General features: G+C 34.8%; 2 protein-coding genes and 1 pseudogene across 3 annotated transcripts; 1 reads left to right on the top strand and 2 right to left on the bottom strand.

Moving 5' to 3' along the window:
• The first annotated feature begins 14,043 nt into the window (after positions 1-14,043).
• Positions 14,044-44,597, top strand: RBL10 (RHOMBOID-like protein 10). The gene is made up of 9 exons (XM_022299323.2): positions 14,044-14,352; positions 20,690-20,949; positions 21,083-21,137; positions 21,235-21,315; positions 21,405-21,501; positions 21,579-21,646; positions 21,838-21,936; positions 22,225-22,266; positions 43,804-44,597. The coding sequence occupies exons 1-9, from the start codon at positions 14,188-14,190 to the stop codon at positions 43,945-43,947; spliced, it is 1,011 nt and encodes a 336-aa protein (XP_022155015.1). The 5' UTR covers positions 14,044-14,187; the 3' UTR covers positions 43,948-44,597.
• On the bottom strand, positions 22,273-30,072 carry LOC148211763 (uncharacterized; annotated as a pseudogene).
• Positions 44,598-47,548: 2,951 nt separating the features above from the next.
• Positions 47,549-53,958, bottom strand: LOC111022156 (Methylthiotransferase). 2 transcript variants are annotated; one of them, XM_088123212.1, is made up of 3 exons: positions 53,547-53,958; positions 50,576-51,630; positions 47,549-48,255 (listed from the first exon to the last, which is right to left on the bottom strand). In XM_088123212.1, the coding sequence occupies exons 1-3, from the start codon at positions 53,879-53,881 to the stop codon at positions 47,750-47,752; spliced, it is 1,896 nt and encodes a 631-aa protein (XP_087979338.1). In that variant the 5' UTR covers positions 53,882-53,958; the 3' UTR covers positions 47,549-47,749. The 2 variants fall into 2 exon arrangements, with proteins under 2 accessions (XP_087979338.1, XP_022155014.2); XM_022299322.2 differs by having other exon boundaries at positions 53,541-53,958.
• Positions 53,959-72,089: the final 18,131 nt, after the last annotated feature.

Consider the following 72,089-nt stretch of genomic DNA (forward strand, 5'->3'; position numbering starts at 1 on the left):
GCGAGACCACAAGCGGTTACATGTCGTACACTGCGATGGTAGAGGGAAAACGTGCCTTTGCTCCCACAATACGGAGGGCCCGCCAAGTCCAGCAACCTATCGATGGCAGGTTGCAGGCTCCAGGCCTCCAGGTGGAGGCGTCATCCACCAATTGTCGGGGGCGTATGCTCCCAATAGGTGTCGTACAGTGCAATGCGTCCCTGCCACCTCAACCTTCGTCCTTCCTAGTTGGCTATCCGAGTCTATAAAAGGGAAGGAAAAACTTGTAAGTGAAAAACTTGTCACTTATACCTAAGGTGTCTTTTTCTATTCTTTACTCTGATTATTGACTTTAGCGTCAGAGTGTATTAGGCGAGATACCGCACCGACATCGAGTTTTCTGGTTGCATGCTCATTGTTCTCTGGCGAAGCCACTCGTCCGAGGGACACGTGGACCTATCCAAAATTCGCCTTCAACATATTTATTTATTTTAAAGCAAAATATTTTTACTTCTAACCTGATAATGGCCAGACAAACACTCAATTCCGAAATCAAATTGTAACATTTTAAACATAAAATGCAAAATATAATTGATTAATGTAGTGCATGTTCTCCTGATACATCATACATCTTGAGTTGTTTTTAGATTATGAAGATTTAAAAAGTAAATAACACGAGAGAGGAGTAAGTGTAGAGAAAAGAAAATAATGAAGTTTTTTGAGATTATGAAGATTCCAAAGCAGATTTAAGTTTTGTAACCTTTTGCTTATATCACATTGGTGTGAAATTATGTATTTACCCTTGGTTATTTTTTAATTGAATTTCTCTCATTTTCGTGTTTTTCTTCCTACCAAAACTTTTTTTTCTCTCTTCTTCTCTCTCATACCCTCCTTTTTTTCCTCCATTTTTTCTCTTCCTACCATTATTCTTCTTCTCCCATTATATATTTTAGATCTCCTCCCTCCCCATAAGAAATTTTAAAAGAACTCATATTAGAAGAGTAGAAACTAAAAAATCTCACGGGAGAAATTTTTGTTTTTGCTCTCCCCCTAAACCCTATGCCGCCGCACCCTCCCTCCACCCCCCCCCCCCCCCCCCCCCCACACGCTTTACAGACCAGACCACCATTATCTTTTCTTTGTCTCTAAAAACCTTACTGTTAGGTTTTATATCCTAAACTCGTGGTTTATAAACATAAAACAAATATTTATTCAATAAAGTTGTTATTGATGTTTCTTTTAGAATTGCATTAACCCAAATCGAAAAAACTAACATCTGAGGTCATGTCATATAACTGGAATAATATATAACAGATATATAGTATATATTTAATATATAGCGTATCTATTTCATAGGAAGGCATTTTGGTAGTGTTGATCTATGGTGAGGAAGTGTCGTCAAAGGTGTGTTTCACTACTTCCTTTTAATAATGCTTATGTCTTTTCTTTATTGTATTTCTAAAATAAAATCGAAGCACAAGCATTCGCAGCTTTCGCTGTGGGATTCGATCCCTTCACTTATGCCCCCGCCTCACTCCTTATGACCCATGGCCAACAACCCTCGTTCAAGATCCCTCCACTCTTAGTCTTGTTAGTCTCGCTCCCTCTGTTACTATTCTCGCTCTCTCTCTCTCCTCCCGCTCTAAATCTTGTTGATCTCGCTCTCTCTTTCTCGCTGATCTTGCTCTCGGTCTCGATGCTCTCACTCTCACTCCCACTGGAGGAAATTTATGGACAGTATTTAAAAAGAAAAAGAAGATGAAGGAGATAAAAAAAGAATAAGAAGAAGGGACGGCTGAAGAAGAAGAGGATAGAAAGAGCTAGAAAATTTAGGTTTTTTTTTTTGAATAAAGAAGAGATAAGAGTTTTGAGTTTTTTTAGGGTGATTAAACAAGAGAGAGAAAATTGGTTTTGAGCTTTTTTATGGTATGTATTTATTGTATTTTTTTCTTTGTATCTCTCACTTTTTGTTTTTTTCTCCCTAATCTACATATTAGTTTCTTTCTCCAAATTAATAATCTTTTTTTAAAAAATCTTTTTCAAATTTAACAAATTTAAAAATATACCCCTCTCTCTCCTTCTCCCTCTTCCTTTTCTCGCTCTCTCTTTTTCTTACTTCTTTTTTTCTCTCTCCCTCAGTCCAACCTATTGCGAAATCTAGCAGTAGTAGGACGATCTGCAAATTGAATTTAATCTCACAACGACACATACATCATCAAAGAAGAAGAAAATTTTGGAGAGAGAATAAGAGGAGAAGAACAATAGTTGTGGGAGAGAGAAAGAGAAGAATGAAAAAGAGAAAAAAGAACGAAGAGAAAATAAAGAAAGAATGAGTTAATGGAAAATAGAGATAAAGAAAAAAAGATTTTCAGGAAAAGAAGGAGGAAAGATGAAAAAATAATGAAAGGAAGAGGGGGAAGAAAGATAAACACAAAGAAAAAAGTGAAGAGGGACTATGTGTAATTTCACATAAAAATGATATAAGTAAGAGTTTAAAAAACATAAGTTTTAAAGATGAGGACAAAAATCATTTTCCCTTATAAAAAGGGTTAGTCAGCCTAAATTCTCGTTTCATTTTTAGGTGCACCATTATAGCATATGTCGATCTCTCCTTTTCAAGTTCTAATCTTCTTCGATCGTTGTCATCGTTGTCATCATCTTATTGTTCACCATTCCCATATTCTGCTTGATGTTGTAGCCCACTAGTGCTAACTACTACCACCTACTGTTGTTCGCCATTGCTACCGAACTTATACTAATCATCATCTTTTGTAGCAATTCTCATCACTCTTATTTTTTTCAATAGAAAAAGAATTTAAAAAAAAATGTAGCACATAATGAAGGAAATGAAGAGGAATTTTTTTAGTATGCAATTTCATTTTCCGGTAGATAAAGATAAATAGAGTTTAACAAATTGAGAAAGAGAGAAACTCAACTCAACCTCACTTCGTACTCTTGTTTTCAATTTCTCCTTCTCATTCATCAATTTCATTATTCTTGTTCGAAATCAACCCCCTCTTGTTTATATTTTTTTTGCAATTTCTTTCGCCTACAAAATTGGATTTGGAGAGTTTGATCCTGTATTTTGTATTTATATATTTTATGTGTAATTTTAAGACTTGTCGATTTTAGTATAATAATAAGTAAATTGGTATTGGTAATTGTATTTTAATTGTAAATATAATTAATTTGTGAGTTACAATGTATTAAATAGATTCAAAAAAGAATTTGTTAGTTACAAAAGAAATTGTTGCATGAGATGGACCACATTGAATATTTTGTGCAATTAACTAATAAAAACTAGTTTGAGTTTATTTGTTTGTAATTAATCAAAAATCAAAGGGGTATTACAGTATAAAAAAAAAGTTTTTCAAAACTATAGTTTTTTATCAAACTATAATAATTTGGAAAAAGAAAATAAAAATTTTAAATTTATAACTTACCTTGTATGATCGAGTTTGATCTTTTCTACACAATACTTGGCTCAGTATAACTTCAATGTGGAATTTTTGTGCATAGCGTGAATGGTAAGTGGTATATTCTTATTTATATGCAAGCAAAATATGGGCAACCAATATAATGTTCAATAAAAATTCTACTAAATAAATGATCCACTTATTATAAAACTAATATTGTAGATGCCCATTCAACGGCCACATGTTTGTTGATCATGTTCTCCATGTGTCATCCTCTCATCCATACTTAGTGTCCAAATAGTACACATCATGATTATTTACATTGCCTATAAATGTAGCCAATTCATTGTTTTCAAATATATATAAAAAATTGAAGGAATTTCCTTAGTTATTTCTAAATTTACATTTTATTTGTGATTTTAATTTTACAATTTGTCCTTTTTCGTTTTTGTGTCGTTGTTTGTATACTCGTGGTACTTCGTTTCTCTCTTCAATTTTACAACACATTATCAGCACGAACCTTTGTTATTTTCTCTACCTAAAGGTAGGTTATTTGTTTTCTTTTGTTATGATCAAGTAAGCTATATTTTATTTTTCATGTTTAGTATATATTAAATCACTAATGTACATACATTTGTTTGTAATATTGTCATTATGACAAATCTCACTAAATTAGATCTTGCTGCCCTTGACATCAATGACAATAATTATTTGTCATGGGTACTTGATGCTCAGATTCATCTTGATGCTATGAACCTAGGAGAAACCATCAAAGAAAGAAATACAACTATAAGTCAAGATAAGGCAAAAGCCATGATTTTCCTTCGTCACCATCTCCATGAGGAATTAAAGATGGATCACCTGACAATAAAAGATCATCGTGTTTTGGACAAAATTTGAAAGAGAGATATGATCATTAGAAAACAATTATTCTTCCTGAAGCTCATTACGAATGGATGCATTTGAGGCTCCAAGATTTCAAATCAGTAAGTGACTATAATTCCGCATTGTTTAAAATCAGTTCTAAATTGAAGTTATGCGGAGAAAAAATTACTGATGCAGAAATGCTAAAGAATACATTTTCTACCTTTCATGTCTCGAATATACTCTTGCAACAACAAAATCAAGAGAAAAGTTTAAGAAATATTCTGAGCTCATATCATGTCTTCTCGTTGTTGAGCAAAATAATGAGCTACTGATTAAAAACCATGAATCTCGACCAACGGGAGCAACATCATTCAGTGAAACAAATGCTGTGAATTTTAATAATCGTGGTCGAGGTTGAGACCGTGGTTGACGATGTGACTGCGGTAAAGGAAGAAATAATTATTATTTTCGTAGTGGTTGTTTTAATCATTCACATTTCAAAAGGACCACATGAAATGATGATCATAAAAGAAAATCTCCAAAAGATCAGAGTTCCAAAAGTGTTGAAAATAAATACTCATGAACTCGAGTAAATTTGAAATTACCTTCTCGCGGGAGTCGCGGGTCTTTGCTCACATCCACACTGAAGCCATTATCTACTCTTCACCGGTAACCTTCTTTTGAAGAGCTACCTCCCCCCAAATAATGCTTCTCCGGATAAGAGACCGGTTGCTCCCTATTTTAGCATTTAAAAAGTTCCCACTATGGAAATATTTGCTGCTTAACACTTTGGATACCAAATCATCTAGATTATTCAGAAGATTCTAGCGCTGCTTGGCTAGCATAGCTTGATTGAAGATACAAAGGTCTTTAAATCTCATTCCTCCCTTGATCTTTGTTAAAGCAGAGGCGTTTCTAGCTCCTCCAAAGTATCTTCATGTTGTTTCTTTTTGCTCTCTACCAGAACCTAGCACATAAAGAATTAATATCAGCACAAAGATTAATGGGTAAACGAAAGCAGCTCATAGTGTAAGTGGGGATGGCCTGTGCCACTACTTTAATTAAAACCTCCCTTCTACCCATTGAGAACAAATTCTCCTTCCAGCCTTGTAAAACTTTCCACACCCTATCTTTGATATTTGAGAAAACTTCGTTCTTGTTGGGGCTGTCTGTGAAGGGAAGCCTAGATATTGCCTCAGCGAATGAGTATGTTTGACTTGGAGCTTGCTTTGGATTTGGGCCACCATATATTCCTTAGTATTCCTGCTCACCACAAAATTGAATTCTCGAAAATTATGCACCGTCACGAGGCCTTCTCGTAAGTCTTTAAAATCTTTTTGATAGCTTGGCAATTCCCTATAGATGCTTTAAAACGCAAAAAACTGTCATTTGCATAAAACAAATAGGTTATTAGATGCAACCTTTGTTAATTTGCAAACTTTTCATGGACCGATGATTATTTTCTTCTTTGTGAAGAAGGACCAAGAGCCCTTCCGCACAAAGAATGAAAGGATAAGGAGAAACTGGATCACCTTATCTCAGTCATCGCTTAGCACAAATTCTTAATCAGGAATTCCATTGAGAAGGACTGCAAATTGCCTACACAGTGTATAATAAGATTCACCCACTGACTTGCAAAACTCAATTTCTCCATGATTCCTTTTATGAAAATCCACTATACCCTTTCGTATGCTTTACTCATACCAAGCTTCATTGCTGCCTCACCATCTTTACCATGTCCCTTGTTATTGATAGCATGGATGCATTCAAAACCAATGATCATATTATCAGTGATGCTTACCTAGAATAAATGATGATTGAAAATGAGAAATGAAACTGTCAAGAACCTTTTTAAGTCTATTCACTAGAGTTTTAGTAATTAGCTTGTAAGCCACATTGTAAAGGCTGATGGGACAAAAATACTTCATATCTTTAGGCACCTTCTTTTTTGGGATGATACCGATGTGAGTTTTGTTGATAGACTCGACTGGAGCATTATGATTTAGAACGTTCAAGCAAATGTTTACCGTGTTTTTACCAATAATGTCTCAATACTTTTGGTAGAACATAGCCTAAACCCCATCAGACTTGGGCTTTAGAGGGATGCATGATTTTAAGATCCGCTTGAATTCTAGACGTTCCTAATCAATTTCTTGCACTTCTCATGTTGTGTCCAACTTTCTTGAAACCTCAGTGGTCTTTTGGGGTGGTGATGCTTTCCTCTATTTTCCTCAATATCCTAAATGGATAGAATTGGTGTATGATCATACCCCAACAATTCCAAATGGATTACTTTAAAATTTAAGCATTTGTTGTACAACCCAAAATTCACAAAGAAACAATCAAGACGCTACCAAATCAATTTTCCATTGAAATGGTTGTTGCACCAAGTGAAATTGTCTCCACTAAAATTCGGGTCAATTCCAAATGATTACCAAATAGGTTACATTTGTGAGGATTTTAAGTTTAAATGTAACAAATTTCTATTTTGTTATATTTTTTTTAGGAGAAAACATAGATATGTAACGCTTAAATTTTACTCATATTATTAATTGAGTATTTACATATTCTATTTTAATTGTTATCAGTTAGTTCTAGAAGCAGTTATGTTGTTACTGTATTCTTTTTTTTGTATAAATACCCACTAAGCTTCATTAATTCAATTAATGAGAAGAGCACTTTCACATGTGTGAAAGATTATTTCATGGTATCAGATTTTTAACTGACTCAGTGTCTCGATCCTTCTTCACGCTTCTGCTTACTTTATATCGTTTATGCTTACTTTTTAACTGACTCAGAGTATAATGGTGATGATCAGATTACTTTCAGACCATCGTTTATGCCTTGACAACAAATGTATTATTACCTTTGGTTCTGATCAGTTTGTTATCCAAGACAAATTTTTGGGTCGGATTCTATTCCAATACCCAGCATTAATGGACTTTATCCAATTAATGCTCCTGTTAGCTCATCTACGTCTTGCTCAAGTACTATTGCTCATGTTGGTGCATGAGTGTCCTCTTCGATTTGGCATGATAGGCTAGGACACCCCTGTAAGTCTACACTTCGTCCTATATTCAGTTCTATGAATTTACTTGTACGCATTTCTTTTTCTTGTATTTGCAAGCATTGTCTTTACGGGTAGATGCATAAACTTCCTTTCCATACTTCTACTTATGTTTCTTCGTTTCCACTTGAATTGTTACATACTGATGTATGATGACTAGCCCCTCAAACTTCTATAAATGGCTTTAACTACTATGATTCCTTCATAGATGACATGTCCAAATACACATGCCTTTTCCCTATTACTCGTAAAGCTGTGTTTCTACTGTTTTTTAGCGTTTTAAACCATTAGTTGAGAATCTATTTTCATCCCGTATTAAAATTCTTCGTAGTGATGGGGGAGGTGAATTTGTAAATCATAGTCTTGGTACCTTTCTTAGTACTCATGGCATTTTTCATCAAAAATCATGCGCCTATACCCTTGAACAAAACGGTGTAGCCGAACGTAAACATCATCATATAGTTGAAATGACCATTACCCTCATGTCAAAATCCTCTCTTCTCGTACATTTTTGGCCTTTTGCTTTTACTACTGCCGCCTTTCTTGTTAATCGCCTTCCTTCTCCCTCTCTTTCACATAAATCTCCCTTTGAACTTATTTTCAAGAAACCACCTGATTATTCATCGTGTGCCTATACTCTCATTAATTGAGTATTTACATATTTTGTTTTAATTGTTATCAGTTAGTTCTAGAAGCAGTTATGTTGTTACTGTATTCTCTTCTTTGTATAAATACCCACTAAGCTTCATTAATTCAATTAATGAGAATAACACTTTCACATTTGTGAAAGATTATTTCACTTATCACTCCTACACCCTCTTTTCTATGCAGATCATCAAGCAGACTACAAAGATAGTTTCAAATTTTGTTTTGCATCCTCTATAGTTTTCTTATTCTAATAACAATAACTTGAATCTCTCTACGAGCAGACATTTTTTTTTTGCATCACCATTTAAGAAAACTCCAGGTTGGTTTTCTATTTTATTTTGGGTGTATTTAATTTTCCTTCTATTTAAATATTGTTTGGATCTTTATCTATATATGTATTTTCGGTAGATTTTTCTTATTTGCTCCATTTTCATTTTTTCCTTTTCTTAACCTATGTTTAATTTTCAGTTTTATTGTTTCATTCATTTTTTTGCTTAAAGGAGAGAAATTAGGTGGTTGGCAATTTAGTTTTCTTTAATTTGCATTTCATGAGAATGGTAGGGTGTGTTTGGTTGGTGATCAAAAAATAGAAATATGAAAACAAGGGATTCAATGAAAAACATAGTTGTATTATTTCTTTTTAATGTTTTCATATATATGTTTGGTAGCAAATTTGAAAATTGAACCTCATCTAAAAAATTGTTCAACATGTGCTTAGCAATATATTTGTAAACTAGTAGTAGTTACCAATTAAATATTTAGTTTAATCTAAAATAATATTAATTAATTTATTAACGTTTTTGTTATAAATTTTGTATAATTATTATTTTACAATGTTGTATAATTTATAATTTATTATATTCTACATGTTTTAATTTTAATAAAAATGAAATGACTTTATAACATGTAATAATATATTTACCAAAGTTTTTATCTTTTTTTTAAAGTAATTATGCATTTTAAAGTTTCAAATTCAAAATCTGAAAACACTGAAAAACATAAAAATGTTATTTTCAGAATGTTTACTACTTGAATCACATAATCCGAAAACAATTTTAAAAAACAAATCTGTCAAATATTGTCAAACATACATTCACTGAATCTATTTGATTAAGTGAAAAACAAGAAACAAAATATGAATTACAACTACACATGTCCTTAGTTTTTAGTCTTGCCTTCTTCAAGGGCTCAAACTAAACTAAACAAAAAAGTTTTCTTTTTCACACTTAGACCAAAATTGTGGACCATTAGTTTAGTGTAACAACCCGTATTTTCTAATACGGTCATTCTGACAAAATGCGGAAACGTAACTTTCAAGAAACCTTAAGAACTAAAATTATTCAGTGGAAGCCATTTTTTTACAGAATTTTTCTAAACTAACTTAACTAAATAGGAAGATGACTTTCAAACTCAATGTCAGTACGCTAAACTTCACCTTCTACCAGAACGATCACTCAATCCTTCATCTGAAAAATATTTAGGAAAACAAAGACGAGTACAAAAATACTCAATAAGCAATCTCCTTATCAAATTTTGAAATTCATTTTTCTTTCAAAACATTCGTAAACAAAAATACGAACAGATCAAAACTTTTAAAGTCTTTTAAGACATCTAATACAATTTTCAAAACTTTCAAAACAAACTAGATATTCAGAAACAAAAGTCTTCAAATAAGATAAAATTTCTAGTCAATCAAAACAAACTTTCATTCATTCAAAACAAACTTCCATTCATTCAAAACAAACTTTCATTCGATAAAATTTCAAATCCTTTAAAACAAACTTTCTTTCAATCAAAACTTTCAAAGTTCATTCTAAAACGCTTGGTACAACTTTCAAACTTTTGAATAACTAAATCATTCAAACATTCAAAACAATCTTACATTCATTCATACTTTCAAAATCAGAGTGAAAGGTTGCATTATTTGGGTAGCCTACAGAACATATGTGGTTACCCGTCGGTAACACCAATCAATCAGAAGCTTCTATCAGAGTTGTCGAATTAATATCGACCAGAACAGAGTTGTCGAAATAATATCGACCAGAACAAAGTTGTCGAAATAATATCGACTAGAACAGAGTTACTTAAGTGTGAGGCCATGTGAGTAAATAACACACACATGAATCTTCATTCTCAAGGAATGTCAAACAACAAAAGTGTCTTCCCACAAATAAGCCAGAACAGAAATCCATCAATTTCAAATTAGGCTACTACCCCAAATAAGCAAAACGTTCCTCAAAACAAAATCATGGCATATCCGGATAGCCCTATCAAATCAATCAAAAATATCTTTCAAATAAAATGCAAAACAAACACTTAATTTCAATATTAAATTAATTCGAAACATTGAAATAATTTAAAACAAACTTTATCAATCCTCCAAAACGTGATTTCAAATATTTCACAAATGAACAAAATATCAATTTCAAACCTTTAAATAAATCTAAACAAAACTTTATCAAATCATTTAACAATACTTCAAATACTTTGCAAATAAACATAATTTCAATTGCCAAATTAGTTTTCAAATCCATAATAAGACTTGAATTTCATATGCAAGATATCAATTTCAAATCTTCCTATCAAATCCAAAATACATTTTAGTTTTTTGAAATATGACAAATCACTTACGACACTTTTCGAAGGGATACGGTAAATTACTTACAATACTTTTTCGAAGGGATATGACAAATTACTTACAACACTTTTCGAAAGGACACGGTAAATCACTTACAATACTTTTTCGAAGGGATATGACAAATTACTTACCTCTTTCAGAAATCCTACGAATCTAATTTACTTCTTCCTTGGTATTTGTAAACTTAAAGGCCTAGAAACAACCAATATCCAAAATAAATTCTTAAATCCTATCCAAGGATTTAAAATTCAACCAATTACTAACCCAAATCTTATCTACCCAATCTTCCCATTTTTTATGCAAAATAATTAGGAAAGTATGGATTTGGGCTACAAAACCAGATCTGAAAATTAGGTTAAAAAGCCTCTAAAATCCACCATAACAACCTTTAAAATTACAAGAATCGATATAAATCAATACGAACTAAATTTACAAAAAGTTTCTCAATAAAACCAGCTTAAAAACCATCTAAGCAATTGAAAATTTGGGGATTTTAAATCTGAAAGTTTTTCTGTTTTATAAAATCAAATTTCCAAGAATTTTCCATAAAACAATTAACAATTTATTGATTTTTATAGAAAAATCAAATCTGAAAACTTTATAGAAAACCTTTAAAATTTGGTAAAAACATATAATTTTTCATGTAAAAATCATAACAATAAACTATAATTTATAGGATACAAATAGGTAAACTTTTTATGTAAAAAGAGCCTTAAATTAGCCCAAAAACAGTTTTATAAACAAAAAAATTTAAACCAAAAATTCTGGAAAATTTTTAGGTAAAAAGTCCTTAAAATCTTTTATTCTAAAAAAGAAAGACCTCAAAACTTTTCCCAATAAACTGAATTAAAGAACTACAAATCAAGAAAAATAAACTAAAACAATGAGGAAGAAAATCTTACCGATCTTTGAGAGAAAATACCAAAACTCTTATTCTTTTCTTTTCTTTTTCTCTTTGTGAGAAAACTAGGTCTAACGGTTTTAAGAAAATAAAACCTAGGTTAAGAGCTTTTATAACAAACCCTAATGAATCCTTATTTAAAAAGGATAATAAAAAGATAAAAGTTTAATAAAACTCTTTCTTTTTATTTTTTTTTTAAGTTCTAAGAACAAATTATCTTTAAAAAAATAATTTTTAAAACAAAAATTTATATTTTTTGAGAGAATAAAGAAAACAACGGAATAAAAATAATAATTTAAATATATATATTTATATTTTTTTCGATGGTTACATTTAGAGTTTCAGAAACTTACACACTCTATTTTCGTTGTTGTTTCTTCCACTCTTGTACATTTCTTTGGTGTATTGCTGCTTTTTTTCTTAACAATTTTCCCTACTTCAATTTATCATGATTCATTCTCTGATTTTACGTTTTTTGGTTCCTTGTTCTTCTGATATTAAAAAATTATTATATTAATAATATAATATCTTGCGATGACATAATAGTAAAATATCATATTTTATTTCATTTCTTGTGAACATCCAAACAATAAATTTTAATTTTAATGATTTAAAATCAATTTGGTTCCAAAATGCAACTAGTAATTCAAAATTATCTCCATTGTTTAAAATTATAGGGCGGTTTGATAATCATTTATGTTTTTGGTTTTTAGTTTTTAGTTTTCTACTTTAAAAAAACAAAAACCATATATGTTTGATAACTGTTTTTTGTTTTTTATTTTTAAAAAATAGAAAACCAAACATGTTTGAGAATCATTTTTAGTTTTATGTTTTTAACCCTTTGTTTGACGTCAAGAAAGTTTAAGAAATGATTTTAATTCCGTAATTTTAAATCCAAGAAATGATTTTAAATTCCTTATCTTGTTTGGTATGAGAGTGATTTGAAATGAAATAAATTAAATTTCTTTGTTTGGATGTTGGCTGGAAATGAAAAGAAAATAAAAATTTCACTGAGATGTTAGTCTAAATTTATTATTTAGAAATTAAAATATGACAATGTTAAATTGGTAATTTACTTTGAAATTATATGAAATCCTTCAAAATATGACCATTTTGATTCGAAAATTTTTTACATAAAAAATGGATTTAAAATTCGATAAGATTTCAAATCCGTCAAAATCATGCAGTGCCAAACAGAGGAATTCATTTGAAACCCGTCAAAATTATATGTAAAACAGAGATGACAATACTGTGGGGTGGGGGGATTTCCCATTTTTCGTGCTCGTGAAAAATTTTAGTCCTCGTCTCCTATTTTTTCTTCGGTTCGGGAATCAAGATCCAGGTTAAAGAATCCTTATTTGGAGATGAGGATATTCGTGGGAAAAATTATTGGTTTTTTAATTAATTTTAAGTTTTTTAGAATTTAAAAAATAAAAAAGTTTTAAAAATATGTATTAATTATTTTTAGAATAATTATTTACTAGTATAAATAATTTGTTTTAATAATTATTTACTGGTATATTTAATATTCTATTCACAATTAGTAGATATGTCAATAAAATATGTATTAATTATTTAAAAAATGGAATCAGGGATCGGATCAGGACATAAATTTCCTATTCTTGGAGCGGGGACCCGAAATTTTATCATATTAGAGACATGAAAATACAAGTTTAGAGAGATAGAGATAAAATTTTGAAAGAGAAATTTTAGAGTGACAAAGAAAAAGATTTAGAAAAAAAATAATTAGTGAAAAAAAGTTAAAAGACAAAAAGTGAAAAATTTTAGAGAGGAAGAGTAAACTTGAGAGAAAAAGATATGTTAAAAGAAAAAAAATTAGAAATAAAAAGAACCATGATAGTAAGAAAAAATTTAGAGATAAAAATAAGATTCTAAATATACTTATTAGAGAAAGTAAATGAACACAAAGAAAAATAAAAGTTACAGTGAAAGAAAATTGAACCAGAAAAGAACATATAATTTTTTGAAAAAAAAATAGATTAGGGAGAGACGAAATTTATAAAAGGCGAAATTTTAAAGAGATAAAATTTAGGGAAAATATTAAATTTTTAGAGAAATGAAAATTATCTATTAAAACAAAAATAAAAAAAATATAAAGATGAAAAATTTGGAGAGAAAGAAAAATAATAATAAATATTTAAAATATTAAAATTTTAAAAAGAGAAATAAATTTTTAGGAGATATTTACGAAGAAAAAATTTTAGAGTGAGAAAAATATTTGTTAGAGATAAATATGTTAAAGAAAAAAGTCAGAGTATCATAAAAAAAAGATTTTGGAAACGGAAATTTGTTTATGAAAACTATCCTTTTTTAGTTTACATAGAATTTTAAAATGATTTTAAAAAAATAAAAAACAGAAAATTGAATGGTTTTTATTTTTAAAAACAAAAAATCAAAAATAGAAAACGAATTTTGAAATCACTTTTTTGTCGACTCCGGGTGTCAAACGAGCATTGAGGGACGAAATGTGAGAAGAAAGAGATAAAAAAGGAGTTTGAAATCCATATTTTGTCCTCCCGAAAAAAAAAAAAAATTTAGCACAAAAATAACAAGTTAGGCGAGCAGGAAATAAGAGAATATTTTGCACATTTTTACAAATTTGAAACGCAGAGAGAAACCTGACACGTATAGAGAGCAAGAAGAGTGGAGAATGGTGGCAAATTATGGCGCCACACCTTTGGGCTTTCCTTTATACCTGGAACCCACCCCCGTTGATCTCTTTGCAACCGCCGCTTCTCTCCGTCTCGGCCGCCTCCTCCGCCGCCGTATTACCCATCACCTCTGCCTTTCCTTCACTCACTATTCCTTCCATAAGGTTCCCTCTTTCTCCCTACTTTCCCAATTTCAGTTTCGATATCCACATAAATCCTTGTAATTCAATTGCCTACTTTCACAACATCGCATTGTTTAATTGCGTATTTTATAACAGAAATTTATATAGATTTTTTACCAGTTTATTGTTTGTTTTTAAGCCAATTTATGGTGCAAGGACTTTTGGCTGGGATGTTGGGAATATTATATTCATTAAGCTAGACATTTTGTGAAAGGTTGACATTAGCCACCATTTGGGTGTTTGTTGGAATGCAGCATGAGAAAGATAGAAATTGGAGATGTTGAGCTTGAGCATTATAGAGATCAACATGTCTCCACGGGCTTTAATAACTTCTGATATTATCAGCATTATTGTGCACATTTAGGGGTTTGCTTGTAGGTAGAGTTTTGTATAATTCCTTTTTTAGCAGACACAACTTACAAAAAGAACAGTTATTTTCCTTTTTTCCCCTCCTGGAGGATTAGGTCTTCATGTAGTGGTCCTATTTCAAATTGTCGCCTCCTTCTAAATTTGAAATTATGTGACCAAGTGCAAAAATTCCCCCCGCCTGCACTGGAATCTTTTTGGGATCATCATCAACTCCAAGGTTAGCATGGACGTGGTCGTTTTACAGATTTAAAGCTCTTGAAAGTTTCCTTTTTTACAAAAGGCCTATGTAAGGGTTGCATGAAGCACTTCTAATTGGCTAGAAGGGATGTGTGGCTATAGTGACTAAACAATGGGGAACATTTACACCCAATTAGAAGGGATGTGTGGCTATAGTGACTAAACAATGGGGAACATTTACACCAAGTGATAACTAAATACACTATAGCGTCAAAAAGCTCCTCAATAGGTAGGTCTTTATCTTTGAAAGTTCTGTGGTTCCTTTCTCTCCAAGTGATCCAAGAAAATGATCGGATTAAATTCATCCAAAGCAGCTTCTTCTCTTTTTTGAAAGGGTGGCCGACGAGGGTGGCTTCCAAAAGAATAGGGTGGTCTGATGGTAGAGCATTGGACCACCCAGATGCAACCAGGCAGGAGTGCAGCTATGTTTCCGAGCTGGTTTTGCATATCCTGCACCATTGTGGGGATATAGACAGAAAAGGCAGCCGTCTTTGGAGCTTATATTGTTATTAATGGCTTGGTGTCTATACTCCCATTAAAAGAATTTTACCCTTTTTGGATAAGAGTCTTACCATATGGCTTCATAAAGTCGTGGTGAGGAGTCCACCTTGTGTCCCAATCCTCTATGATCTCATTTGCAATGAGAGAAGCATCAAGGATTTGTCGCCCGACAACTGCTCATTAGTAATAGTTAGTGACAGCACACTTTTTAATCCGATAGGAATGACCCTTAGGATAATAAAGGGATATTATTAGAGTATTGAGGGTACCTTAGTAATTAGATGAGAAAGTTGTTAGGGGGTGTTGTTATAAATAGAATGGGGGTGTAAGAATGAAGGATCCAATTTAGTGAGTATGTTTGAGGCTTGAGTGATATCTCAAGAGGGGAGGGTCCAAGTACCTCTAATACTTGGTAGCTATTGTAGTTCGTTTATCTTTTATAACTTTCAATATATTTTGGGTTCTAACATAATCTTTCGAAGAGGACTCTTGCAATAATCTTGTATAGACACGAATTGAGGCTAATAGGACGAAAATCCTCAACATATCTTGCATTAATCTTCTTGGGATAAGACTAACATAGGTTTCGTTGAGGCTAGCATTGATGATTTCAGTCTTAAAAAAATTTAGGAACAGCCTCATGATGTCGGCCTTGAGAATGTTCCAAAACTTTTTATAGAACTCTATTGGGAAACCATCTGGTCGAGGGGATTTATGCGACCCCAAATATTTGACTGTCCACCAAATGTCTTCCTCTATGAAAGAACTTTCTAGCTCTATGCTCTGTGAGGTGAAATCGAGTCCCATTCTAGGGGTGAGGGTGAAAACGGGTGCTTTCATTTTTGGTGTATGAGCTGTAAAAAAGGGAAATGGATTCGTACTCAATCTCTTTCATTAAGAGCGCTCTTAACATCGTTGGATTTTTGAGATAATACTCTTATGCCTCTTTGCAGCCACAATACAATGGAAAAAGGATGTGTTGAGATCCCTTTCTTTTAACCATCTGGATTTACAATGTTGCCTCCAAAGAACTTCTTCATTGGCCACCACTGTTAGGAGCTGTGCCTTAATAGCTCTCCTCTGTGAAATTTGCAAACCTTCCTCCTCCAAACTATCCAAGATGGATAGCTTTGGTAGAAGCTGGTTCTTTTGGAGGTTAATGTTGCCAGAAGTCTACTTGTTCCATGCTTTTGAGGACAAATTTCAGCCCTTTTAATTTCGGTATAAACCTGTGTCCTGGCCAACCTCTAAGAGGTGTGTTGGACCACCAATATTCGACCAAAGACAAGGAGTGGTGTTGCATTCACATATTCTCGAATCGAAACGGGGTGGGATCCCATTTAGTCATGCCAAAAGAAAGAAGGATGGGGTAATGGTTTGATGTTGGGCGATTCAACCGTTTGACAATGACATTCTGAAATTTGAGGAGAAAATCATGTAGCAAGAAATTTGTCAATTAGGGTGAGAGTTGGTGAATGCCTGAAATCAGACCAAGCGCAGAGCCTATTGGAGAGGGGTATATCCTGAAGGGATGCATTATCAATGAAATCATTGAAGCTGTGCATGTTCTTGTTGGGTCTTCGATAGTTGGACTTTTCAGTGGACCGGATAGTGTTGAAGTCTCCCCCCAAGAGCCAATGGTTAGAGCAAAGGTAAGAAAGATCCAGCAGCTCCCTTCTGAATAATGGTTTTTCTGCAGAATGCCAAGGACCGTAAACTCCTGTAAGCCATCAATTAAAGCCGTCAAGGAGAGTAATAAGGAGAGTCAAAGTAAAAAGGCCTGTAGTGATGCTGGAAACATGTAGAGATGGGTCATTCCACATAATGAGAATACCCCCTGATGAATCCAATGCGTCCAAGGAAGTCTAGTTGATAGCGCCATAGGGACTTGATAATGAGACGATCAGTCTTCTCCAACTTTGTTTCTTGGAGAATAACAATGGTAGGATTCTGTTTAAGGATGAGATTCTTGATAAGGACTCTTTTATCCCATGAGCCTAGACCCTGGACATTCCAAAGAAACGATGATGATCTAGAAATGGACGGCCCACATGTCATTTGCCTGTGCTGTTTATCATAGTTGATGGAGGATGTGAGGCCCGCAAGCTCCCTTTTCCATTTGTGTTCCTTCCGAAGGGTAAGCCTTTTCTTAGTGATTTTTGTAGGCAAGGGGGAGATACCCATTCCCATAGTATACAGCCACAAGACAACCAATTGAAGGCTTTTAGAAGGGTGAATGTTGGGTTGAACAGTGTTTGGGGGGGGGTGGGGGCAGTTGGGCTGATGATGTGAAATGCTATCTAAGATGCGAATGGGGGAGGCAGGGGAGGGGGTTCAGAAGAGAGAGGCCAGGCAGTGGTCAATGTTTTAAAAAGCCTAAGGCGGCTTCGAGGCTTTTTCTCACGAAGAGACGAGGCGTAAGCCTTGAGGCGGTGTGAGGCGTAAGCCTCATCTCAAATAGGAAAAGTCACAGAAATGTAGAACATTGTATTATTAATATGTTAGTGTTCATATAGAAGTATGAAATACATCATTTTTGTTTATTAGAACTAAAAATTAATTAATTCTAAAAATTTAGGAAAGTAAAAAAGAATACGGAAAATATTAAAAAACAAATAGGAAAAATATGGAGAAAGGAAAAACTTGAAAGAACACATCAATTATTTTTATTCGAAGTTATTAGAAGTTAGAACGGAAAACAATAATTAACCAAATTAGGAAATTTGTAGAATATTTTGGTGTAATATTCGTTGAAATTTTTGTAAGACCATATAACAATAGAAATGAGGTTGGGTTAGCCGACAGTGACATCACATATAGGAAAAAAAGAAAAGCTAGAACAAAAAAAGAAAAAAAAAAGTTGCTTGCTTGCTACCACTGTAAAACACTCCAATAAGCAAGTAATAAATAAAGGAATGGATAGTTGGCATTAAATAAGCCAAATACGGCCAAAAGCCACCGCATCAATTGTGTTTTTTAGTATAATTGCCCTGGAGGTTGAGGCTTATGCCTTTCAAGCCTCAGAGGCATAAGCAAAGCGGCTTACGCCTCCATATTTAAAGGCATAAGCCTCATTTTATGTGTCATGGGCATAAGCCTTGAGGCACCTCAAGTCCAACTCGCCTCAATGTGCTCCTCAAGGCTTAAGCCTCAAATGATTTTTAAAACACTGGCAGTGGTCATAATCAGAGAGAATATTGGAGTTTGGTGGATTGGTGGAGTGTTTTATTCCTGGAATGAGGAATGTACTTGTCTCAAAGATATTAAACACTATTTTAGGGCTTTCAGGGAGAAAGGTGGGGTCAGGGAGAGGAGCAATGGGGGAGAGATGGTCGGGCAGAGAAATGAGAGAGGGTAAGTTTGTTGCACAGGAGAAAGGGGAAGGAGAAATGGTGAAAGGTTGGATGGGGAGGGGGCTGTGTTAGATGGTTTAGCAGGCGCAGTTAGCGAGACCGATGAAGATGGTTAGCGCTAGGGGAGGGGAGAGTAGGAGGAGAAAGGGGTGTATGACGGGTCACAATGGGAGGGACAAGTCTCAAAGGGCTATTTTTGTGAAGTGAGTTGATGGGTCAAGAGCTGTCGCAGGGGAAGACAGGAAGTGGGGCCCACGAGTGTCACAGAGGTACTAGGTAAGGTGTGGTGCAGAGTGCTTTCAACGAAGGGGCTGATTTCTTTCCCATTTTGTGAAACCAAAGGGTACGGTCCCATCAGACAATCAGATTGGCTCCCTAGAGCGTTGTGGAGGCAGATTACGATGGATTCCGGTTGAAAAGCCCAGAAAGAATTAAGGCTTGTAAAAAGGATCGATCAGGACCGAAAGCTGCTGTGATGTTGTTGTGGGGATCTGTACCTCTAATGGGATAAAACCGAAAGGATTATCTTTTACTCTAATGGTGGCCTCCATTAGGTCTATCCGGGATAGAGTTTTCTTGGTGGTTTCGATGTATCCTCGGCAAGAATCACCCAATATACCTCAACGTCTCTTTGTCCCATTTGTCAAGGGGAAGGTTTCAGATTTTAATCCAATGGCAAAACATATATATATATATACTTCCCTAGAAAAGTAGGATGTTTTAGTGGAGTTCAGGATGTTAGATTGACTTTGACGACATCATTCTTCCTTATTGATTGGAGGAGTTATAAAATTTCTCTTAAGTGCCTTCTCCATTCAAAGAGGAAACCTATTGGAGGCAAATTTGTTTCTTTTTTTTTTTTTTTTTTTTTTTTGATAATTGGGAGTCGAAATTTTGCTCTCCCATACCCAGAGGCACTCGTGCTTGCCCCAAGGCTCGGACCAGGGAGACATCGAGGCTTTTTTTGTATTAAGCTCACCGTAAGGGTCGAACTTGAGACCTCTAAGCCATGACCAAGAGACCCTAAGTTCTTGCCAACCAGGTTGCCCCTTTGGGGCAAAAATTTAAACTTAAAATTGCTTTGTGAAGGTCATGCAAACACTTTAAATTTGCTTTGTGAAGGTCACACAAACACCAAGAATATAGATACGGGATGAATGGCTGCTCACAGAGGCAAGTTTTGCTTATTTGCCTCTGCTCCCCACAGTCCCAACCTAGAATGGATGACATTTGGCCCATGGTATCTTTGGGACAGTTTGTTGTTGATCCTGCGAACAAGTAACTATTGCCCATATGGTTGGGTTGGAGTTTAATAGAAGATGAGAAGAAGTTCATGGTTTAGCAAAATTTCATCATTCGTGATGCTCCATTTCTTTGTTTTGTAACCATTCTTCCTATGTAATTAACTATAAGGGGGATTTTTTTCCTTTCTTTTGGTAAACTCCTAATGGGCGGTATATAATCTTTTTGTATTTAAATTTTCTTTATATATCTATGAAAAGCATTTCATTTTCATAAATTTTATTTCTCATATTGCTCTGCATTACACAAGATTATGATATCACCATAAACTTAATTTCTGGTGAACATATCTTTCCTATACATATAAGAAGCCGTATTTGAATTATGTAATGTTCGGATGTATAAAATGTCTTTACCAAGTTATTCAATGTGTATTGAGTTTGACTAGTTCAAATTGTTACTGTGGTGATCTTAACAAATATCTTTTTTAGCGTTTTATACCTTTTTATTGGTGAATCTTGATTTTTGTTCTTAACTCCATTTTTTATATTTATTGAAACATAGTACTTTGTGATAATAATTTCTTTTGTTGTCATATTCTATTCCTTTTCCAACAGAAATTTGCTCCCCTTAATGACATCTCTTCTAAAGTGAAGGATGCATGGTGTCCAAGAGCTCTCCATTTTCCAGGATTAAATTTTCTTGAAGTATCTAAGGATATTATATCATCCAATTATTCTGCTTGTTTGTTTCTCTTTGGTGGCGGGAAAACTGGGAACAGCTTAAGAAATGAGCGGAAATCTGACTGGAAAACTTCAAATAGAAATCCACTGAACAATCAAAGATGGACCAATATTCTTCTTGCTGTTAATATTTTGTGAGTTTTACTGTTAGCCCTTTTCTCTTACACAGATATAGTTACTCCATTATGTTATCTGATGTATATCTTTTATTTTATTCTTTTAGATCCTCCATATCTTATCTGTTATATGTGTGTGTGTTTGCCACAGAACTTACCTGGCACAAGTCGCCTCACAAGGAAAGTTACTCCTATGGGGAGCTAAGGTGATAGTTAGTACATATATTATATTTTGGGTTTAGAATTTTGAAATTGTGTTCATGGGATGTGATGTTTACTGCATGGTTGACTTATAATTTTCAGATAAATGGGCTAATTGATCAAGGACAACTATGGAGGCTGGTCACGTCTTCTTTTTTGCATGCAAATATTGGGCACTTGATGGTATCTGGTTCTATATTTTGCGGTACAGGTTATATTACTTTTGTCTATTTTAATGATTGGAAATCAACAGTTGCATGTTTTTATTGCAGGTTAACTGTTATTCTTTAAATTCTATTGGTCCTGCTGTGGAGAAAATCTCTGGTACTCGGAGATTTCTTGCAGTGTACTTTGCCTCAGCAATTGCAAGTACAGCTCGTAATCTCAATAAAATAGCCATGATATTATTAGATACCTTTTTGATTCCATCGTTTCAAGAAAATCAGGTTCATCAGTGAGTTATTGGTTCTGCAACGCACCTTCGGTTGGTGCATCTGGAGCAATCTTTGGATTGGTATGACTCGTCCTTTGCATTGCATCCTTCATTGGTGCTGATAATAGTAGATGCATGAGTTGATTGAGCGTTGTGTACATATTGCTAACGTGAGAGGAAAAAAAAGATATGCTTGTTTCGTTTAAGCTATTGTGATGAATGGTTGGCTTTTTTTGTTCCCAAGTATTCTAATTTTTAGTCTTCTGATTCAGGTTGGATCCTTTGCTGTGTTTGTTGTGAGACATAGGAAACTGGTTGGTAGGGGCAAAGAAGATCTTCGACACATCGCTCATATTATTCTTTTAAATATGGTATGTTTTCAATTCCCTTTTTTGTTATCAGAATTTCTTATGGTTTTCAAATTATCATATTATGGTAAGAAAAGAGAAAATAAATATCACGTGAGCATTCAGAATTATGATCAGTGTGCCTGGTTTAGTAGTTTGACTTCAACCTGGCAGATCGGTTGGTAATCTCTTACAAGCACAAGACCTAGAAATGCATCGATAATAACTTTGTGTGTATATTAGTTTGTGAATTGGCATTTAAATTTTTTTCTGTAATTAGGGGAATAATATCCATAATCATTTGGCTTGCAGGCTATTGGGATGATGTCCACAGGCATCGATAACTGGGGACACGTAAGTTTGAGAGTATACGATTTATTTATCTACTTATCCCTTCGAAGATTATTTATTTTCAGTTAGCAAGGCAATTACTCTATTATCATTTATGGGTAGATGAGAACTGTTTGTTTTTTTTTATTGGAAGATGTTTGGTTGCATAAATTCTGCTTGATACTGTGTGTCAGGATCCCAAATACTCGAAACGAAACAAGATAACTATATTGCAATATCAAAGAGAAATTACAATATCAATAGCTTTTCAAGCAGTGTTTTCGAGGCGCAAGGCGCACCGCAAGGCGACGAGTCCTTTGATCGCCTTGAGGCGAGAGGCGATACAAAGACGACGCCCGATTGAAGCGAGGCGCACCTTGATAAATAAGTAAAAATTATATATATAGTGCATAAATTACCTTAAAAAAATCAATACCAAAATAGTAAATGTCAACAAGATGCATAAAACAACCAAATTCTATAAGTTTAGTTCCAAATAAAGACAAGCAACATTAAGAAATTGTAGAGTCTGAAATAGAACAAAAAGTAAATATAAGTAATCAAAGCTCATCATCCTCATCTAAATCTAAATTCTCTTCATCTTGGACGTCCTCACAATCTTCCTTTTCCAATTCTTTTCTTCTTCTTCGGTGTCATCATCATCATCACTAACCACAACTTGCACTGATTTTCGAACTCTTGAAGTTGTAAGAATGGGAGTAGCAGGCGACTTTCCTTTAGATCTTGCATATGTTCTAGTTTGCCTTATGGGTTCTCTAACACCACTGGCCTCGGCTACATCTCCCCATGTGAGGTCGTCATCATCAAAGACCAACTCATTTTCTTCTTGACCATCTTCTTCTTCGAGTGTTCCGATCAACCATTCATTACTTTCATCAATATGATCCAAAGTAATTGGATCAAGTTGGTCTTGTAGAGTGTAGCGCTCTTTAAGTGCTTGGTTATATTTTATATAAACCAAGTCATTAAGACGCTTTTGCTCTAACCTGTTCCTCTTCTTTGAATGAATCTACAGAATTATTAACGATGTAGAGTCAAAAGTGGATTTTTCAATCTTCAACTAACAAGGGAAAAACCAAATTATTCTCACTTACGTGTTCAAAAACACTCCAATTGCACTCACAGCCAGAAGCGCTGCACGTTAGACTAAGGACTCTCATGGCTAACTTTCGTAAAATCGGAGCATTAACACCATAAAGAGACCACCATGCAGCTGTGCACATATTAAACAAATGATTTAGAATTTTAGTAGTTCAAACTTAAATATGTCTATTAAAAATTTAAAACTAAAAGTAATAAATAATGTCATTACCTGGTGTTTTAACACCCCTTGTCCTTATTGCTACATTACTCGAAAACATGCCTTTTGCTTCATTGTACAATTCTAATTCGATTGAACATTGAACTTGATCATCGATAGATGGTATTAATCGTTCTATAACTTTGATCAGACCATCCATGACCTCAGGATCTTGCATTATTCTCTCTTTGTTGTCATAAAAAAGAGATGGATTCAAATAATATCCGGCTACATGTAAAGGCCGATGAAGTTGACAATCCCACCTTTTATCAACAATCTCCCAAATCGGTCTATACTTCGCCTCATTTCCATTAAAACCACTCTTAATAGCCTCCTTTGCCCTATCCATAGCTTCGTAAATATAACCCATAGCCGGTTTATCACCATCTACTAGCCTCAACACACGAACTAAAGGGCCTGATGCTTTCAAAGTATACACAACTGAATTCCAAAAAGATGGCATCATAACGGTTTCAGCTGCTCTCTTCCCCTTTGGGTCCTTCGCCCATTTAGAGGTGGTCCATTTCTCAGAAATAAACATCTTCCTCAAATTGGCTTTATTTCTGTGAATACTGGCTAGGGTTAAAAATGAAGTTGCGAAGCGAGTCACAGCCGGTCTTACCAATTCATGTTGGTTAGTAAATTCTCTCATCATGTTTAGCACGTACAAGTGGTTGTAAATAAAACCACTAAGTGCCACAGCCTTCCGAAGACATCTTTTCACCTGCTCAATCTTTCCAATATCCTCCAAAATTAAATCTAGACAATGAGCAGTGCATGGTGTCCAATATAGATGAGGTCGCTTGGCTTCTAAAAGTTTTCCAGCTAGGACATAGTTTGAGGCATTATCCATCACAACTTGGACAACGTTTTCTTCTCCAATCTTCTCCACCATTCTATCTAAGAGTTGAAAAATCTTTTCTCCAGTTTTGATGTATGAAGATGCATCGATGGATTCCATAAACAACGTTCCAATAGATGAATGAACTAAAAGTTGATTAGTGTCCTATCCCTCCTATCAGGCCACTCATCTGACATCAGCGAACAACCATTTCTCTTCCATTCTACCTCATGATCGCCCATAAGATTTTTTGTGTACTGTACTTCTTTTTTCAAGTACGTTACTCGAGCTTCATGGTAAAAAGGAGATATCAAACCAGGGCCAAATTGCCCCACAGCTTCTAGCATCACTTCAAAACTTCTCAAGCGAATAGTATTTAGAGGAATACCTGCTTGATATATCCAACGGATGATGAATTGCACTGTAGCATCTCTCCCCTCTTTATCATATTTTTCAGTAATAGTTGATTGCTTCAACCTCTTCAATCGATTTCTATCATCAACAACTTTTCCAGGATGTTGATAAACAAATTTATCTATTGGCCCCTTTGGTCGCGGTGGTTTTAACACTGATGGACTACAAGAGTTACTACTTCCACTTCCACTTCCACTTCCTCTCCCTCTCCCACCCATACTACTCACATTATCACCTGTGTTTATTCTTGTTCGCTTGTTCATTGGGGTTGATGTTGATCCTGATCCACTACCACTACCACCAACTACTTCCATTTCATCTTCATCATCTTCTTCAATCAAAGTTAAATCTTCATACGTTGGGAGGGCAGTACTCTCTTCCCTTCTTGCTTTTGTTCTTGTTTGATACTCCTTCAATTCTTCTCTCACATTAGTTGGGCATTTCAAACATGCCTTTACATTTCTATTTCCCCTAACCAAATGGTTTGTTGCTCGGCAAACTCCACCTTTGGTAATTTTTCCACAAAACACGCATTTTCACGTGTTTGTATCTTTTGGATCATCCAATATGATGTATTACCAACCGGGATGCTTGCATTTGTTTCTACCTTATTCCATCCTAATATAATTCAAATTTGGAAGATAAAAAAAAAATGTAAAGGAAAGACTAAAGAGCCGCTGTGAAGTGTGAAGAAAGCCAAAGATTTAGAAAACTTTTGTGTGAAATAAAAGAGAGGAAACGAAAAGGAGTAAATGAGATATAAGAAATTAAGAAAAAAAAAAAACCTACGAAATTCGGACTATCACCTATCAGAGTGAGCGGTGGCGGCGGCGGCGGCTGCGACGGTAGCAGACGGCGACGGTGATGGTCGGAGACGGGGAAGCGGGCAACGGCCGGCGGAGACGACGGTGGTGAAGGCTGAAGATGAATGTCGAGAGGGAGGGAGGCAGAATGGGTTTTCGTTGTTGCACGTGCAGGGAAGGGGTTTTAAAAAGAAAAAGCTTTAAAAATTAAAAAAAAAAAAAGAAAAAGACGATCGCCTCCTTGAAGGAGGCGATCGCCTTGCCTCAGGCGACAGGCACGCCAAGGCGCCCAAAGGCGAGCGCCCGATTGAAGGCGCTCGCCTGGGCACCTTGCGAGGCACACCTGAGCGAAAATGCCTCGCCTCTCGCCTGAGGCGAGGGCCCGGGTGCGCCTCGAAAACACTGCTTTCAAGAGGGCTATCTCTCTCCCAAGAACCCTCTCAAGTCACCTTAAACTATTTATACCCTCCTTCCCCCCTACTACCTCTATTTATATCCATCTTACCCCTAGCTAATTACCATACTGCCGCTTCACTAACATACTAACAATATTCCCCATGTACCTCTATTAGGACTCAAACATGTTGTTGAGTCGTTGGTAAATTGCTTCAGCATCTACTGCAAAACCTAGGTCTGGAAATGTTTGAACGGTGACAAGCTTTAGACCTCCGTTCATTTTATTGGTTCTTTTGGGCTTCAACCATATCTAGATTTAGGAATTATCCTCTTTTTGTTTCTTTATGATTGAGTGGGTTTATTTCTAAGGGGTGTTCTTTTTATATGGTTGTTTTTCATTTGACAGATTTACCAGGCCTTCTCAGGTTGGGTTTTCGTTCTTCTTATGAAAGTTTTATTTTAAACACCAACAAAAGCTAAAGAAAAGCATGCTTATGGTTATGGTGAATAATGTGTGAGAGAGTCTGCGTGAAGTTAAAAAATCAGTAGTCCTTAATTAAAAGGTTGGAATAGATGGCTTGTGGCTGAAGAACTCAATGGTAAAGAGAAACATATTTTTCTTTTCCTTCCAATTTTGTTGGAGTGCAGGGTGTTTGTTTTGTAGCTGAAAAGTTGTGGGGAGTGGATTGTGCATGATGTTGGAATTGGAAAAGAGAATTGACATTAATTTGGGTTTTGTGGGTTGGTTTGGATCGGGTTTTGGCCTAAATGACATTGAGCAACGTGTTGGTTTAAGAAAGATAAAAAACCAATGTTTAAACTAACTTTTTGAAAACCGAACCAACCACTTGACAAAAATCATTAGCACGTCATTGTATAGTTTACAACTTTCATGGACATCTTTTAGGTTGAAGCATGCAAACTTGATCAACATGACGAGGTGGATGGTTTGTGCTTGTTAATAATGCAAAGTGGTAACATCTCAGCTAGTTGGGGAGGGTCTTTTAAGTCAAGATAGACTATCCTTTGGTGTAATGGATGAGGTTGATGGCTTCTCTAAGTCACCATTGGAGCCCTCATCTTGTTGCCTTTGGTGTTCCTCGATGATGTTTTTTTTTTTGAACAAGATACGAACTTTTCATTGTATGGAAAGGAACAAAAGTTGTTCAAAGATACAAATTCCCGAAGGAGCGAGAGAGAAAAACTAAAAGAGACAAACTTCCTAAAGAGAGCACTTAAAGCAAACAAGAATTAAACTGGAGCAATAAAGGCCACCCAAGACAACATAACAAAAAGGATCAAAACTAGAAATCTAAAAGAGATGCGGGCTAAAGGGGCATTTCCAGACCGAGAATCACGAAGATGTCGACTTTGCGCTATGCCATATAATCTCAGGATTGCTTCGATTCCTTGAAGGCCACCCAAGACAACATAACAAAAAGGATTAAAACTAGAAATCTAAAAGAGATGCTTTAAACTTGGCTAGACGGCAACTATCCACCTATGACTTGCTTTTTCCTTGAGACAACGAACCAAAAAGAGGACTCCACTTCACTGCAACCCAGAAAAATTCTGACTCCAAACTAGAAGGAATTTCCTGCTTGATACCAACAAAGCATAATCGCAGAACAAAATAAAAACAAGAATCTGATTTCTTCCACTCCTCTAAGAAAAAGTGTTGCCCCCAGAACCAACACTTTCTCCAAAAAGACCAACTGAACCGCCAAAGAAAGCAACCCAGATGATGTACTCACCCATGTATCCTCGAGTGATCAGTCATTCAATCTCATTCTTGTTAATGTGATAGTTGTTGGTATTGTGTCTTGTTAATGTGATAGTTGTTGGTATTGTGTCCTGCCCTCATGAAAGTCCTAGTAGGGCAAGTCTAGCTTGACATCATCTTGTTCAGGTTTCTTCGGGGTAGAGGCTTTTATGTCAAGATAGACTCTCTTGTGCTGCAGATCAGATTGATGACCTTTATCATCTTTTCAAGTCATCATTGGAGTCTTCATCTTGTTGCCTTTGGTGGTTCTCATTGACGTACTCCCCCATGTATCTCCGGGTGATGAGGCGTTCAATTTCTTTCTCGTAAATTTGATAGTCCTCAATCTTGTGTTTATGACTCGTGAAAGTCACAGTAGGGCAAGCCTAGCTTGGCATCGTCGTCTTTAGGTTTCTTTGGCCATTCCATGTAGTCCTTCAACTTGAGCCCCAACTGTCAGTTCAAGATAGTAGACATTGAGCATTGGGTAACGTGTTACTTTGTTGGAAATTTGAACCACTCTGAGCTTTGTTTGAGCCAAGTGGAGCTCATCGAGTTCAATAATAGTCCTAGCAAGTCTCGAGGTTACGCTTTGCTAAGGTTGATGGAGCTAATCATCAATGTAATACTCGTTTCTTACCACACACACACAAAAAAAGAAAAAAAAAAGGTTGATGGAGCTAACTGTTTGACTGAGTTCTAGGTTGTTGACACTCCATCGACTTACAATCTTATCTTCAGTGTTTTAAAAAACTCGAGGCACTAAAGCTCAATAGACCTCTGGAGCTTAAGCGCGAGGCGCAAAAAAAAGCGCGGGCTTTTTTTCGCGAGGCACACTATATATAAAAATAAATAAAAATATATATATCCACATATAAAACATGTAAAAGCCAAATAAAATTAAAAAAAATATTATAAGTCTTTTAGGTTAAAGAGTCAATGGTCCACAAAAACATGAAAACAATCTTATACTAGTATGATAGTTCATAATGAAGAAATTCTAACGTTCTGTTTTAGAGAGAGAAAGATAAAAAGAGAGCTTATTGTTTTAGAGAAAGGGAGAGAGAGCTTATAGAAAGGAAGAGACAAAAAGATAGAGACAAAATTAGAAAAAGAGAGAGAGAGATTACCCTACTGCCGTGGAGGCTGAGAAACTACAGAACAGAAAGAGAGGGAAAGTTGGAGGAAATCGTGGAGGTGGTTTCGTTTTTTAGAAGATTCTGCTGTGATTTTGTGGAAGTTTTGTTTAAACATTATGGGCTTGGGCCCATTTTCGACCAGCAGCATTTAGACTTGGTAAAAAAAAGACCCTAAACGCAAGGTCTGTGTTTAGGGTCATTAGGGTTTTTTTTTTTTTTTTTTATTTGGTAACAAATGCCCACAAAGTGCAAATTACTTGCACTTCAGGGCTTCGAGGGAGGCGCGCGCTTAAAGCGCGCCTCCTTCAATTCGCCTCGCCTTTTCAAGGCGAGGCACATATTCTGCACATAGTGCCTAGACACGCTTTTTAAAACACTGCTTATCTTGGGTTGATACTGGCTCTTTTTATGATAGCAGTTTAATCAAAACCTCTTCAGAGACCAAGCAATGTGACTGCCAAAGCTAAAGGGCCAGTATAACAACTATTTGTTGGGGCCTCTAACTCTTGTGCCTGAGTTGACTCACAATTGAGTCAAGTACCTCAAAGGAAAGTTTAAGCACATTTAGATACATCCCATCAACTTGGTAAAAATATTGGTTTATAACTTTCAGGCAATATCAAAATTGATGTGAGTCATTTTCTTAAAACTAATGGGTCTATTTTCGCATGGGGTATCACCTATGTACTTAAAGTGATCTATCATTTCTATTGGTTAGGAAAAAACAGAGGAAATTTTCATTGAGTGCAACTTGATCATCCAAGAGGAATTCAACGACTCCCTGACATTGGGTTTATTAGAGAAGTCAAGTATACTCTGTTGGTTGGAAGGCATAGTGGTGGTTACAAAGAAAAAAATAAAAGTGGAGGGTGTAGTTTGACTTCATCAATTTGAACAAGGATATTCGATAGACTTTTTTCATGGTCATAGAGTAAAGAAATGGTCGATGCAATGATTTGGTATGAGCTGCTGTGCTTCTTTGACACCTTCTCAAGTTACAATTAAATCCTCATCCATCTAGTAGCTTGAAATAAAACAATATTTATAATGGACAAAAGAACATACTGTTACAAACTCAACTCATGCCCTTTGGTCTGTAAAATGCAAACATCACTAGGCTCATCAACAAAATATTCTTTTTTTATAGTGTAAGAAACAATTTCATTGATGAGTGAAATTACAAAAGCCCAAGAAGGGTTACATAAGACACTTCCAATTTGTCAAGAGGGAAGTATAGCTACTGTGGTGGAAAATAGGAAAAGTTTTTATACCAAGTGACCACTTTGTAAACTATAGTATCAAAAAACCTCTCAAAAGGTTCTTGTTTATCGTTGAAGGTATGCTGATTCCTTTCGCCCCAAATAGTCCAAAGGAAAGCTTGTATAAAACTTGTCCAAAGCAATTCATTTTTGTTTTTGAAAGGGTGCCTGACAAGAGTGGCATCAAGCAAGGTAAGGGGATCATTTGGCAGACCTGTGTACCATCCAAATGTGTTGAGAATCATCCTCCAAAAAGTAGAAGCATAGGTGCAGGCGGTAAAAAGGTGCGCTTGAGATTCCAAAGTGTCCTTGCAAATGGTACACCACTGTGGAGAAAGAACCATGTAGGGGAACCTTCTTTGTAGCTTGTCATTTGTGTTGATGGCACGGTGACTAAGCTCCCAAAGAAAAAACTTACTTGTTTTGGGCAAATACCTTCCAAATAGCTTTGTAGGGACTAGATCGGGGGATTTGGCCTCAGTGTGTGAGATCCCTAATCAGAGAGCATGTGGAAAATGACCCATTTGCCTCCAATTTCCAGAAAAAAAAAAACATACCTTTCAGCTGTCAGATGGACCTTAGATAGTTGAAAGCTAAGTGCTGCCCATTCATCAATCTCTGCATCCTTGAGGTTCCTTCTTAAGTTCAAATTTCAGATGTATTTTCTGTCCAGAAAGCAGAAATGGGAGCCTTTTTTCTCAATGTTAATGCAAAAAGGAGGGTATATGATTGTTTGAGGGGCTTTCAGTTAACCAAGGTTGCTGCCAGAAAGAAATGCTACTGCCATCATCGATTTTGTAAGCCAGCCGGTTGAAAATCAGATTCTATGTCCTTAAAATGGCTTTAAGGGCTCTTTGCTGAAGGTAGGGATGAAGAGATGGGTTTGTGGTTCCATGATGCTTTACCATATTTTGCCTCGATGACCTCCCTCCAAAAAGCCGTGTCCTCCCTAATGTATCTCCAATGCCATTTAGCAAGGAGTATTCTGTTTTTCATCTTAATATTTGCAAACCCTAGGCCCCCTTCGAGGATTGGTTGTTGTGTAATAGCTTTTTTGACTAGGTGGAGACCATTGTTTTCCCTATTGCCTTTCCAGAGGAAATTTGTGAAGATGCTGTCAAGAAATTGAGCAACTTTATTGGGCAATGGGAAGAGGGATAGATAATAGGTGGGGAGGTTTGTGAGTGTGGCTTGGATGAGTGTGTGTCTACCACCTTTAGAGATGTAGGAGCTTTTCCAAGATAAAAGGCGCTTTTGGACTTTCTCTATCATAGGATCCCAAAAAGAGATAGACCGATGCTTGCCATAAAGGGGTAAGCCGAGATAAGTGGACAGCCAGCTACCTCTTTTGCAAGCAAACTTCAATTCTAGAGATGACAGCTCGTTTTCCTCTAGATTAATCCCCAAGATTTCGGATTTTTGGTGATTTAAGTTAAGCCTGGATGCTACCTCAAAGAAACTAATGATGTTGAACATGATGAGAGAGGAGACTTCATATGGAGAGAAAAGGATGGTGTCGTCCGCAAATTGTAGATGGTGAATGGACAGGGTGTTGCACCCAATATCAAGGCCTTTAATAAGGTTGCTGTTTGATGCATGTGTCATCAATCTAATAAAAACATCCACAACCAAGATAAATAGAAAGGGGGAGAGGGGATCCCCTTGACGAAGACCCTTAGATGCAATAAATTTACCCCGAGGACGACCGTTGATAATTATGGAGAAATTTGCTGAAGAGACACAACCCCGAATCCAATTTCTCCAAGTGTTTCCAAATCCTTTGGCTGCAAGTATCTCATCGAGAAAATTCCAATCAACTTTGTCGAATGCCTTTTCGATGTCAAGCTTTATGACCACTCCCTTTCTCTTTTTCTTATCCCATTCCCCAATGATCTCGTCTACAATTAGAGATGCATCAAGGATTTGTCTTCCAGCCACAAAAGCAAATTGTTCTTTGGTGATGGTGTGTGGTAGAAGTCTTTTTAGCCTTACGGATAGAACTCTAGCAATGATCTTGTAAAGGCATGAAATGAGATTGATGGGACGAAAATCTGCAACCTTTCGAGCATCAACCTTCTTTGGGATGAGACAAATATATGTTTCATTGAGGCTTGCATTGATAATACCGTTAAAAAAATCTTGGAACACCCTCATGACGTCAGGCTTAAGAGTGTTCCAAAATTGTTTATAGAACTGTGCTGTAAATCCATCGGACCCGGGAGATTTGTTTTTCCCTAAATCCTTTACTGCTCTCCAAATTTCCACTTCTGAAAAAGGTTGCTCTAAATCGGAACTTTGTTGAGCAGTAATTGGGCTCCAATCTAGAGGCGTGTAGAGGCGTGGGGAGGTATCTTGAGCCTTCTTTTTTGGTGTATAACCTGTCAAAAAAAAGAGAGAAATTCGTGTCCAGCAGATCAACAAAATATTCAAAGATCAACTTGACAAGATGACACTGGCTCTTGTTAAAAAAATCCTTATCTCATATTTTCTTAAAAAATTCCAAGGGCGTTGAAATCCTCTTCGTCTACTTGGTAGGTCTTTGTGGGCAGTCTTCATTAGAGAAGAAACTGAAGAGAAGTTCCTGGTCTTCTATGTGAGCCTCCTTAATGTTGAGACCAAATATTCATAATTGGAAAAGTTGGTCCTTGTCCTGGTTGTCACAACTCAAAACTCAACCTGATGTAGTTATTATGTAAGGGTTGGTTAGTTAGTTAAGTTGAGAAAGGTTGTTAGGTTGTTATTAGTTATAAGTGTAGTTACCGTGTGGTTAATGTACCAGCAACCTCTTTAAATAGCTGCTGGTTTTCCTATTGTTATACATATTATTCTCTTCAAGAAATCAACCCCTGTATTGTACACCACAATCCATACTTTCAAGCTCATCAAATCCCTATACGTTCCACCTTCCCGTTGTATAATATTCTTTAGAAACTTAATATGTTTGGCAGATTGATAAAGTGGATGGTTGAGCTCGGCAAGTTCAATATATCCTTCAATCTCTTGTAGGTTTTGTAGCCAACATGAATGACATGCAAGCCAAGCACGTGATTGAAGAATTTGAGCCAAACAATCATGTCTTAGACCTATATATTCCATGTCGACAACTCATCTAGTAGCAACGGTTTTGTGGCAGGGTTGAGGCTGAGGACATCTAAGCGGGGTTACTTGAACTTTTTAGTAGACCATCGTTTCTAGTGACCTATTTGGATGTTCACTAAAAGATCAACAATAGATTTTATATTTTTTCTCTTGAGAACTAGGAGTTGGAACTTTACTCCCCTATACTGAGGGGCACCCGCATCCGTCTTAGGCCCAGATCTGGGAGACATCAAGCGTTTTTGATATTAAGCTTACCAAAAGGTTTGAACTTGAGACCTCTAAGCCAGTATGACCAAGAGACCTCAAGCCCTTGCCAACTGAGCTGCCCCTTGGGGGCTAACAATAGATTTCATTATCTATGATTATTAGATAACTATTGCATGAAGAATTAAAGTGATAAAGATGAAGCTTTTCTTCTCTTTTCCTCCATTTTTTGGTTTGCTTGTAATATAAAAAATGGACAAAGAGAGAGAACGAGAACACAGTTTATATGATGTTGAAAGAATGAGCAGTAGGTATATTAAAAGAAAGTTGTAGTCTTAAAACGATGGAAGGGCACCCTAGTTAAGATGACTTGTGGGCGAGGAATTCAATGGGTAAAGATCAACATTTTCTTCCCTCTTGTTGAACAGTGAACAAATTTAATATAAAAAATTAAATTAATAAATTTGTTTTTGGCTACATGGAGTTATAAAATAATGTAAATTTAAGTATGTCCCTTTTATATTTGTACAAAAACAACATACTGTGTGGTTTTTTGAATATGACATGCTACTTTTTATTTGATCAGTTTTATAAGGTTGAATAATATGCTGCTTTATAAAACGTAATATCAATTTTTATTCTATTATTTTTTTTTATATTCCTCGTTATTATTTAAGGTTGAAATAGGCGAAGGCTGCATGTAAAGGCCAGTTATAATATTGGTGTATGTGAAACATAGCTTAGAGAGAAATGTAGCTTAGAAAGGAGTATATGATTGTACAGGAAAAATTCATTTGAAGTACCTGCCATTTCCCTTCTTATCTGTTGACTTGACCTCCTGACTTGGGATGAAATCACGAAGATGTATAGCCATAAGCGCAGGAAGAATAAAAGGGCAGTGTAAAATGTAATAAACCCCACAAGGGAATATTGTTTGTTAGAGCTGAAGTCACTCACAACATCAAACTATAAAAGCTATGAGTTAAAAAGCAACTCATAGCTTGCGTCCAATTGAAACAAAGACGATTAGATTTCAAGAGTTGCAGTTAGTTTACACCTTTGTTGATGTGTCTATCTAGATCTATTAACCCACTGATGAACACAGTGCCTATGAAAGGCGATTTTGCTATAGCTGAAGTTATTGTGTCGATAGTAATAGAGGAGGGCTACATTCTTGGAAGGGGACTAAAGGGTTGTGTTACTCGAGTATTCTATGGAGCTTTCAAGTTAAATTCATGGTTGAAACTCTCATTAAAAGATCAATTACATCTTAAAAAGTGCTTCAAAAGGTGTCAGGTGTGCGGAGCCGGAGCCCACCATGTTTGCCCTCTTTTAGTCATTCTTTGTACTTGCACTCTGAGTAAGTGAAGGGGACAGGTTGGGAGATTCTAATCTCCGTTGTATCCTCTTGACCCAAAAATAAACTGGTTTCTGATACTTTATTTAGAGAGAAATTTTCAAGGCAACCAATTACGAAATAGAAATTTCTATCTTTATCCAAGTTCAAGATAGAGTTGGTAGTCAAACAAAAATTTGAGTGGATATTTATTGAGGGATCTTCAACCTCTCAGGCAGAGTATTTTTTTCAGGAATGTGAATGATATGACTTTAAATTTAAGGGGGAAAAAAGGAGTGTGTCACCATCGCAGCTTCAAACTTTCAATTTGGACAATTACCCTTCCTAAACTTATGAAAATCAAGTCAGTTCATTATATTCTACTAGTGGCAGTTTGAAAAATGTACAAACCACTCCATCAACTGTAAATATGGTTACAATTTAAACCTCTAACTGTAGAAGTTGTTAAAAAAAAGCATTAAAAAATGTTGCAATTTTACTCTCAAACTTATAAACTTGTTGCAATTAAAACTACCAATACAATCAAACTTAACCGTTTCTAGATTTGTAATGATAGAGTCTAATTTAATCATTCCATAAGTTGATAGGATAATTGCTCAAATTAAGTGTTTGGGAGTGATTTTTGCGATCTTTTCTAAATTTAACTGATTCTGTCTCAAACTCGTAGCGACAATGTGTATTACATATCTGTTCATGTATTTATTATTTTGTAATTGCCTATATTTATGATTATAATTTTTCTTTAAAATTTTTTTTTCCTCTCTCATGTTTGTTTTTTTCCTTCAAACTTTTATTTTCTCTTCACCCCACACACATGCTCATAATTTTTTGTGCAAAAATAAAATATTTTTTTAAAAATTTAATTTTTATTATTTGAAATTTTGATTGCTTTCGGACATATCTAGTACTCGGGTTGTAATGGAAGGAAAGACAATAGTCATTATTGAGAATTAGAAGCTTGTACTTCAATGGTCAGAGGAGATGTAAGCAAAAGGTTCGAGCAGCCATAAAAAGACATCTTAGTTGAACTTTAGGCAACCAGTGTTTTTAATTCTCAAAATGTAAGCAAATTGAGAGAGATTTGAAGGTATTCATAGCAGAGCTGAAGTTTGCAGTTATAAAGAAGTACAGACCTCTATCTGAGTCATTTATATATTCAGTTTGATGTGAATGCCTTGGCAACCACACCCTACCTATCGGATCCAATGTATAAATGTTTCAAGTTCAACTTCCTCGACATAACTCCCATCATCTAGGAGTATCATAAGTTGCTTCGAATGCCCTATTATGTTTAAAACTAAGATGTATGTCTATGATAAAAGATTAACTGGTAAGAAGGCTCCGACAAAACTTGTTGGAAATGTAACCGCTAGTGAGATGGAACATCAAATCAAGAGTAAATGCGGCACTGACGGAATATCATTAGATTACCTCATAGGTCTCATTCAACAACATAGGGGAGAAGAACTAAGCTTGGAACTCTTGCCATTGTGCCTGTTCGAGACCGTTTTGTTTCCCAATCTTCGAGGATACATAGATGTGAAAGTTGTCAGGTTGTTCCTCTAGATTCAACATGGTGTTAATCCGGTTTTATTTGTCATTGTCGAAACCATACATTCATTGGACTTCTGTAGAGTGCAAGGGAAAGACAGATTTATAGGTTGCAATCCTTTACTGTATATATGGCTACTGAGTCATCTGAAGGCCCACTCGAATGTGGTCATCCATAAATAAAATTCTTCAATCCATGGAATGTTGAAAGAAACTCAATTGTTGAATTCGAGATAGCTGAGTGCAAAGCAAACTTACCGAGCGAGATGTTTGGGTATCTTTCCTGAAGGAGTTAAGAACTAAAGACGTAATACAGAGAGCTCTATGAATGCATTAAGGCCAATCACTTACAGGTGTAGAAAGTTTCAGAATGTTATATTGTTTGGGTCTTTGGGAAAGTACCAGTTATGCGTCTCTTTTAGTTCTACGTCAAAATGTGGATAGAATAATTTGTTTCTATTATACATGGGTTGAAAGACTTTGACTACAAGTTGGAAGACTCGGGGAGGAAGGTTCTACAAGTAATAGATTCCTAAAGGGATTTTAAAAAGATAAATATTGAAAAGCATAGCGATTCCACCACGCCAGAATACAAGTCACGATACGAAGCTCACCAAACAATGTTTACAGTTAAGAAAAGGAAAGTGATGAAGAATAGCAAGTGACGTCTATCTAATGATAGGTTGTAGATGAAAGTACCAAATTAAAGATATAACTTATTGCTTCATCAGAATAATGAAAAGTTGGAAGCAACAGATTGCAGAGGCAGAGATGGACTTAGATGAAAACAAGAAAATTGTTGTATGATCAAATCAAGCTTGAGAATGAGAATCAGGAGTTAGACCTCGAAAACAGACAACTCGACGAAAAAATCAAAACCGTGAAAGGAAGTAAAGTTGCTTTACAAAAAGAAAATGATGCACGAATTACTAGCTTGGAGAATAGCATTGCATCTTTTCGACAAATTCTTTCTGAGCTAAATACAACAATCGAAGCACGTAATAGACAAGTGGTTGCATCCGAAGATAACTATAGTGCATTGCGTATGACCATTGAAAATCTAGAATATCGAATTCATAAATATCAAGATTCTGTAGCGAGGATATTATCAGAACATAGAAAATTGGTGGGAAAGTATGAGTTGCTTCTAAATAATGAAGCTAATGCAACAATTATTTGACTACAAAACCAGAGCTCAATTCAGAGTTGTGAAGATATGAAAGCTCGGGTAGACAGCGCCATAGAAAGAATATGAGCAATGGCTAGAAGAGCCGGGATATTTGCAGAGTGGGGGTTCCGAGCTTGGAAAAAACATTTCACCATTGCAATCCAATGAAGAAGAGTTAGAAGACTTTTTAGTTGTTCTATGCAAGGAACTATCCCATTTCAGTCGTTTCTTTTAGAGCATCAATAGTTATTTTTTGAGACAAAATACATGACTAAATCCAAAATACTTAAAACAATAACTATTGATGTTCTAAAAGAAATGCCTGAAATGGGATAGTTTCCTACATAGAACAACTAAAAAGTCTTATAACTCTGCTCCATTGAATTGCAGTGGTGAAATGTTCTTTTTGAGCTCATACCCCCACTCTGCAAATATACCGACTCTTCTAGCCATTGCCCATATTCTTTCTATGGCGCTGCCTATCCGAACTCTCATGTCTTCACAACTTTGAATTGAGCTCTGATTTTGTAGTCGAAGAATCGTTGAATAAGCTTCATTATTTAGAATCGACTCATACTTTCTACCAATTTTCTATGTTTTTGATAATATCCTCTCTACAGAATCTTGATATTTATGAATTCGATATTCTAGATTTTCAATGATCATACGCAATGCACTATTTGCTATCTTCGGATGCAACCACTTGTCTATTACGTGCTTCGATTGTTGTATTTAGCTCAGAAAGAAGTTGTCGAAAAGATGCAATGCTATTCTCCAAGCTAGTAATCCGTGCATCATTTTCTTTTTGTAAAGCAACTCTACTTCCGTTAATGGCTCTGATTTTTTTGTCAAGTTGCCTGTTTTCGAGGTCTAACTCCTGATTCTCATTCTCAAGATTGATTAGATTCTACAACAATTTTCTTGTTTCCATCAAGTCCTTCTTTGCCTCTGCAGTTTGTTGGTTCCATTGGTTCACTACTTGAAGCAACTTTTCATTCTTCTGGTGAAGCAATAAGTTATCTACCTTTAGTTTGGTACTTTCATCTATAGACGTCATTTGCTCTTCTTCATCCAATTTCCTTTATTTAAATGTAAACACTGTCCGGTGAGCTTCGTACCATGATTTGTATTCTGGCGTGGTGGAATCGCTATGCTTTTCGACATTTATCTTTTTAACATCCCTATAGAATTCTAACATTCTGTCCCAAGTCTTCCAGCTCGTAGTCAAAGTCAAAGTCTTCCAACCCATGTATTACAGGAACAAATTCTTCTATCAACATTTGATGTAGAACTAAAAGAGGCGTATAGCTGGTACTTCCCCAAGTACCCAATAATAGAACATTATGAAGTTTTTCACACTTGTAAGCGATTGGCTTTAAGGGCATCCATGCATAGAGCTCTCTATATTACTTCTTCAGTTTTTGACTCCTTCGAGAAAGATACCTATATATTTTTTATCAGTGAGGTTATTTTGCACTCAACTATTCAGTAATTGGATTTCTTGCAACATTTCATGGATTGGAGAATTTTATTTGTAGATGACCAAATTTGAGTGGGAACTTCATATGATTCATCGACCATTCATATAGTAAAAGAGTGCAACCTATAAACCTGTCTTTCCATTGCACTCTGCAGAAGTCTAATGAACGTGTGGTTTCGACGAGAACAGCTAAAACCCGATAACGCCATGTTGAATCAAGAGGAACAACCTGACGACTTTCACGTCTATGTATCCTCAAAGTTGGGATACAGAACGTTCCGCACAATGAAAAGAACTCCAAGCTTAGTTCTTGACCCCTATATTGTTGAGACCTATGAGGTAATCCAACGATATTCCGTCATTGCCGCCTTTACTCTTGATTTAATGTTCTATCTCACTAACAGTTAAATTTCCAACAAGTTTTGTTAGAGCCATCTTCTTACCAGTCAATCTTTTATCATAGAAATACATCTTGGTTTCGAACATAACAATTATTCGAAGCAACTTTTGATACTTTTCGATGGTGGGAGTCATGTCGAGGGAGTTGAACTTGAAACATTTATAAACTGGATCCTAGAAGTAGAGTGCAATTGCGAAGGCACCCACATCAACCTGAATATATAAAAGACGATGTGCCCGTAGGAGTGTTCACGGGTCGGGTTAGGAGGTTATTTGGGCCAACTCGAATTTTTGGGTTGATTAGATCAAAGAACCGGTGGAATCGAACATGACGGTCAATCCAGCCCAAAATTTTCGGGTTGGGTCACCGGGTTGCTCCTAGTTTCAAGTTCCAAATCCAAACAAATCATCTCAATTTAAAGTTCTATATCCAAACAAATCATCATAATTTCAAGTTTTATATCAAAGAAATCATCATAATTTCAAGTTCTAGATCCAAACAAATCGTCATAGTTTCAAGATCTAGATCCAAATAAACCATCCCAGTTTTAAGTTCCAGATCCAAACAAACCAACAGAAAGAAATATTAGGAAATCCAATCACATTAAAAAAAATCCAACTTAACATTCATACTTCACAACAGATATAGAGATGGCAGCAATAGGCGACAAACGACAGCGATAGGAGCCTATGACGATGGACGACGACGATAGGGGCATGTGGCGACGAACAATTAGAGAGGTGAGAGATGAGAGTGATGAAATTGGAGACGAAATCATGATAGATTAGAGATATGAGATCAAGTTTGAGGGATGAGGTGATAAAATAGGAGATGAAAGAGGTGAGATGGAGAGAAAACCTTGAAAAGGAGATGGAGGAGGTGCGGGAGAAGAGAAAGGAAACCCTAGAACTTAAATACAAGTATATATAATATTAAAATATATGACTTCGGTTCGAATCAATTTTTTTTTTTTTTTGTTGAACTCGCAAACCGAACTAGACTGATCGGTTCACATAAAATTTAACCCAACCCAAATCGAACATTTATCTAATCCAACCCAACCCTTACGGTGTGGGTTGGGTTGGTCGGGTTTTTCGGGTTGTCGGTTTTTTTTAATACCCCTATGTACTTCTTTATAAATGCAAACTTCTACCCTAGTGTGAATCCCTCCAAAATAGTGTGAATCCCTCCAAAATCTTTTCAATTTGCTTACATTTTGAGAACTAAAAACATTGGTTGCTGGAAGTTCAATTGAGACATCGTTTGATGGGCTGCTTCAACAATTTGCTTGCATCTCCTCTAACCATTGACGTACAAGCTTCTAGCTCTCAATAATGACTATTGACTTTCCTTCCATAGCAACCCGAGTACTAGATTTGTCCGAAAGCAATCAAAATTTCAAATAATAAAAATTGAAGTTTTTTTTTTAATATTTTATTTTTGCAAAACAAATTATGATCATGTGTGTGGGGAGAAAAGGAAATAAAAGTTTGAGGGGAAAAAAACAAATACGAGAGAGAAAAAAATTAAACTTCTAAATAAAAACCATAATCACATATAGGCAATCACAAAATAATTACATAAAGAATGTTCTGTGCTAAAGAATAAAGGTATTAAAAGAGAAAGGTCTCCAAGATGTCCACGATTCTTTCCTCACCCAGGAAAACTTAAAGGCACCTTTTATCAGCATTCTGATTATGATCAACTTGAGTGAGAAGTTTCACGTGTCTAGATGGGAGTCCTATACTCCACGAAGGTCGCCACTATTCATCCCGGATTTTAAACTTAATAGTAAAGCTCGTGTAGGAGGTTTTGTGTACGTGTGTCAAAATAGAAATAAAATAAGGCCACATATAGAAAATAACAAAAATAAATAAATAAATAAATTTGACCCGCTTAAAAGATGAAGTCCCCATTAGAGTTTCCAAACTGTCACTAAGAGGTTTGCGATCGACTTTCTTTTCTATTAGAGAAAAATGGAGTCGTCACCCGTCTTTATTTATAGGGTGTGATTGGTCACCCGAATGCATGGATATGTTGGTATGCACAAAAAGGTTTAGGTCCAGGGTCCTTTGTGTATAGAGAAGTATTAGCACCCCACGACACCTTGAATGATAATTTATTTATTTTTATATTATTTTCAAGAAAATAACCTTTAAAGAAAAATAATTTTATTTTTATTTTTAAATGTCTAATGCTTTATTGATCATTATTCTTGAGGCAAATAATGATCCTGAGTGATCTAAAGCCATTAAGAAAATTTAATTATTTGAATTTAATTTGGCCTCCCAAATTATATTCATATCTAAAGAATATTAGGAATCAATCTCTAGAATCCCTAATTCCCATGGAATTTTTTTTAGAAAAATATTAAAGAAAACAATTTGATTTGTTAAAAATGTTTTTTTTTTTATATCCATGAGTGTCAGGGCCAGCTTACGTGCACCTCGACTAATCTCACGGGACAACCATCTGACCATACAACATTGGGTGCCGAAAAAAAAGATTTGTTGTATATTAATTCCTATATTAAAAAAAAAGATTTGTTAAAAATGTCGTGCATGCTTTTTAAACAAAATCTTTTTTTAATATACCTTTTATAAATAAACCTTTCTTTTATTGCTTTAATACCTTTTTTTTTTTTTTACAGAAACAAAACTTTCCTTACAAAAAAAAATTACCAAAACCAAATGAATTTTTCATTAAAAGTTTTTTCATCCTATTTGGAAAGAAATATTATTAAATCCTCCCAATTGAAAAATTGGATCCCAATAATTCAATTTTTAATCTTTAAACTTAAAAAGATATTTATTTTTAAAAAGAGATGTTTTACGAAGAAGAAAAAAATAAACATTCCATTTATAATAGAAAGTATATGATAACAACAATTAATAAATATACACAATTTCCTTAAGGTAATATGTTAAAAACCAAACTTTGGCCTCCCAATCCTTACCCTCAAGAATCTAAGAACATCAGTCTTCTAAATATTTCGATGTTCCATTGTTGAAAAAATTCCTTTAAAAAATAAATGTATTAGTTTGTTTTTTTTTTAAAACTATCATTCAAAATAAATTTTTACTGACCTAATTATCTACACAAAAAAGATAAGAACATAACTAAATCAAACAAATAGAATAAAAATGGCATGACTAGATATAATCACCCCATGACAAAAATAAATCAACATAAAACATTATGCCTTAATCATATACACAAAAACCCAATATGTAAATATTTATTTCATTGTCATGCTTTAGAACAATCTTAACAATAAATGGGTAAAATAAATTCTACGTTTATTAGTAAGCCATAAAAAAACATAATAAGAAAATATGATTTAAACACACAAAAATTAGGAGGAAAAAAAAAACTGCAATATAAATTCAGACATGGTGAGATAGTGAAGCCTATTACTCAGTACACTAATCACATCAAATAGCAACTAGTTTCATTCTATATAATTCTTTGCATTAACTAGTGATCTATGGGTATGGACAATGAACAAAGGAGAGTAAATCCAAAGTTATTGATAAAATCAACAGAAAGAGGAAAATTTCCTTTTTCTCCCGGATGCAAGGAGAGAAAACAGAATCTAGAGATGTAGTTTTTCGGCTTACGATTTAGCAACTCAGGAAGGCGAATATGCTGCTAGAAGCCTTCTGCTTGCTCGCGAATTGTGGGTATGCTCCGAAGATATCAGTTGCAAGAAACGTCGAGGTTATGTGATGTGGAGGTGACTGGTCTGTTTGTGAAAATAACCATGTTTCTCTTCTCCTCCTTCTAAAACCCAACCATCTATTTGTAACAAATCAAGACCCATCTTTTTTAAGGAAAAAATTGGAACTATCAAACAAGATAGTAAAGAAAAAGATAAGAAAGGGAAATATGATATATTATTAATTAAAAAGTTTGATTTTGTTACAAATTTTGCCCAATCAAATTAAGAAAGTTTCCAAATAAGAAAAGATTTCGTTTTCTTTTTCATTTAAAAAGATTTAGTTATGTGAAAACAAGGAATCCAAATTTAATCAAAATATTATATTTTTTATTACTTTTTAGAAAACACAAAAGAAGAAACAAAAAAACGCTTGCCATAACAATTAAACAAAAGTTCTAAAAAGAAATCGACTAAACAATTAAACAAAAGTTCTAAAAAGAAATTGACTAAAAATCAAAACTAAAATAAAAAAAAGAACGATGAAATAGAATACTGAATAAATTTAGATGGATAGAATAATTGTTCAAATTAAGTGTTCCTTTTCTAAATTTAACTGATTCTGTGGAGCATGGAGACCAACTTTTTCTTCATTTAAGCATTTAAATTCCAAATGTGTAATGTGATTGTGGTGTTGATTTTGTTGCAGGTAGGAGGGTTTATAGGGGGGGCTGCAATATCATGGCTTCTTGGACCTGCCTGGAAACATGAATCTTCCTCTGCATTTGGTGGAACAGCCTTTTCAGACAAGGCTCCAATTTTTTACCTCATCAATTGGAGGAAAAGAACATAGCTGGTCATCCCAACACTTGAAAAAGGTATTGTATCTTTTAAAAAATTGCACTCAGTAACTCTATTTTCTTGAATATTAAGGGAATATTGCATAGGGTTATTATTAGGGGTGAGATAGAAATTTTGGAAAGTCGACCATATTGGTCGGTCGGGGACTCGGTTCGGTATCCATTCACCAGTGGGCTGGTCATTGGCTGGTTTTTTACGATTCAACACTGACCATCGATCGGTTAAAGGAGTTTAAGCTCTCTTTCCAACCTACTGTATGAAAAAAAATGTAATGCTATGAAAAATGAGATATGGCAGAGTGGGGAGAAGAGGGAGGTGAAAATGTAGAACGGTAAGGTTTTATTTATTTGTACTGCAACCAAACCACGAGTCCTTGGCTTCGATTATTCCCGATCGACTCATTGTATAACCCTGCTTGGCCAATTGCATCATACATAACAGGTTGGTAAATTTTTCTATGCTCGAACTGCAGTCAGGATGTCGACTCCTAACTTTCGCTACTAGTTGTTATAGTTGTACCTTCAAATTTTTAATTTGATCGATTAACTACTCGAGGTTATGACATTGTTCATATTAAATCCTACGTTTATAATTTTGTTAACGAAGAACAAAAACAAAACTAGCATTTGTCTTTTGCCTCTATGTATTATAATCGTGACTTGGAAATTTTAATTTGATAAATTGACTCTTTAGGCTTTCAACATTGTTGCAAAAAGTTGATCCTATACTATTAAGGTTCAGGGTTCAGAAACATTGTACGGTGTGTAGGTAGCATGTTACCTTTCACAGTTTCACTTGTATGTTCAGACACATTTGTTCTTGCATAGTAGTAGACTAGGGTAGGGATGCACAACCTAATTGACCCTATTGAAAAAATTGGAAGAAAAGAAAAAAATCAAACGAAACCAAATTTTCAGTTTAGTCGGTTTTCGGCTCTATTCGATTTTTAATATTTTGAAACATAAATGTTCTATTTGTTTTGGTTTGAGGTTCAAAAATCGAACATTAAATTGAACTGAATGGTTTCAACATCAGCTTTCATGTCTCCTATTAGATTGAATTTGGCACCACCATGCTGATGTTTCACCTTCGAGTTTTAAGACTACGAGTTTAACCCTCCTCTCTTCTACGTTCTCGTGTAATCGAAAAAATTCTCTCTGTTCTCGACTGAATTGGAAAAAAAAAAAAAAAAAAAAACCCTTCGATATTCATTCTTCCACTGAAACTAAGAAGACCAATCTTCATCTTATTTTCATAATTCTCTCTCCATGCTTGCTAGCTGTTCATGATGCTGTGGATAATGTAAATTTCGAGGGTACACAACTTCATATACATACCTGTTTTTTTTCTATTTATTTATTTTCTTATTTATAGGACAAACCTTTATCTTTTTAAAAGAATCTTTTAAGGTGTTCTATTAAGGTTCTTATAGATCTTTTATAGCCTAGTTTTAAATTAAAACTATTTGTATGGCTCAACCTAGTTTTAAATTAACTTCCCCGTCCTCACCCCGCCTCATAAACATCCCTAGTTTCTTTCCTCCTCAATTTGAAGAGAATATTTTGAAAACTTTTGTCCAAAAAATTTTTCAAATTTCGATTTGCCTAGTTTTATCAAAGTTATCTCTATTCATCTTTAGAACCATAAATTTTGGTCCAATAATAAATGGTCACGTCGTTATCTATTTTATTTAGGAATCAATTATATATTAACCTTAAATTAAAATTAAAGATAAATTGACAATTGAAACATGTCAATATCTTTCATTGGACCCCTTAATTTATTTTAATTGGTTTAATTGGGTTATATTAGAATTGGGTCTGGAATCAATTTGGTTCACCAACTTGGCCCAAAACTCAAATTACCATGAGACAAGTGGATTAATATTTAAATTTAAATAAATTTAAAGAATTGGACTGGGTTCAAAATTATCTAAATCCAAATGTTTTGAAATTAAATTGTGCTCGTAACCCAAATAGAGTCCAATCTATGGGTTGAGTCCAAAATCACTCCAGCCCACCAAACCTGTGAAAACTCCTATAGATAGAGGAGTCTCCATTTTGGAGAGTTTAGAATTTAAATCCAAAAACAAACATCTCAATCTTCACTAAAAACTAGAGATTGAATCCACTATACAAAATCTCGTGTGAACAATGGCTCTTAGTTTCAATATTGAAGATTTTACAAAGGAAATTTGTATTAGTCTGGACCTTATCTGTAATTGGTAGATTGTTAGAGTCATTTGATAATCATTTCGTTTTTTATTGTAAAAATTATGTTTGATTTCACACCATTTATTTGTATATTTTTTCACATCCTTAAAAGAATGTCAAGTAAAACAAGTTTTGAAAAATACTTTTTTTCAAAAATTAGCTTATATTTTTTGAAAATATTTATAAAAATAGATAAAAAAAAAACACTTCATTTTTAAAAACAAAAAACCTATTAACAAAATGGTTGTGGGGGCCTTTTAAGTATTGAAAATTTTGGATGTCTTGTTATATAAAACATAAAATTTTCAAATTTAAAATTTCTTAGTTTTCAATTGTTTTGAACGTTTTAAATTGGTTTTGTTGAGGAATATTTTGTAAATTTAGAGCACAGGATTCTGTTTTGTGTTTTAAAGTTTGTTATTATTATTATGTTTTAAGGTGTTTTAACCCAATTTTTAGATCTCTGACGCAAAATCCATATTTTTCTAATTATTTTATTTAGAAAATTGTTTTTGAATGGAGTAATTGGATATATGAGATTGTTTAGTATATAGATTGGTTTTTGGATCCTCATTTTAATATTGACTGTGAACATTGGTTATATTTTAGCTTTCAAGGAAGTAAAACATTGTTCGGAAGTAGTGATTATCTATAGCTTGTGGGATTTCTGATTGAGATAAGTAGATTGAATTACTTACCTCAATCAAAAATCTCATTCCTCTCATCGGTAACTACGAAGGAGAAAGCACGACGGTCGTGCAACGACAGCGTGATGAACGTAATGGGGACAGCGCTGCGATTGGTCAGTGGTGATGGCAGCCACGTTGGCTTGAGATGGGAGAGAGAGTAGGGGAGAGGAAGAGAGAATACGAAAAACGGTCAATTAACAATCAACTAGCGATCAAGACAAAAAATGTATATTTTTAAACTTTAAGAACCAAATAGATACTACTCCAACGACCAAAAGTATTCATTTTGAAACTTAAGAAACCAAATAAACACCTATTTCAGACACTAAAAATACATTTTTCTAAAAATATATATTTTTTCATTTTCAATTAGGAACAAACTTTCTTCTGAATCTACTTTATACATCTAGTATAGTCAAATCGCTCATCTACGTTACTTTATATATAGTTACGTCATCCCTCGTGTATAAATAATCAAATAAATAGTTACCAAAATATAGCTGTTAATACAATTTGAATTTGCACTGAACTTTGAAGGTGATAATAAATTATATTAAGAATAGAATAGCTGAGAATAAGATACTCTCAATGTGAATTGAACAAAAATTGGATTCTAAATCTCAATTTCATAGATCTATTTCCAGAATCCAAACACCCCCCCCCCCCAAACAAAACATCGACATCTCGGTAATATCTCCACCTCGCTCTCAAGCCAAAAGCTCAGCTCCTTTTCTCATTTCATAAATCATAAGCATCTGAAAAAATTTGAAGACTATTACCAAGATACAATTATATTTTTACACTTATAATAGTAAAGAGGAGAAATGATAATCTAAGTCAACCAGAAAATAAAGCACCAACATTTTAGTAATGATCTAAATTCATTTGAACTTCAGCTCACACAGGCTATTGATTCATCATCCCTACAGTTGTGAAACAAGCTCAGTTTTGTAATGGCAAGTGCCTCTCCGAACAATGACGCTCTTGTCGATTTTGATATACGGACTTCCACGAAGTCCCCAACTGCTGCTTTCCGTTGTCCATTGTGTTTGCCATCTCGATCTGGAACTGCTACATTAACAAATGAAACTCTATGACCTCGGTCACTCTTGCCAATCAGCTCTCTATCTGGGGCTCTCTTGTTCGGTCCTTCCACAAGCACCAACTGAACACTGCCAATTTGTGAATCATAGCATCGACCTGTACTGTTTCGAAAAGCTTCTATAAGTTCGGTAAGTCTTCTCTGCTTCACTTCCTCTGGAATGTCGTCGACATAGTTCCGATGGGCATGAGTTTTTTCCCTCATGCTATACGCGAACATGTAAGCCATATCATAACCAACCTCTTTAATCAAACTTAGAGTGTCTGCATGTTCCTCCTCTGTTTCTCCACAGAAACCTATAAATTGAAAATGAAGAACGATGGATCAAGAGAGTAATGTAATACCACTAAATGAACTGCATACAACGAAATGGGCTGAGAAATGGCAAGACGACATATCACTGTGATTAAAAGAGGAATGTACTTTTGATTCTATATTATACATGGCTAAAGACTACTTGAAAACCAATCTCTAATCTATATATATATATATAGAAAAAAACGAAAAAAAAGAAAGACAATTTAAGGGAAAGAAAAGTTCGATTTTAGACGCTAAGGGTTGCACATAACCAAGTAATCTTTGCAGTAAATAGAGCAGGCTACTTTGCTGAAAATTTAAATATGACATGGATCCAACTCAACAAGTTGTGTGAGGGTAGTCGGTAACTTCGACCGGTCTCTGACATGCCATTTCTCATACAAGAATTTGACAATGTTCTTCACCGGATCAGAAATAAGGATGTTCAAAATTCCTTGCTACACCCACCATTGAAATTATATACTAAATCAAAATGAAAGAGAGTGATATATGTTGTGCGTTATGTGAATAACATAGGGGAAATTATCAACCAAATCGAATGTCACCGAAGCATGGGGAATGGGTTACCTACTCTCAACAATCAAAGCAAACATTTTCATTCCGAATTAAGCCTCAATATCCGGCATTATAGAGATTTTTGTTTTAAGTTTTAACAAAGAGGATAACATAACATAAAAATTTAGGAATTTGGAGGTGGTTAAAAATTACATTTGGTCCTGTAGTTTCATTAAAGTAACGATTTAGTCCCTCAACTTTGACAAATAACGATTTAGTCCCCGTAATTTAAAATTGATTACGATTTAGTCTCTCCCGTTAAATATTAGTAGGTTAAAATCTAACAGAAAGTTGACATAGCTGCCAACTAGGATCGAGGTGTACTAATTAAAGTGCCATCTAATGGGTTGGTTCAATCTCGATTCTGTTCGGTTCAAATTTAAAATGGTCTTGGAGTTTTAAAAAGAAAAAAGAGAAAGAACGAAAAAATGCTTCACGACTCCGATCCACAGCAGGTGACTATTTCCCTTCACCGCATGCTTACCATTATTTCTCCCTTGGTCTGTAGTTGCTCCCACCTCCCCAAACTGCAGTAATGTCATAATTCAAGGCTTCACCATTCGGGTTCTCCCAACACCTGACAACGGAATTGGCCCAGGTTCAATTTCAAAGTGCTAGTCTTTTTTCTTTCTCATCAAAATTTCTCGATCCAATTTCATATTCCCTTCCCTCTTCATCATGCGCGAATTGAAGACTGCTTCATCTTCTCCGGTGAATGGTGATGACTTCATCACCGTCAAGAGCAGATGGGACAAATATGGGATCTGATTGGGAATGCCGTCTGAGCACGCCCTCACCCGCCAACTCCTCTGAGCACGCCCTCACCCACCAACTCCTGGAATTGCCCTCGGTAGCGAAATGTCCAGCAGAATCCACTACGTTGAGAGTCTAGAAACGTGACCGTGCGAAAAAATCACCAAATTTCAGATCCCTAACTGTCACCGCCATCAACACTCACCTGCATCTTCTTCTTTTAAGTCTAAATCATTCTAAATTGAACCGAACCGACTAAAGGTTGAATTGACTCGCCAAATAGCCTTTTAATTTGTACACATCAATCCTAGTTGGCAGCTATGTCAACTTTCTGTTAAATTTTATAATATTTAATGTTAAGGACTAAATCGTAACCATTTCAAAAGGTCGGGGACTAAATAGTTACTTTTCAAAGTTCAGGACTAAATCGTTACTTTAATGAAAATACAAGGACCAAATGTGTTTTTTAACCTATATTTTAAAAGTTATGAGATCAAAATAGAGAGACAGTCAATAGTAAAGGGATCAAAATTACAAATTAATCCAATATATAACAGAGAAGCAATCAAATATAGACAAATGTCTACCTCCAACAGCTCAATTCTAGAACAATTAGTATACAAGTACTATGACACAATGAAGAGAGATTGAATGAAAGAACGACCATTGTCTGGTTAACTGACTAACAAATAAGCTAGTATTTCAGATGAAATTTTGATGGTTTTCCTACAATTTGCAATCTGATTGCTGATGCAAATATTTCACTATAGCTAGAATGGATAAGGAGAAAAACAATATATCACATACAAAGAAGTTCTATATCCAAGATCATGCAATCACCATGGTGATAAAATAAATCTCCTGCATCATTGGTTAGAAAATCGCAATTCTGAGGAAATATCTTCTAGAACTAACTACTTGATGGTATACCAACATTTCATATGCAAAAAATATGTGATTCAAAATATCTAAGTTCAGAAGGCCACTTACCACATATGAAGTCACTAGTTATTCCCACATCTGGAATGATTGATCGAATCTTGTGCACAAGTTCCAAGTAGACCTCTCGGGTATATCCTCTACGCATCCATTCAAGAACTATGCTATTGCCGCTTTGAGCAGGTAAATGGATGCACTTGCAAATGTTATGTCTATCTCGCATTAAATAAAGAAACTCATCGGGAAAGTCTTTGGGGTGTGGAGATGTGTATCTAAACCTCATCTCAGGAAATTCTGTGGAAAGGCGATCTAAGAGATCGGAGAAACGCAAACCCATTTTCTTTACCTTCGCTATGCTAGAAAATCCATCACTGAGTTTCCAATTAGTTCCTGGTTCCACGTCTGTATTACCAGTGGTATCATTGTAGCTGTTAACATTCTGACCAAGAAGAGTTACCTCTTTCACCCCTTCTCTATAAAGTTCTCTGACCTCACACACAATTGATTCCACAGGACGTGACCGCTCTCTACCCCTGGTGAAAGGAACAATGCAGAACGAGCACATATTGTTACAACCTCTCATCACGGATACAAATGCAGTGACTGAATTTTTGGATATTCGTACTGGACTTATATCGGCATAAGTTTCTTCAAGGGAAAGAAGTGTGTTTATTCCCTTTTGACCATAATCTACTTCATCCAATAATCGTGGCAGGTCTCTGTAAGCATCAGGTCCACAAACCACATCAACCATCTTGTCCGCATCTAGTATCTTATCTTTCAACCTCTCAGCCATGCACCCCAATACAACTACTTTTGGGGGGTGCCGCGACTGCGACCTTCCAATAGCAACATTGCTTTTCCAATGTCTCTTTAGAAACCAAAAGTAATTAAGTCTCTGCCACACCTTCTGTTCGGCATTGTCCCTGATAGCACAAGTGTTGATAAAAATGATCTCTGCAGTCTCAGGAATGTCAACAGTTTCGCTGTATCCAGAATTTTTCATGATCGATAGAACAACCTCCATATCATTTATATTCATTTGACACCCATAAGTTTCGTGATAAATACGACCTTTCAAAGGCACTTCTGAAGCTGGTAAGGATCTGGTGAAGGATAAGAAGAAAAGAAACATTCAGATTTGGCACGTAATTATCTATACTGTACTACTTAAGATGAAAAAGTTTAGTCAAACATATTACATATTATATCTCTTTCTCTCTCTTTCTTTTCCTTTCTTTTTTTTTCCTCTCCCTGGGGGAGTGGGGAAGTACGCACATTCACTATGAAAGATACTGACAGTAGAGAAAATCAAGGGCCGCCCACGGTTGTGAAAGCCAAAACAGATTGGAAAAAGTACTCGCAAGAGGCATTGATTATAAAGGGAGAGTAGATACCGAAGTCCCTAGCTAGAGACCCCAATTTAAGGGTGTAACATGTAAGCTCTAAGACCTCCAAAATAAATACACACTTTAATTTTCGTCAGATATTCTCTCGTTCCTTTCCAGCAAATTCGTACATAAAACATTCATATGATTAAGCCAAAGGATCCACCCTTCAGTACAAAAACGTGGCCAATTGGAATTTGGAACATCATACATGGTCTTTGAAGCTTTTGAGGAGCACACCAAGAGATTCTAAAATTGCTGAAAATATACCATTTGCCAGAGCAAGAGAAATAAGAAAAGAGGAAAAGATGGCCAAAGTTTTTCCCCAATCTTCCGTCATCAACACACCAATTAGGAGTCTTTTTCTTTTTCTTTTGAATAAAAATAAGAGGAGATAAGAAAGCAACCAACACCTAACTCTATCACAATGATTGATGCTTTGAAAAGCTATAGTCCAAAGAAAGAATTGTACTTTCTTTGAGATGGTTCCTATCCCTATAGTCTTGGCCAACTCCTGAGGAATGTTAGTGCTAGTGCTACTACTAGAGAGGTGAAGAGATAATGAGTTCGCACCATGGAGAGGAGGCAATCATTTGTTTCTATATATCTTGGCCCTTGGGAGGTGTCTTTAATCATAACACTTTTCAAGTCTTGACCAAAGAAAAGGGTCTAGAATAGGATCAACAAAGAAGCACATTGTCTATCCTAGAACCTCCAAGAATCTAAAATAGTATAGGAATTTGGATTCAAGTTTGGTCACACACCCTTCAAAACTGACTACATACGACAACCACATGATTCTAAGATATTTTACATAAAATATACTTGAACTAGTGACCTGAAAGAAAGCAGGTATATGACTTTCCCTTGATCACCAAGCTTATACATGATAACTAAGTTGGCAAATGCAGACTCAGAATGCTCCTTTCAATATTCTAATGCTACCTTCTCTGCCACATAGTGCTTCAGGGTAGGTACACACTTTAATCCTTAGAAAAAAGATAAAAACCAATTTCCCTTTGTTGCACTGTTGATGGGCAAGACCTCTTGATTCAGAACTACTTCCGAGGAGAAAGTGCCATGGACTCTGATCATTCTTCCCACAAGAAATAGAGCATTAAAAAATAATAATAAATAAAAAGGTTAACTGCAAAATTGATCTCAATCTTAAATGAAGCAAACGCAGATTCTTCCTACACACTACAAATGAAGAACGAAAGGAAGACCTTTAAAGAGTATTTGATTACTAGCTCCAAGCATTTGCAAAAGAGAGCAATTAAATTGGAAAACAACAATTCACGCTAGAATCATACTGAGTGTACTAGGAATAAGTCCTTTTAACCCCTAAATTTGTACATCAATTTCATATGAAAGTTGTGCCGTGACAACCTTCCCCGCCCTCGGATATAAATAATGATTCAACACTTCAATTATACTTGATTGGCATCTCAGAATTTCAAATTTCTTCATCTAACAACATAAAGCTTTCGACCCAAAATTTCCAGCCCTTCCAATTACGTCATACACAGGAGGAAAAGAAAAATCACTTCACAGTTTCAAATGGAAAACAGGATAAACAAATAGAATAAAATGGGAGTGAAGATTCGTGAGGAAGCTTATAGTCTTACTCAGACCCTTTTTGCCGCGGAACCCAAGATTGGTCAGACGAAATGGAGGGCCTCAATTCCTCAGATTTAGGCGCAGCTGTGGCTGCAACAAACCCGCCACGGAAGCTACGAGTTGTCCGGTAAAAAGACCCATAAAGCGAAATCGCAGTGGCGGGAGAAGCAACAAATTTGGGTGCAGAAGCTGAGAAATAGGGCCTGAAGGAGGAAGATTTGTAGAAGGCATAGCCATATTTGAAGAGAAGGGAAGCGGAAGTGGAAGTGGAAGTGGAAGTGGAAGTGGGTTTGAAGAATATGGCTGTGGAGGAGGAGAGAGGAGGGGCTCTGAGAACGTGAAAGCCCATACGAGAGACTGTGGAGTGCCAAAAGACGGATGGATGGGGAGCGGGGTTCGCTTAATCAATCATCCTTTTCCATCGTTCATGTTCATTCTATAGTTTTAGCCCCCAAAATAAAATTTGGGTTTTTTCTTGTGAGTAGCAAAGTTGCAAAGATAGTCAGCTTTTTGGCACTTTTCTTTTTAATGTCGTAAAAAAGACTAATTATTTTAAACTAATTTTTAAAATGTTGTAGTTTTAATTCGGGCGAAATGAGGTCGTTTGTTGAAAAGACGACATGCTACACCACCTGATGTGATCATGATGGCCTTCAAGTTCCAAGACTCAATCTACTTCAACCAAGAAGAAGAACTAGAAGGAAGACCCTCAAAAAGAAGAAGACTTCATTGGACCCATCAACAAATTTTGTCCATCTTGAAGGTCAATGAACAACCAACAAGGGTCAAGAGGAAAAGAAAAGTAGAGGAAAGGCCAAGCGAATGGCCACATCTCAAGGACATACCCATCGCAAAGCCAAGGACACACCCTGTCGTGCGCCTTCACCCGTCAGGCGCTAACCTCACAACGCACGCCCCTACCTCCAGCCCACGCACTCTCCCATGTCGCTAGTGCTTGCGTGCCTTCACCCGTCAGGCGCTAACCTCACAACGCACGCCCCTACCTCCAGCCCGCGCACCCTACCCTGTCGCTAGTGCCTGCGTGTGCCCCGATTCTGCCTTCGCCCGTGCGCACGCCTGCCCATCCACCAGCGCCAGCCCCTCCATGCGCGCGCCCGCCTTTGATACTGCAAGCCCCTTCCTCCTTAGGTGCCACCCCTTTGGTGCCAATTTGAGAGTCTTGTCGCCCACTCCATAACATTTTAGGAATTGTCCTTTTCCTAATTTGTTTAAAAACAAATGTGGGATTTATTTTATTTGCTTTTCATTTTTAGCAAGTATTTTCAATTTTAGGAAAGTATTTGTTTAATTTTTATTTTTCCGTAGTTTTTAGGTTTATTTTTTATTTTACAAATTCCTTCTAAAGACCATGAGTCTTAGCCTATAAATAGGCTTGCACCCCTCTTGTTTAGATACCTTTGATTTGATATAGAATTCGAAAATTGAGAATTTTCTCACCTTTGCATTGTGCAAACCCCCCTTTCCCCAAATAGTGATTTTCTTTGTGTGGTCGAACTTAGGACTTCATTGTTTATCCTCGGAGCATGTTTGCTTGATTGGTCATCAAACTCGTAGAGTGTTTCCAAGGTAATCGACTGGAAAGGTAATCTATCTAACCTTTCTCTTTCGGGTTGAAACCAACTATACAATTTGATTCAAGTGGCTATAAGCTAGATAAGTCCATATGCTTGAGTTGTCGCGTATAACGCGTTCTTTATCTTGTTTCCTTTGACTTTATTTTTTCCTTTGTAGCCATTGTTGCGTCCAACCATCGCGATTTGGCAAGATTCTCCTCAACTGGAATAGTGATAGAAGCCTCATTGGGGCTTGGCCTTGAGTTCTATTTTTTGGATCTTGTTAGAGCTAGATGCAAAATCATCATTGTTGTTCGTCGTATCTATACTATGATCTCTTTGCGACAAGATTAATCGATTCTAAAATTTCTCCTCTGCTTCTTCAATTGTGATAGTGGAGAGCTACCGAGATGTGGCAATGGAGCTTGATATCAACAGAGAGAGTATCGAGAAGTGTGTGAGAAAAGCTTGGGATTCTTTCGACTTCATCGATGCTTCGGTCAACAGTGTGGCTTGGGAGATAAATTTCTCTTTCCAACTTAATTTTTTTGTTTGGTTCTTGAGGAAATTTAGGTCCAAGGGAAGTTCACTTTAAAACGGTAAGCAGATGACTTTATGCTACATATAGCAAGATCGTCCCTTCGTCCCTTCAAGAGACAACCTTTTGTCACCTGGACAAGGTCTTGCTTAGCCCAAATTAAAACTACACAACTTTTATAATTAGTTTTGAAATAATTAGTCTTTTCACTATATTAAAAAATATCCAACTTTTTGGTTATGTAAATATGACAAAAAAATTAAATAAAAAATTCTTTTAGTTTTTTTATTTTGCCTTTGTTATTTTCATAAATTGATATACCTAATATGAAATATATCACTGATGTACATGATAATAGGTATATATAATAAACAAAATACTAATGATATCACTGATACAATTGATATACTTAATGTCAAGTATATTAGTCACTGTATATATATGAATGTTATATTTCATATTAGGTACATCACTAATAAATCTTCTTTGAGTTAGATTTTGGTTTAAGTAATATTATAGGCTTTTTATTAATACTAGTATGAAACACATGGTGCACGTGAAATTTCATAGTTTTATTTTAAAGTATAGAAACATATAAATTAATTAAATAGTTAAAATTTTTAATATAATTGGGCTCTTTATGTCTCAATGTTTACCTCACTAAGTTTTTGTATTTTCCAGGTTTATCTCATAAAATCGATGTCTCAGTAATTCTCATGACCCACTGATCTCATTGATGTAACTAAAAAATATTGAGGAGTGTCGATTACTTGAAAATTTCCCATAAGTAAAATACAACAAGCAAGAATAAATAACTTAACACATATTCCTCGATTACTTGAAATTCTTTTTTCTACAAATACACATATTCATGGATTTTTCATCATTTTTTGTTCCTAAACATAACAATGCATATAAGAAAATAAATCTTTGTTTTAATTTCTTTTTTGAGTGATTGAAAGATAGAATGACATGAAGAAAAATAAAATAAAATAAGAAACGGAAGTATTTCATCTTGTAAGCTTTTTGAATAAATTACTTATATATTGTAGGTAATAAGTCTTCTTTAAAATTATAATTATTAACATTGCGTTGAAAGAAAAAATAAAAGTTAAACAGATCAAACAATCTAATTAAAATATTAGAAAATACAAGACATTGACTAAAGGAGAAAAACATACCGAAAGATAAAGAATGCTCAATTTTTAGTGAGAGAAAAGTTGGGAGAAAGAGTAATAAAAAGCTCTTTATATAGTTGTAGAAGAGAAAGAGTTACAAAACTTTTGAAATTCTTTATTAAATATAATTGAAAATAAGTTATAATTTTTTAAATTAATTCATAGAAACAAAGACGCAAAACTATATATATTTTAATTCTTTAAATTAAATTTGACATGATTAAATAATAAAAATAAAGTGGACTTAAAGAGGAAAAAAAGTGGAGAAAGTGGAGAAAGTGGAGAAAGTGGCGTGGGAGAAAGAGAAGGAGAGAATGAGTGAGAAAATTTTATATTTAAAGTATAAAATTACCCCCAAAATAACTATGAAAATGTTTAAATTAAAAAGGTAAAATAATGAGAAAAATTCTATTCCTATAACCCTCTTATATTTAGTATAGATATCAAATATATTATTGATATACTTCAACTTAAGTATATCAATTATATAATTGATAGACTCAATATAAATAAAGTATATCACTAATATAATTAATAAACTTAATATGAAGTATATTAGCCACACTAAATATATGAATAATACACTTGATATTAGGTATTTCACTGCCTAAATCCTTCTTCAAGTTGAAGATTTTGGTTTAAGCAACATTGCAGGTTTTTTATTGATAGATTAAGTATATCATTTATGTACTTTATGTTAGGTATGTCAGTTATATACCTTATATACCAAATACCAAGTACATCACTGATATAAACTATCATTATAATCATGTCTTTGGTAACGGTATCGAAATTCCCATTTCCAAAAATAATTGCCAAAGGAGGTGCATTTTTTCATAACTATCATAGTGGTATTCCGTCATTGTAGTGCCCATATGATAAGTTCCTCCTGTTAGAAATGACAATAGAAAAATGTTTTATAAACTCTTTTGTCTCACATGAAAATCTTTGGATCATATTTTATATGCTAAAGCCTTTTAGTGGACTTGTAAAAGTAGCTTGTGGTAAGCTTAAAGCATATTCCACATGCACGTCGTTGTCGCCGTCCGTTAGCTCGAGCTTCTTTCTTTTTGGAGATGGATTTCTTTAAAAATTTCTTAATTTATGAAATTGATTGAACAGGTGTTTGATCCTTACGTATTGAAGATTTAGTCCATACACGTGTCAGACCCTTGTGCATTGAAGAAAAAGTATGTGTACTTATCCTAACCCCTTTGAAGAATAAGTCTCACCACGTGTTAAGCAATGGCCAATTTTGAAGTTATTTTTTATTTTTTATTTTAAATTTAAAAAAATTGGCCTCTCATTTCTTATAAATACAACATTCTTCTTCTACTTCAAATCATCTCATTTCATTTTCTCTCATTCTTTACTTTGTTCTATCATTTGTATTCTCGAAAGATTTTCTGAGCACGAATTTGATTCAACTCATTCGAACAAGTGCATGTCTGAATCAAAGGTTGTGTTAACCTTGGGGAGCATTCTAGCAATGCAATGATTTAGCACCGAGGTCGGGCCAATTTTGCTTTCAAGGCAGTGGTTCCGCCCATGACACAACAACAATTTCTCTACCATTCAAGTTTTTGTCCTTATCCTTTCCAACAAATTGAAAGCAAAATCCATGACTATTATCTGATTCGGAAAGGTCCTGCTAGACTTGTCAAAATTTGAACCACTTGATGGATCCAACTATCGCCGCTGGTCCCAGAAGCTACTGATTTTCTTTGAGTAGTTGGAGATCGATTACATCCACACTGCTGCTAGCCCGCAGTTGTTGCTGTCACTATTGTCACTACCATCACCATTGTTGCTGCCGCCGCAACTACCTCAATTGTCGCTGTTGATCCTAGGACGTCTATTGCCACTGTCATCAATATTGACAAATTCGAGAAAGACAATAAGGACTATCCGTACGCATCTCCTCAACCATATGAACTACTTTCTCTTTGATCTTTTTGTAGTCCAAAAATTCTTCAAAGACTATTTTGGATAGAGTCCATATATGGTGGAGACGATGCAATCAGGAAGCATGGTTCTAAATATCTATCGGCACGTCGACATTTCCATCGACATATCCATGTTTCCATGGATTCGACATCGATATGAGGGGTGAATCGACATTTCCATCATAGTACAAGAAAATCGACAAAATATGAAAAATATCAACAAAATGTCGCTAATATATATATATATATATATAATATAATATATATATTAATTATTTTTAACTAATTTAGAAATGAGAAAACATTTATTTGTTAATTTAAATATTTTTTACGATTTTTAATTTTTCTAACTTTTACTTAAATATCCATCGACATCAACATTTTATCGATATTTCCATTGATATTTCCATGAAATTAATACCTCGACATTTCCATCAACATTGACATTTAAAACCTTGGCAGGAAGAAGTATGTTGTTGGTAAATGGCCGCAATTTCAAATGTCGGATGACAAACCAATAATGGATCAGGTTCATGAGTATGAAATCCTGGTGGAAAATGTGCTGACTGAAGGCATGAAGATGTGTGAGATCCTTCAAGCGAATGTGCTAATGGAAAAATCTTCTCCTTCCTAGAGTGATTATTGCAACCACCTGAAACATAAGAAGAAGAACCTTACTTTGTAAGAACACATGCGCACAGAGGAAGCCAATAGGCATAATAATAAGTTTTCTTCTCAATTCGTAAATTCAGTTAATGCTAATCTGGTCGAATCTTTTTGTGCTTCCAAAGACATATTCAAAAACAAAGGAAACAGATTCCTAAGGAGAAAGTACAAAAGAATAAGCTTTTTTCTCAATTCATAAATTCAGTTAATGCTAATTTGATCGAATCTTCTAGTGCTTCCAAAGATAGATTCAAAAACAAAGGAAATAGATTCTTAAGGAGAAAGCACAAAAGAAGAAAGGATTCCAAGTCAAAAATTCTGGTGGAATAATCAAGAAGACCAAACTTGTCTGTTATGTCTATGGAAAACCGAGACACAAATCCTACCAGTGCACCCAGAGGAAACACAAGCAAGATAAAAAGCATGCTCCAAAAGTCAACCTTTCAGAGATGGGACAAAATCATTGCTATTGTGGTCGTGGAAGCAAATTTGGTAGAGAACAAGTTGGACTGTATTCTTGACATTAGAGTGTCCCGACATTTCTACTTGAATCATGACCTCTTCCACAACTTCCAGGACTCTACTGATGGTTAATGTGTTTTTTATGGGGAACACAACAATTGTTGGAGTACTTGGGAAATGGAAGATCCTCTTAAATCTTACCTCTAGTAAAACTTTATTATTAAGTAATGTGTTATTCATGTTGGGTTTAATGTCCTGAGCTCGTGAATTTTTAATTTGTAAACATTTTATTTATTATTAATAAAAGTTATTTTATTATTTCTTGGCATTACTCGTATTCCAATAAACTAAGATTCAAGGTTATTTAATGTAACTAGAATAATATATATGGCATATATGGCATATATTTAATATACAGTGTATATATTTGATATATAGTATATATACAGTATATATTCGATATAAAAGTCTGGAATAGTATATATTTGATATACAATATATATTTGATGTACAATATATATCGATATACAAGTAGATAATATTCCAGTAATAACCTAAATGGGGATAAGGTTGGGTACCTTATCCTGGTAACACTACAGATACAACCCGCTTTGTAATAGTTACAAACGACTTTATTCAAGTCGTTCATGTAAAGACATGCGAGTGGAGATATCCTTTATAATAAGTTTGTATAAGACTGGACCGCGAAATAATTAATGATTGGCTCTAGCACAGTTAGTTAATAGATTATTATCTCATAGGATTACCAAGTAACTCGATCTTAATCCTAAGCAAGTTATGGACTCCTTCCTACAAGGGATCGTCCTTTGATTTGTATGGGTGAGAGTGACTCGGGTTGCCGACTCAATAATCCAACCATTTTGGGGACAAGACCGAGTGACGAGCTAAGAACACAACTTCACAAGATGAAATTCACTCCTTTCTGACTTTAGGGAAGTAGATGAGAGTTCCCTTACATGCTAACTCCGAGACTTGAACAACGGACCCCACCCTCTCACTAGCTCGAGAGGGACTTCCGATTATTGGTCAGACCATAACCGGGTTGTTCATTAGAGGAGCAGTAGTATTTAAAGAGCAAGATGTAACTCAGGGGTAAAACGGTAATTTGACCCAGCTAGAGTTACGTGCACTCGTGAAGGATTGATTTGCCGTTAATGGTAGTACATCCGTGGACACGAAAATATTATGCAGTGAGAAGAATGCAACTGCAGGTTTTCAGTGGAGTAACCCGCAGTTAACGAATGTTTATTAACTCGGTTAATGAGTTTGACTGATTAATATCTCATCGTTATAGCTTCTGATCTGTAGGTCCATTAGGTCCCCTTGCTAGCTCACAACGGGTAAAACAAGGATCAAGAATTATGAAATAATTTGAAATGTTTAAATTATATAAGGGAATGTATATAATGTATCAAATACATTATATAAATATATGTTAATTTTGGATAAAGATTCAAAATTAATACTATGTATTTTGAGAGTGTGGGCTAATGTTATGGATTTTACAATTTGATGTTTGTTGGTTTTGGCATTTAGATTTACAAATTCGTTTGATTTGATCAATGTAAAAGGCTTGGTGTTTTTGGGAATTTAATGTTGTAAATCATTGGGTAAGTCCGTGTTGTTTCTGCTGGATGAATTTGGAGGTTTTTGGCCACGTTTTAGTAGTTCTTTTGATGTTGAAGGAGAAGACCTGAGGTTGAATTCGTAAATCTAAAAAAAATTAATTTCAAACAAATCACGTTGAAACGCTAGCCCAAATACACATGGATTGCATAAAATGTCACAATATTGAGACTTTGTTCAGAGTATCCAATGCTGCCTTAATGAAGTAGAGGTCCTGGGTTTATGCAGTAGTTGTCATATTTTTTAATTCTTCGTTTTTCTTTTATTAAATTAATATAATCATGATTAAATTAATTATATTAATTTAATATACTTTTAGGATGCCAAAATCAAGTCCAATTTGCTCTTTAATTAATTATTTTGCATTATGAATGTCATTTAATTAATTGTATGTTGCATATGGTATGTCATTTAGATTAAAATACCACCATAAGTTAAAGCATGATCATGCATTATTAATTTAATATAAATGTTATATTATATGAAGCATGATTCATTTTCATGAGTAATTAATGATAGTGTTGTGTTAATTATATGAGAATGGTTTGCATTGAGCATGAAATTTCTTTAGTAAATATAAGTGTTATATTTATCAATTTCATGTAATACATGTGTATAAGCTATAGTTTCGTGTATGTATATATAATTGTTATATGTATGTACTACATGTTATTAATGGCTTATAACATATAGTTGCATGCTTAGGTTTAATTAATTTGTTTTAAAAGTGTTTTAAAATTAATTAATTGAACTTTACATTAAAGTTTTTGGTTCTAATGTGATTAGAGTTTGTTTTTTTTAAATAATAAAAAAGACTTAATTATAAAATATTGCCTTGAGCGAACCCTATCTTAGCAAGGTTATGTCTAGATTGAGGTATTTAAGCTGACCATTTATAGAACACCTCTACCTGGGAACCGTCTTGAAGGTTGAATTAGTCAATATTGTTAGGTGTGTTGCCCTGAACTCGTAGTTTGTAATTATGTAAAAACATATTTATATTCAATAAAGTTTTGTTTTTCTTATTCAATAAATTTGTTGTTGAATTTACAGCATTGCATTGTCCAAATCCAATAAATTAAACATCCAAGGTTATTATTATGTAATTGGGACAATATATATAATGGGTATATATTTGATATACCCTCGATATACAGGTGGATAATGTCTCGAGAATAACCTAAAGGGTCTATAGTATATGGATAAGGCTAGGTACCTTATCCTGGCAACACTATGAATACGGCCCACTTTGTAAATGTTACATACGACCCGATCGAGGTCGTTCGTGTGGAGACATGTGAGTGGGGGTATCCTATACAATGAGTTTGTATAAGACCTGACCGCAAAATAGTCAATCTTTAGATGTAACGTCGTTGACTAATAGATTGCTATTTCATAGAACGACCGGACAACTCGTTCTCAATCTTGAGTGAGTTATGGACTCATGTCCGTAAAGACTTGTTCTTTAATCTACACGGGTGAGAGTGGTTTGAGTCGTCGACTCAACATTCCTACCATTTTGGGGACGAGACTGAGTGGGAGTTGGGAACATAACTTCACAAGATGAAATTCACTCCTCCCCGACTTTGGGGGAGTAGATGAGTGTTCTCTTAAGTGCTAACTTTGGGACATGAATAAGGGGCCACACCTTCTCACTGGCCCGTGAGGGACTTCCGGTTATTGGTCGGACCATAACCGGGTTATTCATTAGAAGATTAGCGGTACTTAAGGTACAAGATGTGACACAGGGGTAAAACGGTAATTTGACCCATATGTGGTTACGAACACTCGTGAAGGATTGAGTTGTCGTTAATGGTCGTACATTTGTGGATACGAAAATATTCTGCAATAAGAAGAATACAGCTACGAGTCTTTAGTAGGGTAACTCATAGTTAATGAATGTTGATTAACTCGGTTAATGAGTTTGGCTGATTAATGTCGTATCGTTGGAGCTTCTAATCTGTAGGTCCATTAGATACCCTTACTAGCTCACAATGGATAAAACGAGGATCAAGAATTATTAAATAATTTAAAATGTTCAAATTATATAAGGGAATGTATATAATGTATATTGATCATTATATATAAATATATATTAATTTTGGATAAAGATTCAAAATTAATACTATATATTAGGAGAGAAATGTTTGAATAGGGTTCAAATAATTAATATGAATTGGATTCTTGTTAAAACTATAGGTTATACAAGATAGATGTTTTTTTTAATATGATTCAAATATATAGTTTTAATTAAATATGTGATATTTAATTAAAAGATAAATAATTAATAGTTAATTAATTAATTATTTATTTATTTATTTATTTAATATTTGAATTGGATTAATAATTTATTAAATAATTAATTATGAATTAGATTAATAATTAATTAATTAATTAAATGTTAATTAATTTAATTATTATATATTAATTAATAAAATAAAATGAAATAAAATAATAAACCGACTCACCCAAAAACATAGGGGAGTGGTGAGGTGGTGATGTGGGGAGTTACTCCATGTCACCCTTTGGTGGTTGTAGAATAAGTTTTTCATTTTCTCTATTGGTTGAACGGTTGGAAAAACAAGATACAGAGAAAATAAATTCTCTCCCACAACTCTCTCGACCACTAAATTCCCTATTGGTTCCTACACAATCGAATCTTTGTCGGATAGCAAGGAAGGTCGTGGTGGTGTTTGTTTGATTTAACCGGAGAAAAGTTCTTCAGAGGTAAAGGAAAACTCTTTCCCTTGTATTTTTCCTCTTTATTGTGTTTTTTTTTTCTTTTTGCTTAAAATTCAAAAACAAGATCTCCATTTCCGCTGCAGGATTAACATCCCATCAAATATTTTATAAAAGGATGCAATAATGTTTTAGTTTATTAAATCGTTTCATAAACTAAAAACATTAGTGTATAACTATCCAATATAAACAAGTTGCATTGGGCAAATGATTTTATTTAAGGAAAAATGTTTTAGTCGTTTTTTTTCATAAATAATATACCCTAAGTTATAAAATACTTAGTGGGGAGATTATTGTATGTATATAACATACCAGTATGTTTCATATACGAGGTATGTATAATATATATACTCTTTTCCCTCACGCTCTCCATGAAGTTCACACTGTTACAATCATCCTCGGCCACGTGGTGTCCTAGGAGCATCCTCCCTTCGAAAGGTGTTTTCATGGGTCAATATCAAGGTGAATGGAGAAAGTATTTAAAGTAAGCGGGATAAGGTCGTGTGACAACACTTCCTACGGTCTCCTTCATTAGTTTGCAAAGCAAGGGTTACATGCTCGGCCTCGTGGTACCCTGGGAGCATCCTCCCTTCGGAAGGTGTTTGTATGAGATCAGTGCTATGGCAAACTCCAGAAATGGATAGGGTTCTACATTTTTTGCGACGGTATTGTCCTTCCCTTCGGTGGGTGTGTCGCGGTAGAATTTTAGGGACTAAAATGAAAGGGCTACACTTATAAGAAATTATTAAGTTTTAATGATTTTTGGACCAAATGAAATGGTAGCTAATCATTATAGGGGTAAAAGTTATCCTAGTACAGTGCTTGGTTGAGATAGTCTCAATTCAGTCAAGGAATAACTGACAACCCTTCGGTGGCAGTTGTTCTAAATCATTGAAGTATCATTGCAAATTATTTAATTGTTAGGGTTGATTATTTCTTAATTTCCTAAATTTGATTCGTTTAAAGAGTTTTTGCAAAATATGTTAATTTGTTTGTTTCAAGCAATTACGTCTACGAGACATATACCATTTACAAATTTGTTTGTTTTAATTTGTAAACATTTTATTTATTATTAATAAAAGTTATTTTATTATTTCTTGCATTACTTGTAGTCCAATAAACTAAGATTCAAAGTTATTTAATTTAATTGGAACAATATATATTTGATATACAGTATATATTTAATATACAGTGTATATATTTGATATACATTATATATACAATATATATTCAATATACAAGTGGATAATAAATATTCCAGTAATAGCCTAAATGATCTATAGTACATGGATAAGGTTAGGTACCTTATCCTGGTAACACTATGGATACTGTCCGCTTTGTAATAGTTACAAACGACTTTATCCAGGGCGTTCATGTAGAGACATGTAAATGAGGGTATCCTATACAACGAGTTTGTATAAGACCGGACCGCGAAATAATTAATCATTGGCTCTAACAACGTTAGTCAATAGATTGTTATCTCATAGGATTACCAGGTAACTAGATCTTAATCCCGAGCGAGTTATAGACTCATGCCTATAAGGGATTGTTCTTTGATTTATATGGGTGAGAATGACTCAGGTTGTCGACTCAATAATCCAACCATTTTGGGGACGAGATCTAGTGGTGAGCTGGAAACATAACTACGCAAGATGGAATTCACTTTTTCCCGACTTTAGGGAAGTAGATGAATTCCCTTACATGTTGACTCTAAGACTTGAACATGGGGCTCCACCCTCTCACTGACTCGAAAGGGACTTCTAGTTATTAGTCAGACCATTGATCACTCTCCAAAAGAGAGTTATTCTAGTAAATAATTTGGTTAATTTGTGCGTTAATGTGAGGATCTTTATCTAATAAGCATGCTAAAATGAGGAATTAAGCGGAAAAGTTAATTATCATATGCTAGATCCTCATGTTGCTGAATTTATGCAAGTTTCTACTTATTTCTCCTATTTTTTGTTTAATTTTGCAGAATCTGGAAAAGTTGCTAAAGTGCAGTAGAATTAGAGGAGAAATGTCGAAGCATTTCAGGGCTAGAGCATCCCGATGCTGGAGCATCGCTTTCTACAGAAATTCTTGGGCAGTGCAGTAACACATGAGATTTTTACTTATGTCTGTACAACACTCGTTTGACTGAGTTTTGTCCTAATTTTCGAAAGAGCTATAAAAGAAACAAGAGAAGGATTATCTCATCATCATTCCCCAAGATCCCAAGAGAGAAAATACTCCAAATATGGTGCTGAAGTTGAGGAGAGCAGACCCATTTCGAGGAAGAGTTGACGACGGGGAGGAGCTGCTGTTGGACCTTGCGTGCTGATGGCTTCCATCTGTGTTTCTTTCTTCTTCTTTAGAATTGGTTGTATCATCTCTTTACCCATTTCGTTTTCCCCTTTCCCATGAATTAAACCCCATTTTGGGGGAGATTTCTATGCTGTAACTTATGAACAACTTATATTATAGCTGATTCTTTTTGCTATTTAATAGAGCTATGCATATTTTCTTCATCTTGCTGAACATTGTTGGCCACCTTGTTTAGTTTGCTAGCTTCTGTATAATTCGAAAGGATATATGGTTAGTTGATCTGCTCTATTTGTGATTAGTTACTTTTCTTTAGTGGGCTCATGGATACTCAAGAATGGGGTCCCCTATCATAATTAGAACTTATGTTTATTGCTTGGGTATCTAGCAACGGGAGTTCGTATCCTTGTTTGGGTATCTCGGAAAGGAACCATGTAGAGTTTAGGAAAAGCAGTCGATTTCATGCTAGAGTAGAGATTGAGATTTAGTGAAAGCGTAAGGAATCTCCCTCGTTTCCCCATACCTGTTAACCCCTTTATTTGCATTCTGTGCTAAAGCATATTTTTGTCCCAACATCTGTTATTACAGTATTTCTCTCTTGGATTTCCTTTATTCATTTTTATAGAATTTTACTTAGTTTAGTTATACAAACATCGATTATCTTTTATTTGCATTTTTGGTATCCTCGAACGCATGCTTAGAATAATATCCATAGTCCCTGTGGATTCGACCTCGTTCGTACTACAATTGATAAGAATAGTATATACTTGTACTTGCATTCAAATTGGTTGTGGATACACAACAACCATAATTAGGTTGTTCATTAGAGGAAGAGTAGTAGTACTTAAGGAGCAAGATGTAACTTAGGGGTAAAATGGTAAATTGACCCAGCTAGAGTTACGAGCACTCGTGAAGGATTGACTTGCCGTTAATGGTCGTACATCTGTGGGCACGAAAATATTATATAGTTAGAAGAGTGAAGCTACGGGTCATTAGTGGAGTGATCCATAGTCAAGGTTCAAAATGTCGATGTTGACGGATATTTCGGGAAAAATAATGGAAATTGTGGAAATTGATGGAAATTTTTTGAATTAGCAAATAAAATTTGAATTGTAGCTTACTTAGCCTATAATTGATCACCTTTAACCATTAAATGTAATGATATGACCATTTTACTTATGAAAATGTCGACGTCGATAGAAATATCCAAAAAAGATTCTTTTCTTTAATGAAGATTGATGGAAATTATTTGAATATGTAAAGTAAACTTTAATTGTAAACTTTTGACTACTTCAGTGTCTTTTATAATATGATTCATTTGGAAATGAGAGAATTACCGAGTTGGTTTCCAAACCCATTTCTAAATTCTAATTAATTCGTACCTTTTTAATTTTTACCTAGTTCTCTTTTCAAATTTGAATTTACACATTTTTCAAACACATTTTCAAATCAAACATCAACCCAACTTTCCAATCAAATCTTAACAACTTCCAAACACATCTCTAATCCACTCAAATTATTCTTACTTTTTTTTACCTTTTTAAATTTTACCTAATTTGAATTTATATATCGCAATATTTCACATATAATGTTCAATTGTGTAACTAAGGACTAGATTGGATTAGAAATTATCAATAAAGCAAATTTCAAATCTTATTAGATATACTTTATACAGTATTAAAATGCGAATATTGCATTGAACAGACTAAAATTACAATCATCGAGGTTGTGAGAAATTACAGATTGTAGTGGCATAGTAAGAAGAAGACGAAAATAAAATAACCTTAAAAAAAAGACATGTCGACATTTGAAAATAAATTTTATTCTAAAACAACTTTCCAAAAGGTTTTCTTTAAATATTCTCTTTTTTTAAAAAACAAAAAAAAACCTACACGAGAAGACTCTTTTATTTTTTTAAATTAAAAATATAAAAATAAAACAAAGCTGACACAAAAAAGAGTAAACCTTGTTAAAAAGTTTTCCTTTTAACGAAAAACTAACTTTTAAAATTTGAATTAAAAGTCCAATTTATTTTTTAAACAATATTTATTTTATAAAAACTCTTTTTTTTAAACTTATTTTAACCAAAACTTTTTATTTAAACAAAATTAACTTTTTATTTATTTCATTTAATAAAATAAACTCTTCTTATTTTTATTTTAAAACAAATTTTACTATGAAATAATTTACATTATTTTCTAAAATTTATTTTTAAAATGTTTATTTTCTTTAAAAAGAAAATTTTAGTTTCTTTTGTCTGAAAAGAAATTTTTTTGTTATTATTAAAAGAAGGGGTACAAATATTTCTACCACCGGGCATTTGCCAAAAAGTAACAGGAGCTTGTGGATGTCAAAGTGGGTCGCCGGACTCTTCGTCATCGTCGGAATATTGTCAGATATGTTCGCTAGTGGTTGTTGGAGGGCGTCGGGGTCGTGCTACTGCTAGTCGCCGTGTCATTCATGTTCGCCAGAGTGGTTGAGGGAGATTGAAAAAATTTGTGGTGGTGAGAATAAAATAGAAGAGGTAAAAGAAGAGGGAGACATGGGATTTGAGAGAGAATGAAAGAATAATAAAACAAAAAAAAAGCATGGGCTTTGGGTAGTGAAGAAGAAGAGGGAAGGGGGTTCGGTTTTTTTTACTCTCACTCCTCTACAATACCCTCTGTTCTTGTTCCCTGTGTTACAACATCCACAAAAAAAATTAACAGTAACATGGCATGAGTCAAATAAAACCAGAGGGAAAAAAAAGAAGGGAAAACGTACGAAATGACACCTGTGAAGCATTTAACGAAGAAAAATCAAAGAAGAAAAATATGTTTCTTAAAATTAAATGTCTAAATAAAATTCTTATTTAAAATAAAATAAAATTCTCTTTTTCAAAAAACAAAATTCTTTTAATAAAATCAAATTTTATTTAAACAAAACATTTTTTAATTTCTTATAAAATCAAAACCTTTAAATAAATCTAGCTTTTCTTTTTAATTTAAGTTAATTTAAACTTTATCTTAAAACTAATAATAAAGTAAAATGATGTTATTTTTAACCAAAATAGTAAAACTTAATAAAATAATAAATAAATAATAATAATAATAATAAAATTTGAGTCGGACCAAATACGGTGTCTACAACTTGCCCTCCTTTATGTATTCTTGAAGAACTAAAAGGGTAGACAAAGGAAAAAAAAAAGTATTTGGGCGGCAAAATTTTTTTATTAAAGAATACAAAATAGAGACAGACCCAGCTTGACACTAGGCGGGATCTTAAACAAACAAAGAACTTGTACGTAACGCAGGCCTTAACCTAAATCTTAGATCAGGTTCTATTTAACCAACATGATAAGTGCAATGGATCGGACCTGGCCTGACACAGGCTTCGACCTTGATCTTGGATCGGGTTCGATTTAACCGAATCATAAAAATGAAACGGACTTGGCTTAAACACAGGCTTTGACCTCGAGTTCAATCGAATGATAAAATGCAACGGACCTGACTTGAACACAGGCTTCGACCTCGACTTGGATTGGCTTTGATTTAACCGATTGATAAAATGCAACGGACTTGGCTTTAACACGGGCTTCAACCTCGACTTGGATCGGGTTCGATTTAATCGAATGATAAAATGCAACAGACCTTGCTTTAACACAGGCTTCGACGTTGACTTGGATCTGATTCGATTAACCAACAAGAAATTAAAAGTCAACGGACCTGACTTTAACACAGGCTTCGACCTCGACTTGGATTGGGTTCGATTTAACCGAATGATAAAATGCAACACACCTGGCTTTAACACAGGTTTCGACCTCGATTTGGATAGGGTTCGATTTAACAAAATGATAAAATGCAACAGACCTGGCTTTAACACAGGCTTCGACCTCGACTTGGATTGGGTTCGATTTAATCGAATGATAAAATGCAACAGACTTGGCTTTAACACAGGCTTCAACCTTGACTTGGATCAGGTTCGATTTAACCGAATGAGAAATGCAATGGAGCTGACTTTAACACAGGTTTCGACCTCGACTTGGATCGGGTTTGATTTAACCGAAAGATAAAATGCAACGGACATTGCTTTAACACAAGCTTCGACCTCGATTTGGATCGGGTTCAATTTAACCGAATGATAAAATGCAACGGACTTGGCTTTAACACAGGCTTCGACCTCAACTTGGATCAGGTTCAATTTAACCGAATGAGAAATGTAATGGACCTGGCTTTAACACAGGTTTCGACCTTGACTTAGATCGGGTTCGATTTAACCGAATGGTAAAATGCAACAGACCTGGCTTTAACACAGGCTTCGACCTCGTCTTGGATCGAGTTCGATTTAACCAAATGATAAAATGCAACGGACTTGGCTTTAACACAGGCTTCGACCTCGACTTGGATCGGGTTTAATTTAGCTTATGATAAAATGCAACGGACCTGGCTTTAACACAGACTTTGACCTCAACTTGGATCGGGTTCGATTTAACCTAAAGATATATGTTTAATCACAAAAAAGACCAAGCTTGCAAGCTCGGCTCGAACGAAAGGATGACCTTGAGGATGAGCTTAAATGTGTTGAGTAGGAGACCTGCAAGAGAAAACATTCTGACGCCCAAATCAGGAAGAATTTGAGCTGTATTAGAGGGAAAATACAGTGTTCGTGTATTTGGGATAGAGGCAAATGATTTCTATACATAGGCAAGGTCTCCGACAAGATTCCCAACAAGGCCTTCAACGACTCTTTAAGGTAAGCGTGAATCACAGTGTTCTGTCGTAGAGTTTGTCGAAATATATGGTTGAGCAAGACACATCTAGGTCAGTTCGAACAAAGAATGCGAACGAGACCAAAAGAGATCATATCGGCTTGGCCATAATGGGTGTCGACTCGATAGACAGTCTTAATACCGAGGTGATAAAACTTGTCTTCACAGACTTAAAGTCACACATGTTATTCTCTTCCAATAAGAATGTGTCACGTGTGAATCCAACAGATAATGCAATTTCCCGAAAAAAAGCTGGAGTTATTTGATTTATTAGGAAGTAGTTGACCTAAGTACTAGATTTAGAAATTCTCCTAAACTTGCCTAAATGCATGAGATGCGCACTTGACGTATGATGATAAGACTGACGAAAACCACGTATTCATGCGAATGCGAACTTCCAATGCTAGTGTCAAGTACTATCGTAAATGATGTTTACAAGAATGATGTGTACATCTACAAATGTGCAATGCCACAATATTATGAATGACAAATAATGCTCCATTTTATTTTGCATTTATTTCTACCACTTGACAATGTGTAACGACATATGATCTGTTTTTTATTTAGCTTAACCAATAAATTTGATCTTCAATGCATGATGCAATAATGTATATGCCTACTAAAAGCTAGAATGCAACATATATGCATGATACTAATTTTTGTTTTGACAATGGAATGTGATTATGAATGCACAATGCATGATACTTAAATTCCCATAATCTAACCATGATATATATATACACGCAAGTGATGTGAATG

This window comes from Momordica charantia (assembly GCF_013281855.1).
Source record: "Momordica charantia cultivar OHB3-1 chromosome 4 unlocalized genomic scaffold, Mcharantia_2.0 BLBB01000004.1, whole genome shotgun sequence".
Classification (NCBI taxonomy): domain Eukaryota; kingdom Viridiplantae; phylum Streptophyta; class Magnoliopsida; order Cucurbitales; family Cucurbitaceae; genus Momordica; species Momordica charantia.

Coding starts and splice junctions, on each gene's coding strand:
- RBL10 (XM_022299323.2), top strand. CDS start 14,188: ATGGTGGCAAATTATGGCGCCACACCTTTGGGCTTTCCTTTATACCTG. Junction 21,138..21,234: donor TACTCCTATGGGGAGCTAAG/GTGATAGTTAGT, acceptor TATAATTTTCAG/ATAAATGGGCTAATTGATCA. Junction 21,647..21,837: donor CTGGAGCAATCTTTGGATTG/GTATGACTCGTC, acceptor CTTCTGATTCAG/GTTGGATCCTTTGCTGTGTT.
- LOC111022156 (XM_022299322.2), bottom strand. CDS start 53,881: ATGGGCTTTCACGTTCTCAGAGCCCCTCCTCTCTCCTCCTCCACAGCC. Junction 51,631..53,540: donor CCGCGGCAAAAAGGGTCTGA/GTAAGACTATAA, acceptor ATCCTTCACCAG/ATCCTTACCAGCTTCAGAAG. Junction 48,256..50,575: donor AACTAGTGACTTCATATGTG/GTAAGTGGCCTT, acceptor TTCAATTTATAG/GTTTCTGTGGAGAAACAGAG.